Source organism: Schistocerca serialis, chromosome 2, assembly GCF_023864345.2.
Source record: "Schistocerca serialis cubense isolate TAMUIC-IGC-003099 chromosome 2, iqSchSeri2.2, whole genome shotgun sequence".
Taxonomy (NCBI): Eukaryota; Metazoa; Arthropoda; class Insecta; order Orthoptera; family Acrididae; genus Schistocerca; species Schistocerca serialis.
This window is the reverse complement of record NC_064639.1, coordinates 275,248,325-275,320,413: the sequence shown is the minus strand read 5'-3', so window position 1 is coordinate 275,320,413 and position 72,089 is coordinate 275,248,325. Positions and strand designations below refer to the sequence as shown.

At 41.0% G+C, this 72,089-nt stretch overlaps 1 protein-coding gene across 2 annotated transcripts; it reads right to left on the bottom strand.

Moving 5' to 3' along the window:
- Positions 1 to 17,466: 17,466 nt before the first annotated feature.
- LOC126455516 (glutathione S-transferase 1-like) lies at positions 17,467 to 41,307 on the bottom strand. Of its 2 annotated transcripts, none has more exons than XM_050091266.1 (6): positions 41,260 to 41,307; positions 31,628 to 31,779; positions 31,159 to 31,217; positions 26,839 to 26,977; positions 20,733 to 20,894; positions 17,467 to 17,653 (listed from the first exon to the last, which is right to left on the bottom strand). In XM_050091266.1, exons 2-6 carry the CDS (start codon positions 31,769 to 31,771, stop codon positions 17,504 to 17,506), a joined length of 654 nt encoding a protein of 217 aa, XP_049947223.1. In that variant the 5' UTR covers positions 31,772 to 31,779; positions 41,260 to 41,307; the 3' UTR covers positions 17,467 to 17,503. The 2 variants fall into 2 exon arrangements, with proteins under 2 accessions (XP_049947223.1, XP_049947224.1); XM_050091267.1 differs by having other exon boundaries at positions 26,851 to 26,977.
- Between the last annotated feature and the right edge of the window lie 30,782 nt (positions 41,308 to 72,089).

The following is a 72,089-nucleotide window of genomic DNA, read 5'->3' as shown; positions in this document are numbered from 1 at the left end:
TTTACTTCCGTAGGATGAATGCTGCTAGGTGCTAAGGGAACCTGCCGTCTTATATTTTATTTGTATCTGTGAAATAAAACGTAAGAAAAATGGGTTTGCTCGTAAGTCAGTGTCAGACTGAAAATATTTCCAGATTTGTTAGTTGTGTTCCATCTTGAAGTACATAATTCATCAGGCAATTCACTATCCGTTGAATATCATACGTGAGCCCACAATTTTCTTCGATGTCTGCTAATGTCTTCAGTCTTTAATAACAAGTTTCTGGTCACGTGACTATGGTGTCATATTGTTACACAGACAAACATGTCGATCACTGTTGTTGATGGCCTTCATCAGGTTAACGTTAATTTTTCAGTACCAACCAATATACTAACATAAAAACTGCTATCCATGAGGAACGTCAGTCTTCACCTCCGCTCTCGTCATTCCATCAAAAACAGAGTTCAACTATGTTCTCGATAACTAAATCCAAGTAACACCACATAAGATTTGAATGAACAATGGTCCATTAACAAATACATAAACTAGATGAAGGACCTTGCAGCGGATCTCGAAACATTGGTCTGTATAACAATATGTCGATGGGATCTTATACCAGAAAAAGATTTACTGAAGTTAACAGAGGACGAAGATACTTTTGCCAGCGGACATGTTAACAAGTGTAGTAGCTTGGAATAACAACTGTAGGATCGAATAGATGCTGAAGAACAAATAAACATCCTCTTAATTTCACACGGTAATCTCCTAAGCTTCCTGTTCAGTGCAAGTTAAGAGATACCAAAAAAGTACTAGTGTTGAAATCAGAAAAATGCTTGTCCCTACAGCAATTTTCATCTTCAAAAATGTTTCAGAACAGGCGGATGACACATTGCAGCAGTGCGGTCTTTTGTACGTGCTAACTCTACTTGTGCTCATGTACTACGATAAGCTCCACAAGTCAACTCCTTGGTCTTGGGCGAAGAAAAATGAAAATGTCAAGAAAGGCTGTAAAAACTACTGCATGGACAGGTCCCTAAACCGCACACTGTTGGTTATTAATCTGCTGTAAGTTTGCTGTATACATCAGGTCTGCCTTCGCTGGCAAATTGAGGTAACCTCTTTGAAAATTAACTGTACTGTATTTTGTATTAGAATGTAATGGGTACTAAGTCTTTACTAAACAATCAGTTAACGTTTCTAATGCACAGTTTTTAAAGTTCATGAATTCCTTTTGTGATTCAGTTACCTCAGATTTCTCGCTCTCAATAACGTCCAGCTCCCATATGGAACCAATCATTCTCTAATTAGAAACTGCAACTGAAACAGTTTGTGTGTGGTCTAAATATACATACAGTATACAATAAATAGATTTGCTCGAAAAATATTACATTATTATATAGTTCCTTATTCCACAATAAGCTAATGTCTCTAGACAAAGGCTGTGTAACACTCACAACTTGTAGGAAGAAGGGAAATTTTGTGATTAGCTAACAAATTCTCAGTTGGATCATCCAGATCTGTTATTAATGGTCATATCCTCTTTATTCTGTCGTCTGTCACAGTACTGCTCATATACCAACATGACTGAAAACTGCAGCAAAATTCTGAGAACAACGAAATGTATACCCTTCCTCTATGAGACCTAGATCACGAATCGTCAAGAATAAGGCCGAACAGTCAAACCATCTTATGCAGGTTGTGGGACAGTGCACTTTTTTTGAGTACCTGAGACACACTACGGATAATGAGCGTCGTTGCTTCTCTCATGTAATCAGGTACTTCCCCTGTCTAACTAAACATAATCTTTTAGTTATTTTTAGTATTCTAGCACTATGTTCTCAAAGAAAGCGAGACAGACTTTAAAGAAGACTCTATTTGCATGTCTGAAGGACTAAACTAAAGATATGTTTTCGTCAGTACAAATACCGACTGTATTATAAAACGCGTTCCATTACTATAGTACTTGATTGCGCAATTTTGTGTACACATTAGTACATTCTTAATTACTTTCAGTTTTAACATTAAATCTTCATATGTACTACTCATTCACTTCACCACACATTCCCAGAGTATACTAACTGTATCTTGAGGATCTCTTCAGATTGGATCTATGGGACATAAAATACACTTAATTTAATCTAATCAAAAACAAATTAAACTGAAAAGAATGTTACGAAAATTTATAATGGTTTAGGTATAATTTTGTTGCTAAAAAACTATATTATCAACATTTTACAATATGCTGTTTACCTAGATTGCTGTTAACACCAATATGCAAGGTCATATTAGTGTGTCAGATAGCAACATTTTGTGAAACTGAAAATTCAGAGATTTACGTTAATTTTTATATATCAACAACCACTAAAATTATCAATTTACACATGGGTAATGTACGTTTGTTATCTGGAAGTGTTAGATGAATTTTTATTACATTTGGGATACTGGATTGTTTGATTTACTGACTCTAGACCTGCTCACACAACGACATGCGATATGGCGTCTTCATAGCATGAGGCCTTGTCCTCTCTAGCAGCATCTCTCTTCAGCATACACAACAGGCTATCGTAAAGCCATTTAAGAAGTAAAATTTCTATGTTAACACCATCAAAATTTTAACCTATGTGAGCTAAAGGTATCTGCACTGCATAATTATATTTTGTGGAAGTGCAACATCCAAAGAATTTATTTTCAGGATGTTCAGAGTGTGACACATCACATGCATTGCTCATAAGATAATGAAGAGATCTGAAAACTGAACTGAATTATTTACATTGTACATTAAAGTATTAGTTGCTGCTAATAAATAATTATAAAGTTAAAATTTTATAACAGTCGATTTTTTATCATAAATGTGCTTGACATTTTAGATAGATATTCAATATCATCCGAAACTGTAAAGGACATATGTCTGAAAATTCAATTCACATTGGCGTTTTTATATGTATCATCCAATTGTGAATTTTACTTTTATCAAACGTTTAAAAAATCAGCATAATTTGTCCAAATACTCTTTCAGGTTTTGACTTTTATACTCAAATTTCTTTGTTATGTGGTGCTGGATTTGTTACATAAATTATTGTTCAGTATATAATAAAATTTTAGCAGCAATATTTAGCTGAACACTTCAGTCTGATGTAGTAGTTTATTTTATTAACTACATGGTAAAACCACTTATAGATATTTATATGATGATGGGTGATCAAATATTTGGTATTACTGCTTTTTATATCTGGGAGCAGCTGATGATGTATTTTCAGAAAAAGTTCTTTTTATGTTGTGCATGTCTGTCTTGAAAAACTGAGGCTGATACCCTTTGAGAAATAATTAGTATTTTTCTACATATGGTGATATGGTGGCAACTTCTGATAGCACACTGATTTACATATTCTGTTTAGATCTAGAGGGAAATAACAGGTATCAGCAGTAAATCCACAAATTTATTGTTCCCAAAACACATCCATTTCTTACAGGATTATATTGTATCGATGATGATTATTGTATCATAAACAGGTTTGTAAGCACATGCATTAGTAATTTATAGATATATGATTTGATGTATTTTAAGAAAGTAGCGTTCTTGTATTTGCAAACCAGAAATGTTTTGCTAACTGAGCATTCCAAAATAATGATTTTTCCTCAGAAATACGTTTACTTTTGTTCATACTGTGTTGGAATATTTATTGAGTTTAGAGTGAAGTATATGGGGTTACCCTTGTTTTTCGAATATTTATTAAGATCTCAGTTACAGAATTTCGTTACTCAGACAAGGTGAGCTACAATTTTTTCTCAATAACTAAGAAACAGTTTTTGTGATGTGCCTTGAGCAATTTTTCAAATTTTTCATGATTTATTGGTTGTATTTTGCTCTTGTTTTTGGTCCGCAGCTCGTGGTCGTGCGGTAGCGTTCTCGCTTCCCACGCCCGAGTTCCCGGGTTCGATTCCCGGCTGGGTCAGGGATTTTCTCTGCCTCGTGATGACTGGGTGCTGTATGATGTCCTTAGGTTGGTTAGGTTTAAGTATTTCTATGTTCTAGGGGACTGATGACCATAGATGTTAAGTCCCATAGTGCTCAGATCCATTTGAACCATTTTGCTCTTGTTTTATGAAATGACTCATAAACAGTGGAGAATTATATAGATTTTTCAACACATAAATAATCTAGCAAACTTATTTTTGTCAACCCTAGTTTTAGCTAGTGTGTTAGCTATATCTGGTTAATGAAACTGTGTGCTATGGCCATGGCTACCAGAATACACCAAAATCGTGAAAAAATATGTGCCAGATGATTATATTTAAAGTCCAGCTGCTCACAGAGGTCCAGTGTTGGCTATAATTATCGTATGGCAGCGAAACGCGGCAGATATTCTAATGTATTAATACTGAACTGATTTAAGCTTGAAAAAAATTAGTTCCAATATTTGCCATGAGGTGCAAATCTGGCACTGTACAGCATCTCGTCGACGTCTCCGGTATTCATACTGAATAAATTGTGTAACCAGCGATGTCCCAATCCATTACATTTGGAAACATTTCTATACATATTTCCTGCATTCATAGTGCCGCATTTGCAACTAGTGGAAAAAAAATCAGAACTATTTTTTTAGCGTAAATCGGTTCTGCATTATCGTATTAGCGTATCTACTAAGTTTCGCTGGCATACGATAATTACAGCCCTCTCTGGACCGCTGTGAGTAGCTGCACTTTAATCATAACCATCAGGTATTTGGATGGGCTGACATAAACTAGGTGTTCATTGTAATTTTCACTGTGCGTTTTGTTTCTCTGTGCAGCATATTTATTTTACACACAAGAATGACCGAAGCTAGCTATGAAAGTACACAGATAAGTAATAAGCTTATTACTATAACAGAGCAAATTTAACAATGGCCATTGTTCAAAAATTTTAGTGTGTGTCCGTGGTAACAACAAACCTTCAACATCGCCCCTTTCCATGCTCAATCCTCAACCAGTTTCAGTACGCATATCACGACCCACCAGCATTCTATATATGTGGTTTATTTAATTTAAAAATATAAAATGTCTTGGGAAAACTTGATTTCATTAGCAAGCTCTTAAAATGTAATGATATTAGGGAAAATTTAAAATTAAAATAATAAATAAATTTAAGAACTTGACAGTGCTATTATTTGTTCCTGAAAGATGTCTTTTCAAATTAAATAAATCATCCATTTGTACAACTAGTGTGTAATAAAATCTATATTGATACGGTAATACAGTTGAAATATGGCTTCACCACGGATAACCCCAATCTGTCTTTGCATAACTATGTCTACTAAGTGTCTTACCTTTTATTGTGTTTGGTATTGCAACTGCAGACATTTTAAAATGGTCACAGGCCAAAATTGACCAGTAATGTCATAGCGTAAGGTCGGGTAAGAGTGCGCTTATGGTAAGAGTTTGCAGTGGCATTTTCTCCACATTGGCAACACTGACCAACAACGAAAAACTACATTCAGCTGTTGGTTCTATAGAGACATCGTCGGATGTAATCTACAAGAGCTCCGCCAGATTAATTGGTTGTAGCAAGTAAATAAAAGTCATTGTTTTAAATTATATAATCTTTAAGTTGTATGTCGAAATCAATAAGCATATCTAGGTATTCACTGGAAAATAAAATTATTTGGCAAAAGAATCACCGTTCTATGAGGAAGAAATCATGACTGACATACAACTGAACCGAGCACTGACTGTAATTTCTGATATTTTTTTAATTGTGTGGCGCATCGCTTAAGAGTAAGTTGTAAGATAGCGGGAAAGACTGGGCACGTACTATTAAACCCCTCCCCCCTCTTCTTTTCTAACGGTTACTAATCCAGGAAGACCCATTAGGTAGACAGATGTGACTGCTTTATTTGGAGATGGATATTCTAAACAAGCCGCAATCCAAACAACTGAGAAATCCTTCGAGTCATCGAGAATATTGCGTTCAATCCGGACGTCTCCACAGCAGAAGCCTTTGCACCATCAGAAATCACTGAGAGAGCTGAATTTCCAACTATTTAAGAAGACAAAGGAGTTTAACAGGGGCTCACAAACAAATGTTGCTTTCAGTGACAGATGATTTGTCTGTGCAGTCACCAGGAACAAAACCACGAACGTGGCACAAATGAAGTTCAGAGAACTGATGTACGAAAAGGTGTGGGTGTATCTATTATTTATCCACTTATAAATTATGATCGACCCACAAAAACGATGAAAGTGGCAAAAATGTCCGAGATTTTGTCTGGGTCACCGTTCAAAAATGCATTGTTAGAAAGCAAACTAAACTAGACGAAACCAAGAAGAGACAAAATACCAGTGCACAACAACGCAGAACATCTAGGGCTAATCTGGACTTAACCGCACCACAATCTTCAGGAGCAAGCAGATCCAGATCCAAGTAGAGATCTAATATTCTGAATTGCTCAGGATATTGTGAAGTCTACAACAAGCCTTTCGTGGAAGACCGGATTAAATATAATTGCTCCCAATGGCGACATGAAGAATTCACAGGCTATGAAGGACAGGGTGAATTTTCTTGTGATTTATGTTACTGCTTACTCTTTGACTATATGTCGTATACTCTGACCAGACCATGCGTCTAAGATTACGTACGAACGAGCAGTGTCGTACATTAAGCTTTGTGTTAAAACTTCGGCAGCTATAACTGATATATATCGTTTTCAAATAAATCAACAATAATTTCTTATAAGAAAATTTCTTTTAACCTTTTCATCTGCTAGATATGAGTGGTTAAATACTAAGTATGTACTCTTTCCCGACTTTCCCCTATGCATAAGTAATACAATAAACGTATGTTGCATATTAGAATTCACAGCCCACGGTGGTACTTTAAAGATTCATCATTCCTCATTGTGCATGAGGCACGTAGGTTCTTATTCGATAAGCCGTTGTCGGTATCTTATCTACCTATGGGAATGACATTTTTCAGTTGTCCACTAGCGACGAAACCATCTGAAATTCGCTCTAACGTACACCTTGTGATAATTTGTGTGGACTACATATCATTTCTACTCGAGAATTGAATCAACCGCGGTGGTTAATGGACCATTCGGATTGATGACGTACTCTACCCTAGTTAAAAACAATACATTTTTAACCTAGCCTTGTCTCATATATGATTTGCCCGAATCATGTACTGAAGATGTATTTGCCAAATGGATCAATTGTCTGCGAGGCTTACATAAATGTGATCTTGTGGAGACTGAAGCAGGTGGTACGGCGAGAAACAGATTTCCGCACCTGCTAACACTCCTTGAGTGTGTTGTATGTCACCCATTGCATGTACCCACAAGAAATACACATCCAGTCCACGTTGCACACTTCTTCGCTTATAGAATGAAGGGAAGGACCTCAAAACTGTGATCGACGTTTATACTCGTCGCGCAAGAGTAGCGAATGGAACATGAAAAGGAAGAAAAATTAGTAGTACCAGAACATCTTTCCCCACAAACAGGAAGGTGTCTTGCAAAGTATGTCTGCCGTCTTTACACTAGCGAAACATGCTCTGATGGTTTTGAAGAAAGAATTTTCTTTTATTGTTACTCATTCATTGTTATGCCTTAGGTAATATATGTCCGATCCGGGAAGGTGAGACTGGATAATTTAAATAGTATCTGCCATCGTCGTTTACCCTCTTTGTACGATTTTCAGACAGCCAGTACCTTCATGTACTAGTTTTTCGAGACACTCGTATATTTTTAGCATACTGAACCACACAAATTGTGACGTCAACGTCAGCTGACGTCCGCCTCTAACGCCAAGAAATGTAGCTAACACGCGCTCCAGGTGCTGCAGCCTTTTGTGCAACTTTTTCTACCTGCTGTCTTAGAAAAACAACCTAGGAAAAAGGAGATTAGCGCTAGTGCGAAGCACTACACGCAAGTGGAATAGTAGGCAGGATAACTTTTCAACTATGCCTGAGCATATGAATATGGCAAATGCTGAATACTTTCTGCAGATTTCCATTATAAGCAAGAAATTACACTTATTTCAGTTCAACGAAATAGTGGACATTTCTACAAGAAATGATCTTCATAGGTTTCACAAGTTATCGCTCACCCGCAGTAATTATGCTACTCTACAGAGAGAGCCATTTGAGTTTCTGATAAACACTCCACAATCACAAGATATCACTTTAAAACTAGGAAATTTAAATGATAGCTTGAGTGCCGAAATTACAGAATTGTATTTAAACTCTGCTTTAAAGGCTGCCGGGAAACATTTCTTTGCTATCGAAACGAGCCAGCCAAGCAAGATCCATCATAATTATGCCAACTGCTATTTCAAAAACACTGCACAGATTTTCGTAAATGTTTTGGGCTATAAATAATTTATTTTCAGGTTAAAATGTGCAATAGTATTCTCAGGTAATGTTCAGTGGCGTTTACAAGAGGAAATACCGAAGATCACCTACCTTCAGTGAATCTGTTTACCCTGTTTAATAAGTAATGTAGAGAAGATTGGGACACGTTGGCACTTTTCTTTCAAATTTTTTCCAGTTTGTATTTTAAATGTTTACATTAATCTTCTTATGTGCAAACATTGGTACATTGTTTCAACACATTTGCAGCTAAGTAATTCAGGCTTCTCACTGTTTTCCCATTCCAAAAACAACATTTTTTTAGCACAGCAATACCACCTGGGCCAATGCACCCAGCCATGCGGCAAGTTAGCCCAGCAGTTGAGGTAAGTTGGCCCGTATGATTTTATTATTTAATTTAGTTACAACACTGGTTATTTGGAAATATATCGACTTTAATACTCACAGTTTATTTTAATACAAATTTCCACTATTTTGCGACAAAAACTACTGTCATAAATAGTATTATCATTGCTACAGTAACAGTACGACAGAAAAATATGTCCAAAATTTTTATCAGCCTTTGTCTGAATTCCCGATAGGATGTTCTCAATTCAAGCGTTCATAATAAAGTCCTTTCACGTCATTTTTAGCTCCTGATAAATGTGCGCGCTGCTTGCAACTTGTGCATTGAGTCCACTCATCACCTGGACTCCTGTGAGAAAACGTTTCAAGACACGTAATACAGAGCATCTTCATCTTCATGTTTTTCATTCTAAAGAAACTTCTTAGGAATACCTGTTTTTTTTGTTTTTTTGCTCCATTTGACTTTTATCGTGTGATTTAGCTTGACCATGGGCACTTTTTTTTTTTTTTTTTTTAGAAACACGTTTTTACACAGAACATCCATATTTCCCTTCAAGTGTTTTCTTTTCTGTTATGAGAGGCTTGTTGTTTGCGTTCTGTCACTACTAATATGATAGTTGCTTCATAAACATTGCCTCCTTTACTTTTCTTTTCATAATTTCGTACCATACTAAAACAAAATGGCAGAACATCGCTGAGTTCGAAGATACACTTAGATTTGATACGTGAAAATGTATGTTTTTCAATGTCCCATAAGTAATAATTTTAAATTTTATTAAATTGTTTTATTCGAATACCTGTATACAAGTTATCGGTTTTGGGAGAGAAAAAAGAGAAAGAAATCAAACATCGCGTAGATGTTACCAGTTTAAAATCAATGCAGAACACAGTTTGCTGACGTAAAAATTGCGTTACGTATGATCTAGACTTTGATTACCATGGTCCTGTTAAAGTTAGTAAGATTATTTTTTGAATTATTTCGTGACACCTTTATGTGCACTCTCTTTATTTGATGTACAGTTGTACAATTTGGGCCTTAGGCCATTTTTAAGTATTTTATGGACGAATCTCTTATGGTCTATTATGCCATGTAGATCCTTGTTTCTATGACTGCATGTAGCCGTTACAAAAGAAATTAGAAATAGTTTTTCGCTATTTTAGGAGTATGTTACTCAAAAGTAACGTGCTCCTAAAATAACGCAAAACTACTTCATACCTGTAGTTGTCACAAAATAAATTAGAAATAGTTTTTCGTTACTTTAGGGGCCTTGACTCATAAATGACGTGCGCCTAGAATAGCACAAAACTATTCCTAATGAATTTTTTGACAACTGCATGTAATCATACGAGGAAGGATATACACGTAATAGTAGACTAGTAAAGACAAAATTTCCAGTTGGTATGATGAATGGCAGCTAGTCCTTTTAGAAAAATGCAAGTTAATGTGGAAGAGTGGGAAGAATAAACCTGTAATGTTCGGATACAGTATTATTGGTATCCTGCTTGACACAGTCAAATTGTCTGCGTATCTTAGCGTAACGTTGCAAACTGTGGCAAGGAAGTCAAATGGTCGACTTCGGTTTATTGAGAGAACTTAGGAAAGAGTGGTTTACCTGTCAAGGAGACCGCATATAGGACGCGTGTACGACCTATTCTTGAGTACTGCTCGAGTGTTTGCGATCCGTACCAGGTCGGACTGAATGAAGGCATCGAAGGAGGGCAGCTAGATTTGCTACCGGTAGGTTCAAACAAAACGTCAAGTGTTACGGAGATGTTTCGAGAACTGAAATGGGAATTCCTGAAGGGAAGGCGGCGTTCTTTTCGGGAAACACTACTGAGAAAATCTAGAGAATCGGCATTTGAAGCTGACTGCCGAACGATTCTGCTGCCGCCAACACACTAGAGATGGGTTGTTCGCGAACTAACGGGTCCAAAGGAACGGTTCACCAAGATGAACGGAACGAGCGAGGAACGAAGGAACGGTCTTTCATAGTCCACTTCGGTCGCGGCTTTCTACTTACAGTTCCCGGGAACGGGAAACGGTCGGTCTCGTTCCCGCAACGGCACGTCGCCCGTTCTAGTCTCGGTCCCGTACCCGTCTGTCTCGGCCTCGGTCTCGCTCGGCGGGACTCCTTCTTCTTCGCGTGGTCACTCGTCGCAGTTCCACTGCCGACTGCTCATAGTTCAGTATCGAGTTGTTTGTTTCGTTCGCTGCGCACAGCCATTCTAGATCAGATTCAAACTTTTTTGAACTCTGAACTTCTGGTTCCTTTCGTATTCTATTCAGCGTCCATGACCGGTTATTAAAACGTATTTTATAATTATGTACACTATATAAAAATTACGTGGTATGTAACACATACTTTTTTCAGGTACCAAATTGACGTATCAGCTTACTTCACTATTTCGACAAATAGCACAGGAAATACTTGTAAAAAGGCAAGATTTTTTTGTTATTACACATGCAAAGTAAATCGGCACGGCACACACTAGCGGCCATTTTCCGCCTTATTCTGATTCAAGGTAAAAGGCCATGTTCATTGTTATGGAAGGCAGACCGCCTTACAACTGAATGAAGCCCGCGCTCGTTAACCGCGTGTCTGGTGTCACATTTTGTAAAGAGAATAAGGTAACTTCTACAATATTACTTCAGTGGTACAGGGTGTTGCACGAAAAATCTGCCCCCAGTACTAGACTGCTCATTGTCGGCCCCCAATCATCATCTATTGTTTCGAAGCTGTTGTTTGCATTAGCTTTTTCGTTATTTCTTTATTGCCTTATTGTTACATGTTTATCTATTCTGCTCGTAGCAGCCAACAAATCGTGCGTAACTGGCGAGCAGTCTGTACTGGGAGCCGGTTGATCCTGCGCCACCTTATATCACTGCGATCAGCCACATAACGCTGAAGTTGGCTTAATGAGAGGTTTTGCACAATCACGAAAATTACAAGTGTGTGAGAATGCTGTTAAGAATAAAAACACTGTACTCCAGAGGGGAGGCAAGTGCCCCCTGTTGGCGCCTTCCATCTTCAGTCACCTACGCTATTAATTTTCATAAGAACCATATAACGAGCGCAAATGAACGGTGAACGAGTAAAAATGAACGCTTACCATAAAAGAGTGATCACCAGTGATCTAGTTCCCAAGGACGAACGAGTTTGCCCATCTCTACAACATACATCGCGCGTAAGGACCACGAAGATATGATACGAGAAATTGGGGCTCATATGGAGGCGTACAAACAGTCGTTTTTCCCTCGCTCTATTTGGGAGTAGAACAGGAGGGGAAATGACAAGTAGTGGTATAGGCTACCCTACGCCACGCACCTTACGGTGGCTTGCGGCGAATCTATGTAGATGTAGATAAATTATTGGTACAATCGTGCAAGTAAAGAGAATAACAGCTGAAAGCATCACGAAATCATTCGAAAAATTCATCGTAGCTGCAAACCCAATGGCTATGAAGATTATTAATAGGATTACTTACTTACAAAACGTGCCCCTGTTTAAGTGGACCACTGTGCCTCATCCCCATACCGGAAATATTTTAGTTTGTTTACCTAAACATTACAAGCTTTTACCGCCATATACAGTGTCAAAATAATACTTCAACCATGAACTTTAGTCGTTGTAGTTAAATGTTTAGTAAGAGCATTATCCTGGAGCATGCAACTTGAGCAAGCACCAACAAGAAAACATAAAATTCGTACCCGTTCGACAATCTAACTGCACTGGCGCATATTTGGAAAGATAATGAGATACTCGCCACCAACCACCATGGTCGGTGGCATATTCGAACTGGAGTTTAACGAAATAATACCAATTTGGCAAAGTGCCAGTATGGTCAGTGTGCCTCAGTCTCCTGCACACACTGTGTGAAGACACGTCCACTGCCTTTAGGTAAATGAGCGCCACTCCAACATCGCCTGCTACAGTAGCACCAAAACATTCTACACGGAGAACGCTGGTCGTGGGCTGCAGGCCACTTTCCGCTGACCGGCTCTGCTCTGCGCTGTTCCCAGGTCCAGCCGCTTCGTCACCTCCGAGATGGGGGATGCGCCTGCAGCTCAACTGCCAGACATCTAGAAGGAGTTGGACGATTCTCTCGCTGGCGTCTTATCCATCAAAAGTCAACCAAAGCGGTAAACTATGCGCGGTAAGAGGTACCGTATCCTATTCGAAGTTGGACAACGATACGTGACTCCAGAAAGGATATGTTGACTGAGTGGCTAGATGGATCGTGTAGTCTACTGAGGGGACAGTCACACGTCCCCCATCGCTCCTGGCCATCCATACGAGGAAGCAGCAGAGCTATCTTCACTAACTCACTTGTCCCTTTATATGATACTATTTCTGTCCGTTTGCTGTTGGGTGTTGTCTGTTGACTGTTTGAGTTTGCTCATGGCATCTCAAGAACGTAATTCACTCAGTTGATTAGTACGCATTATAGGGGACTACCTTCAGTGCTACGTGTGCTCTCACCGCAGTAACATTCTGGTCTAACGATGGCATAGCTGAAACAGGTTATCAGAAAATAAAGATAAGCGACTTGGTCTGTGTCAAGATTATTGTTTCGTGTCCAGTCACTGAAGTTTATAAGACGTTACGTCTCAAATTATGTTCAACAGCATTCCTGTCCGAAACGATGAAATCATTCCAGCATGAGATTTCCACTCTGCAGCGGAGTGTGCACCGATATTAAACTTCCTGGCAAATTAAAACTGTACGCCGGACCGAGACTCGAAGTCGGGACCTTTGCCTTTCGCGGGCAAGTGCTCTACCATCTGAGCTACACAGGCACGACTCACGACCTGTCCTCACAGCTTCAATTCTGCCAGTACCTCGTCTCCTACCTTCCAAACTTCACAGAAGCTCTTCTGCATTCGTTGCAGAACTAGCACTCCTGGAAGAAAGGATATTAGGGAGACATGGCTTAGCCACAGCCTGGGGGATGTTTCCAGAATGAGATTTTCACTCTGCAGCGGAGCGTGCGCTGATGTGAAACTTCCTGGAAAATGAAAACTGTGTGCCGGACCGAGACTCGAACTCGGGACCTTCACCTTTCGCGGGCAAGTGCTCTACCATCTTAGCTGAGCTGCAGAAGAGCTTTTGTGGAGTTTGGAAGGTAGGAGACGAGATACTTGCAGAATTGAAGCTGTGAGGACGGGTCGTGAGTCGTGCTTGGGTTGCTCAGATGGTAGAGCACTTGCCCGCGAAAGGCAAAGGTCCCGAGTTCGAGTCTCGGTCCGGCACACAGTTTTAATTTGCTAGGAATTTTTATGAAATCATTCTTTAGACCCGTCCTATCAACTATAGGCGGTGGAAAAAAAATATGGAAAAACAGCGAGTAACGCATGCTTGATCATAAAGACTGTAGGTGGCGCTGTTATAGTTGACCACGAACAGCACCTGTGCAACGCCCTTAGTGAGTTATAAGTGTCAGTCATTGTCAGAACAGTTTTCTGCGTAGACGTGAGTGCATTACCGGAAATATGTGAATTCGAAGGTGGACAAATTGTTGGTTCTCTTAACCAAGGTAGCCAAAGAACTGAGTATCGTACTCGCGAACCCTGTCACAACCAAACAACAAGAATGGAACTCCATACGCCAGGAATAGCAGGGCAAGTTGGAATTCCACAAGCACACATCATTGGTTCAAATGCACGAACCACGAAAATGTTTCGCCGAAGCCATAAAACCTGGACTATGGAGCAACGGCAGAAAATAATTTGGTCGGGTTACTCTCACTTTACAATGTTTCTAACTTACGACCTAGTTTACATCTGGCGTTCGTCGTCCCAATCCTAAAATGCAAACTGCTTGCTGCCAATTGTGAAACATCGAGGCGCTTCGGTGATGATTTGGCCAGCCGTATCGTGCTATTACATGGACCCTCTGGTTATTGCCACGGATTATGTGACCATTTTGACTAACCCCACCCATCCCATGATACAATGTTTGTCCGCCAATAGTGGTGCTGTGTTCCAAGATGACAGCTCGCAGACGTTTTCTGAGTATGGGGATGAAATGTCACATCTGTCCTGGCCAACACAGTCACCAGATGTCAGTATTAGAGAGCCAGTTGTGGTCTACTTTGGAGAGAAAGGTGCGTGATATCTGTCCATCTCCAGCATTGTTACCTGATTTCATCACTATTTTGCTGGAAGAGGAGTATAAAATTCCCTTGAAAACCATACAGTACATATATTTATTCCGAGACGACTGAAAGCTGTTTCGCATGCCAATGGTTTTCCTACACAGTATTAGAGATAGAATATACTGTGTTTTTGATGTTAAAATATTTTTGCCCACTCTTCGTACATCTTACCCTGTCTTTTCTTTTTGCAAATGGATACCCAGTCTACCCCTTCTCTGCATAACTGCTATTCTATCCACATTCTACCACTTACACCCTATCTTTGGCCCTTTCCAATACTCCTTTCACATCATTTCTCATGGCACTCTCTCTCCACTCCCATTTACAGTCAAGTACGTCAGCCAGAAAGTGTCTCAAAGAGGCCACAACGTCATAATTCTAACAGGTCTCGAGATCACATTCATCACCATATCATCAAGACAAAGATTATTGCTGTTACTCTTGTAAATGTATGTTTATGTACATAATTGTTTCAATGAAAAGCTTGAGGGAGACCAAGTGATCACTTCCAGACCGAACTCCCCTTCCTCCAGCTCAGAATCTAAATTAAAATGAAGTAGTGACCTAAGTAAACATAGTTCAACATCCTCTCTCTATTTACCTGATGCACCTGTATTACTCTTCCCCCTCAATGAATTGAAGAAGGATCTAGGTGAAAAGTCTTTCAGTGTTGGAAAATCCCTTCAATGCAGTTGTTTTTGGTAGATCGCTATTTCGCTTTAACCGAATAGACGCAAGATAAAGGAATAAAATATTCGCATGTTTGTTCCTAAAGGTAGGAACGGTAGGTTACATGACATGAGACAGTATTCGAAATAATACTAACTAGATTCTTATAGAAAGTGTTTAGATCGTAATTTAGAAACAAGCTTTGTACGATGTAATTTTACTTCAAGGTAAACTAATGATCCTAAACTTTGCATTAGAACGATAGAAAGGTTAACACACTCAAATAAATGAGCTGTTGTGATTTTTCCAGAATATTTAAAATGCTTCTACAAAAGTTTCAGCCATTCAGTTGAGGAAAGAGGTCAGTGGAAGAGTGACTGGCTGTAAATTAAGACTGGTGAAGTACTCTTTATAAGGTGGGCTAGAGCAGAAGAGATAGGGAATTGGTGGCAACAAAGCTTCAAGTAACACACTGGCTAATAGATCTGTAGGCAGTCTTAAAATGACCTTGTATAGGCCAACAACGATATGAGTGTGGAACAGGTATTAAAGTTTGCTGCCTTGTTCCGGTTGCTACCTGAAATGCAAAACAACATGTGGTAGTACACCACGAAATACTAACTCCTTTGTTAAGATGTTTAATTATTGAACTTTTAAAATTTTCAGTGTATGTTTTTAACACAGAAACGTCGTACATATTTTATGCACTAACATTTGGGAAAATTGCAACAATCGTAAGAAATAATTCTAATAAATTCAATGTGAGAGGTCATGTAACGTGAGGTGGGAAGTAGTAGGTTGTGTAACTTGAATTAGTAATGTTACGCAATGTTAAGTTAATCCAGAGTTTTAAGCCTAATCCAGGTAAGCAATACCGATATCAGAAGATACAATATCAGCATGAACCTGTGACGATTGGTGAGTGTGGCAGAGTTCACAAATCGACGCCGTCTGGCGCGTGTGACAGGCGACACACGTGCTATTGCGGTATCTTTGATATTCCAGAAAGCGAAACCGCCTCAGACTCCAATGGACAGGTGGAAGCTTTCTCTGGCACCTTGAATACCATATGTAGTGTTTCCAGAGGATTCTCAGTTCATCCCGTTCTGGAGTGAAGGCCCCATACACTATAGCCACGACAGCAGTGACCACAGCCCGGCAGCCCACATGATGATCACTTGGTTTGGGGCTCGATCTGAATTACTTGGCATGCAGTCTCGAGTACTCATATTCAGTTTAATCAAATCCTGCTACGTCGAGGCAGTTTCATTACGTGACATACTCCGCATGTTATGTTTCAGTAGAACATTGCTTGGCCAAATGTGACGAGGAACGACCAAACCTTCTTGAAGGAACGATGGGTTCCTTTGTTTTCTTTTATCACACGTTCGACTGGCATGTCCCTTATCGAACATGTCTGGACGTTGCTGATCGGCGACGTGGTTAATAGGGTCGTCCGATAACCGCTGTTGACCATTTGTGAACTGCCATGAACGCAATGCGGAGGGAAATACCTAAGAAATCTTTCCAGGTCCTCTGAGTTTTCACTCTACAGTGATCGGAAATCCTGTACAGACACATAATTCTAGTCTTTTCAGTGTCATCTTGCGCCTAGTCTGTGGTAGAAAGTTAATTTTAGACACATGGATTTCATGTTATAATTTGCAAAGACTATAATAATGTGGATTCTGCAGTCGAGCACGAACATGTGTGTGTGTGTGTGTGTGTGTGTGTGTGTGTGTGTGTGTGTGTGTGTGCATATTTCAAAGGACATTCATTTAAGTTTGACTATGTATACGACGCTGTAGTTGATATCATCATCATTTAAACTGGTGTTGTTATTCACGCTAATGATCAATAAAATTATTTTCACACTGAAATAAGATAAATAGACTGTTCGAATTAAGAAATACCTCTCAGATGTCTTACAAAAGCAGAAGTATAATTTCACAAGAAAATAATTAATACTGTACTATTATGCACTGACAATGAATGTACAATTTTTTAAATTTACTGTTTAAATTTTTTAAGTAGTTCCTGTACACCTTCACGGAATGTCTTGAGCAACTCCATGTATTTCGGAGTAGAACTTTCCACACGATGAAGCCATTCCTTGATGTTAGGGTGCTTGGTGGGGACGATTCCACTCTCTGGAACAAGCTGAAAGAAAATCAAATCGTGGTCGTGATGTGCACTGACTGCGTTACCAAAGTTGAAAGCATTGTCAGTATGAAAGAATAAAAATGGCATTCACCGAAATTTAAAAGAAGTTTCATTAATACGTCACTTTGCATTTTTCCCTTGGATAATAATAGACAGTTTTTCCTCTGGGCTGTGGTAGCATCGGCTTCCTAGCATTTAATTAGCAATTAATTAATTCTTTACGAAAGAAGGAGTAGGGTTTCACGTTCCGTCCATGAAGTGGTCATTAGAGTTGGAGTACAAGCTCGGATTGCGGCAGGATGGGGAAGAAAATCGGTCGTGCGTTTTCAAAGGCACCATACCAACATTTGCCTAAAGCGATTTAGGGAAATCACTGAAAACCTAAATCTAGATTGGGACTACACACCACTGGCCATTAAAATTGCTACACCACGAAGATGACGTGCTACAGATGCGATATTTAACCGACAGGAAGAAGAAGCTGTGATATGCAAATGATTAGCTTTTCAGAGGATTCAGACAAGGTTGGCTCCGGTGGCGACACATACAACGTGCTGACATGATGAAAGCTTCCAACCGATTTCTCATACACAAACAGCAGATGACCGGCGTTGCCTGGTGAAACGTTGTTTTGATGCCCTGTGTAAGGAGGAGAAATGCGTACCATCACGTTTCCGACTTTGATAAAAGTCGGATTGTAGCCTATCGCGATTGCGGTTTATCGTATCGCGACATTGCTGCTCGCGCTGTTCGAGATCCAATGACTGTTAGCGGAATATGGAATCGGTGGGTTCAGGAAGGTAATACGTAGCGCCGTGCTGGATCCGAACGGCCTTGTATCACTAGCAGTCGATGTGACAGGCATCTTATCCTCATGGCTGTAACGGATCGTACAGCCACGTCTCGATCCCAGAGTCAACAGATGGGGACGTTTGCAAGACAACAACCATCTGCAGAAACAGTTCGACGACGTTTGCAGCAGCATGGACTATCAGCTCGGAGACTATGGCTGCGGTTACCCTTGTCGCTGCATCACAGACAGGAGCGCCTGCGATGGTGTACTCAACGACGAACCTGGGTGCACGAATGGCAAAACGTCATTTTTTCGGATGAATCCAGGTTCTGTTTACAGCATCATGATGGTCGCATCCGTGTTTGGCGACATCGCGGTGAACGCACGTTGGAAGCGTGTATTCGTCATCGCCATACTAGCGTATCACCCGGCGTGATGGTATGGGGTGCCATTGGTTACACGTCTCGGTCACCTCTTGTTCCCATTGACGGCACTTTGAACGGTGGACGTTACATTTCAGATGTGTTACGACCCGTGGCTGTACCCTTTATTCGATCCCTGCGAAACCCTACATTTCAACAGGATAATGCACGAAGGCATGTTGCAGGTCTGTATGGGCCTTTCTGGATACAGGAATGGCCAGCACATTCTCCAGATCTCTCACCAATTTGAAAACGTCTGGTCAATGGTGGCCGAGCAACTGGCTCGTCACAATACGCCAGCAACTACTCTTGATGAACTGTGGTATCGTGTTGAAGCTGCATGGGCAGCTGTACCTGCACACGCCATCCAAGTTCTGTTTGATTCAATCAACAGGCGTATCAAGGCCGTTATTACGGCCAGAGGTGGTTGTTCTGGGTGCTGAATTTTCAGGATCTATGCACCTAAATTGGGTGAAAATGTAATCACATATCAGTTCCAGTATAATATATTTGTCCAATGAATACCCGTTTATCATCTGCATTTTTTGGTGTAGCAAGTTTAATGGCCAGTAGTGTAATACTGCCCAAAATTCTAATGTACACAAGTGCATGAGACGCTTTTAAAGTAAGAATTATTATTGTGCAGCGACTTACAACGAGGTGACAAAAGTCGTGGGATACATCTTAATATCGTGGCGGTCATCCCTTTGCCTGGCGTAGTGCATGAGCTCGACATAGCATGAGCACAACAAGTCGCTGGAAGCCACTGCGGAAATAATGAGGCGTGGTGCGTCTACAGCTGTCAATAACTGCGAAAGCGTTGTCGGCGAAGAATGTTGGGCATGAACTGACCCCTCGATTATGTCCCATAAGTGTTCCACGGGTGTCCGAATCATTCGCTTGAATGATCCAGAATGTTCTTAAAACCAATCGCAAACAGCTGTGGCCTGGTAATATGGTGCACTGTCATCCATAAAAATTCCATCCTTTTTTGGGAACATGAAGTCCATGAATGGTCTCCAAGTAGCCGAACATAACAATTTCCAGTCAATCATCTGCTCATTGGTCTAGGGGTCCCAGTCCATTCCATGTGAACACAGCCCACACCATTATGGAGCCACCAGCAGCTGCACAGTGCCTTGTTGACAACTTGGGCAGCGATTTCGTAGGGTCTGTGCCGGACTCTAACCCTACTATCATCTCTTACCAACCGAAATATGATCAGGCCACAGTTTCCCAGTCATCTAAGGTCCAACTGATATGGTCACGAGCCCAGGAGAGGCACTGCAGACGATGTCATCTATCAGCAAAGGCACTGGTGTCAGTCGTCTGTTGCCATAGCCCATGAACGCCAAATTTCGTCACACTGTCCTAACAGATATGTTCGTCGTACGTCTCACATTGATTTCTGCGGTTAATTCACGCAGTGTTGCTTGTCTGTTCCCGTTGAAAATTCTATGCTGACGCCGCTGCTCTAGGTCATTAAGTGAAGGCCACTGCCACTGCCACTGCTTGTCCTTGTTGAGAAGTAATACTTGAAATCTGGTATTCTCGGCACACTCTTGACACTGTGAATCTCGGAATATTGACTGTCCGAACGATTTCCGAAATAGAATGTCCCGTTCGTCTAACTCCAACTACCATTCCGCGTTCAAGGCTTGTTAATTCTCGTGGTGTCGCCACAGTCACGCTGGAAACCTTTCCACATCAATCACTTGAGTATAAATGACAGTCCCGCCAATGCAGTGCCCTTTTACACCTTGTGTACGCGATACTGCCGTCATCTGTGTACGTGCATAGCGCTATCCCACGACTTTTGTCAGTGTATGTTTGGTGATAAGTGAGAAGAACGTCCTTGTACCTCGATTGCTGTCAGAGAGATGGCGACAGCGTAGTCGGCGAGGTTGATGTCGTCCCCGGCCAGCCACTGCTTCCCTTCCAGCATTCTGTTGAGGCTCTCCAGCCCGTCGTTCACTTTGACGATGTTACTGGGGTCGGTCTGTTTGCCGTCTAATTTCGGCCGCTGTTGAAAAAGAATTGTTATTTGACTCAGCACTCAATAATTATGTTGAATACATCGTTACTGTGGTAAATGGCCTTGAAAGTTAGAACCAAAAACCAGGAAACATGCAGCAAAGGGAAAAACGCAGGAAAAAGAATTGTGTAAGTTTTAAGGCTCATCTGCATTGTTTATGTTACACTTAAGTAGTTGATCGATAGTCAAGTGACAGCCATTTAGACAGAAGGCTTATCATATTAGTTTCAGCAGTTATCGGACATCTTTCCTGAAATGATTAATGTGAGTAACAAAAAGATAAATATCTCCATCTAAAATGGCATACCATAGTCATTAAGAAAGTATTTGCCAGAATAAAGAAATCTGACTTGAAGCTGATGGATAAGTCAAGGTAGAAACTTTTACTTTCTCAGACAGTGTGCGTGAATCAAGTACTGTGTGTCATGGATCAACACCAAGTCTTAATCTCTTCCCATTTTCTTCCCATGCCTTACGTCTTCATTGTGATTCTCCTGCAAATAGTGCAAGGCTACAAACACCACATCATCAGTCGGAGGGAACAGCACTATTAGACAGTGATTCACAGAGAGATAAGTATCTGGAAACAATTTCAATGTGTTCAGGCTATTCCCTCCAGTATACTTTGTTCCCAATGATATTCGGAATAATTATTTAAAACGAATAATAATAAATTCGGATTATGTTTGGACAACTCATTAAATAGACCACGATCCACAAGCAAGAGAGCTCTGGGCTCTAATGCCAGCCCACATAAATTACTCTATCGTAACGCACGTAAACCATTATAACGAAGTAGATGAGAAATTCTCGTTTCTCTCAGCGATTTGGGCCACTGTAAAGGACTCAGGTTTGCATCTAGGTTAGTTCGTGTAATGGCGCGATGTTTTGTTGAGTTTATAGGTGGAGCCAATGGGTAGTCCATACCCTGCCAGAGGTCCATTGCGGGTAAAATGGAGAGTAATAGTATTTGTGTCCCGGCGAGATCACTCTGGCCCCATTGGGCGCTCAGTCTGGTCGTCTTCCGGCGGGGACCGCTCGCAACGCTTTGTGGCCTGCAGTGGGTACCAAACAGAGCTCAGTTGATAGCCTCTGTTTCTCTTCAAGTGACCATCAATAATCCTAATTTTGGTGGCTTCCCTGACTACGCTGTTCCAAAAGCCCTTTGCCTACACAGACCGTACGTTCGATTTTGAATGGCTGGTGTGTCGTGCAAGAACTTTGGCGCTTGGAAAGGTATAATAAAATAAGCCATCGAGATTAAGATGTTTTGATCTCTACAGCAGACACTGGAAGTTTCCATAAAAAGTTGGAATGCAACTGATACGTTTATTACAGCAGCAAAACCATCTGTAAATTTCAATGACACAACTCGAAATAATTTCCATTGTTTACGATTAGCTTGCGATGCACGGAAACGTTTACGCTGCCACAGAGAAGCAAGTCCATTAAAACCTTATCGCTGACCGTCCTAGCGGCAGTATTTTGTAAGGTGTGACATACAGTCACTTAATAAGCCTGCGACCACTTTATGAAATTAAAAATTGTAAATACTGCTGTTACGGTCGCTGGAGAAAAGATGTTTAGTCATCTGGTGTTCAGCAACTCAATTCTATTTACGTGTTTCGAGTAAAGTGATCTTCAGCATATCTGTAGAAATAATATAAAAGCCTTGAGGAACCACAGCTTATTTAATACAAATAATAATAAATTCTTCATTTTTGTGGCTATAGTGTCCGTGGTTGCTTTATAATTCATGAGGGTATGCACTTGTGTGCATAAAAGTGTGTTGTGAGAAAAACATAGTGCTGCAGAACATTAAAAAATTAGACCAAAATTATCAGTGTCTAACACAGAAAAACAACGATATGCTAGCAGACGGCATTTCCCGATGTAAGCGAGAAGTCAGCCGAAAAATCATCAGCAACTGATGATGCTTTACCTCAATAAAGCGAAAAGCGTCTGATGAAAAAATCACGCATTTTAGTAGTGGCAACGACGGATCAAAAATACCCTCATGAAATAATAATAAAATTGGCAGAAATTAGAAACCTACATTAAAATGAGTATACCAAAGAAGGTACGGAAATGCTTCATACACCCGGTATGGCGTCGTGAATGATTCACTAATTTCATAGCACAACTGAGTAATATATTTTGTCGTCACGAACAAAATAACAAACATGACCACTGATGGCGCTAAAAGTACATGAAAAGCCGGGTACAGATGCAAAAATATTTAAAAACAATGCACATCAAATAGAAAGATATACAGCAAAAGCCATAAATACATCACTACAAAATTCCGGATCAAGAGAATAACAATACATAAAAACTAAATCTAAGATGAAAGAGAAGGGATGAAATAGATGATATTTAAAAACAATGCACATTAAATAGAAAGTTATACAGAAAAAACCATAAATACTTCACTACAAAATTCCGGATCAAGAGAATAACAATACATAAAAACTAAATCTAAGATGAAAGAGAAGGGATAAAACAGATGAAGGCTCTGCGGTACAGTAATTACGTCTCGTATTCCATGGACAGAGAGAAGGAATGGCATATAATACATTTGTAGGTGTAGTACTCTAATTTAGATTAATGTATTGAGATAAAATACGTATGATTAAATTTAAAATGGATAAATGGAGGGCTCCAGAGAAACCCTGACACATTTACTTCATTACAAAATGCATAAACAACGAGCAAAACAGCGTAGTTCATAAATAAAATTAATAGAATTTTCATAACAAACAGCAAAATAAATAAAAAAGAGAATAGGATGGTCCAACTTCAGTCTGGAGCATTACCGTGTACATTAACAATTATGTAGTTCCAGACTTCGAAAAAAGTCAACAATCTAGACATATTATTGGTAAAAACGAAACACTGCAAAGAGCAAATACAGCAGCATATAAAAATTCTGAATGTAGACCAAGACAATCTACATAGGCTGTGCACCTCATAATGCATGTGCACAGTCTATGTAATGCTATTTTTATGTGTTGTTGTTTTTGTTTTTCTGATGCTGTGTTTATACCCGCATTGGGTTAATTTTTCTGTTTTTTTTCGCAGAGTTTGGCACTACAGATTGCTTAAGTATAAAGTTAAGTTCCGCAGCGTATTTGCAGTCACTTTATTGTTTTTTCCATCTATACTTCTCATTGACGCGATCTGCGTTTGCTTATGAGGTGCACAGCATATGTTTGCTGTTCTAGTCTACATTTTCCGTTTTTATGTGCTACTTTATTTGCTCTTAGCAACGATACATTTCTACCAATAATGTGTCACGATCGTTGACTTTTCTTAAAGTCTGGCACTATATAATTGTTCATGTACACGGTAATGCTCCGCACTTAAGTTGGGCCATTCTATTTTCTTTTCTTGTTATTATTTTTATGTTTATTATTATCAAAACTGAATTCATTTTACTTGTGTGCTACACTATTTTGCTCATTGTTTATGCATTTTGTAATGAAATAACGATGTCAGTGTTTACCTGGGATCCCTCCATTCCCCCCACTTTAATTTTAGTCATACGTAATTTATCTTAATACATTAATCTAAATGTATTATGTATCGTCGCTTCTCTTTGACTGTGGAATACGACACGCAGTTACTGTGCCGCCTAGTCTTCATCAGTTTTATCCCTTCTATTTCATCTTAGATTTGGCTTTTATATATTGTTATTCTCTTCATCTGGAATTTTGTAGTGATGTATTTATGATTTTTGCTGTATAACATTCCATTTAATGTGAACCGTTGTTAAACATTTTTGCATCTTTACCTGGCTTCTCATGTGCGTTCAGTGCCATCAGTGGCCATATTTGTTATTTTGTTCGTGACGTCAAAATGTATTACTCAGTTGTACTACTAAATTGATGAATCATTCACGGCGCCTTACCGGCACCACCATACCCCCTTTGGTATGCTCATTTTAATGTAGGTTTCTAACTTCTGACAATTTTATTATTATTATTTTTAAATAAGCTGCGGTTCCTTGTGCAAGAATCAACAACCTTCGGCTGTCACACAGCGAAAGGCGTCTGCTGTTAGGGACTTTTAATGTCGCGTATTCATGCGCGCACCGATAAGCACTCGTCTGCCTCGAGGATCTATAGTCACTTAAGCCCGTGTGATAGGTAGTACATATCTGGGTCGAAACTGTAAATTATGCCTCAGCACGTTGGGGACTCAGACACTAGTGAAGTTTGGTGACACTATTTGTTCGCGAGACCCAGTAGCCGACAGACAAAGACACACTCTTGCCTTCCACCTGCTGCCTAGATGTCGAGTTGCCGATTCCGCCGTGTAGTATAGACGCTTCATCTTGCGAGAGTGACTTGGGTGCATTCAATCGACTTTGCTCTGGATTATGGCGAGATAGTTGCTGGCTGGTGCGCTTGCACTGCTGTTACGTGATTGCACATTACGTGGTTTTCAGATTATGGAGTATTAGATTTCTTCCAGCGATACACTTTGCTGTCGAGTCTAACGTTGGAAATGTAAGATCTTTTTCCGTACATTCAGTTTTTCATAACGCTTGGGATCAATTTACGGTATTATTCAAATGGCTTGTCTCGTTGCCCTTCATTTGTCAAATAATATTTCGAACATTAACTCTAATATGCGGTAGATTTTCTTTTTGCCTGTTGTATCGGGATGGTAATGTAAGGACATAATGCCCGTCCATATGGATTTGCAGACGTAACACTGTACCTTGTATTCAAGTGTTTGGCCATTATATTAGATCTGAGTATAGTTCTTAAGCTTATTTTCATACCCCCTGGTTTGTGTTCAGGTTAATCTTCCTCATATTCCTTAACATTAAATATATTAATCGAGAACTAGGATCTCTAAACGTGCTATGTTCATCTTAATTAGATTTAATGCTGTGAGGGAATATCCTGCTTTAAGCAGAGATTACAGTTTTATTAAATAAGGTTTTCAGTTCTACAGGAAAGTTCATGACGGTGTAGACACTAGCCGGTGAAGATGGAGACATCGAGGCGATATCTGCTACTAAACTGGGTCAAGGTTTTTGAAATTACTGAGTGTTGTAAGACAAAGAGAGCAAAAACAATTGAATGGAACGGATTGAATCTATAAACCCAATTATTTCACATGCATAGTGAGTAGCTGTGGGATGGATATTGCAAGGATTAAGGTTTGTTTTGACTTGGTTAACGTTTGTTAAACCTCCTTTAGTTATTCCGTTGCGTTATTCACATACGGATCAGATCTTATGTAAAGGGGTGACGTTTCAGGGCATAAAAATCAGGATCATTATCTCTTTGAACATACAGGTTAAAGTGAAAAGTAGTAGCATGTTTCCACCAGTTAGTTTTTTGTTGACTGTTGTAATAAGAAATTGTGATTCTTTCCATTTTATTTATCTTTAATTTACAAAAACAAGAATTCTAGGCCGCTAATTTCAGGTGACTGCCCTTGCTACAAGCTGTCTTATAAATGAACGTTCCTGTAGCACCTAACACCGCTCCTCATGTTACAATTGAAAGCTGCCAACAGCTGCTAACATACAGTTGTCTCAAAGCAGGGTTTCACCTTTCTCGCTGTTGATGAAAAGATAACATATGATTCATACGCGACCTGCTCCTACCCCCTCCCTGGGCCACTGATAGTGTGCATACCAAATCCTGGTACCACCTGTAAAAACGTGACTCTGACCCCATTCAGATACGGGAGGATCATGAGAGTGATATTTACTGAAACATCGCTTCATTTCAACTAACTCATCTGGCAGCGAACCCAGGAACTTAATACTGTAAACGTCAGTTCTTCTACTCCCTCCTTCGTTGTATCGTTCAACAGTCGACACATAAAGTCACTTTTACATAAGGACGTTACAAAATGGAAGAATACTTATTTAGACAAGTATGAAAGAGGGAAATAAAGTGATACTTACGAAAACACTCACAATCCTGCTGTAGAAGTCTTGGTCAAAAAACAGTCTCTGGTCGACGAGGACCCGTCTGTTGACATCTTTCGGGTAGAGAGCATCGTTCTTTCCGTACTTAGAAATAAGGTACATGGCTATGGCGCGGCTGTTTGCAAAAAACAATAATATTACTGAAGAGTAGGCTCAGAAATACTGGGCATTTATACATAACGAAAAGTTATTGAGAATGTATTCATTACAGAAAGAAGGAGATTTAAACTGGTTAACTTCCGCGAATTAATTTCATTCTGATAGGTATTGCAGCTGTTCAGTGGCATTTTGAATAAGACTACCTTTCAGCAGCAACCGTTTTGTTTCTATATGCTCAGATCATTCCTATCCCTATGGACTCAACATAAGATGCTTCCATGTGCAAAACATGATTAACTAAATTATGCTGGAATATTTAATTATCTATATAATTATGTGTATTATTTTACTAGACTATTGCCGGCCGTTGTGGCCGAGCGGCACTAGGAGCATCAGTCTGGAACCGCGCGACCGCTACGGTCGCAGGTTCGAATCCTGCCTCGGGCATGGATATGTGTGATGTCCTTAGGTTAGTTAGGTTTAAGCAGTTCTAAGTTTTAGGGGATTGATGACCTCAGATGTTAAGTCCCATAGCGCTCATAGCCATATGAACCATTTGAACTACACTATTAGTATTTACAAGATAATGAAACATTACAACCATTGCTGCCACTGCAAGCCTTCTAGATGGAGTTCAGGAGGGAAAACGTAAAATAATAACGATAGAAGTACGTATGCATATCTGTCACGTAAGTTAATATACTCTTCTGAAATACACGAACATAACTGTAGATATTAGCACTAATTAGCTTTTCATGTGTTGGGTTTGTATTTGTAATAATGTTAGTGAAAAATACGACGAATTTGTTTGACCGCGTCTTGCTTAGTCCTTTCGGGGAAGGGTGCAGGTATCTGGTGGAATTTGCTCCGTCCCACGCAAAACTACAGCACTGAGGAGAGAGTATAATTACTACCATATACAATTTTGATTTTCTATGAACCTAAGAAATGTCGATTATATTAGTTTTTTGTTTGGAGATCCTGTTGATTTCAAAAATAGTCTACAAATAAATTGTACACTTACACTTTTTTCTACACTGAAATGTCATAACACTCAACCATAAGCAGTATGACATGAGAGACAACCTTCAAAAGTGTCGGCAAGAAGACTGTTGCTGTGCAAAAACTTACTCTCAAAAAGTTTAAAAAACCACTTCCCTGGGAACTTTCAATTTTCCTGATTCAGAGCTAGCATTCTCAAGGCTTAAGAATGTAACAAAACATATTAGAGAGATATGTAAACAGACTGTGTTAAGACTCACCAACTGCTAATGGAACCACAGAAAATGAAACGAATAGTGTATTGATGAAGTAAAGCTTGGGACTCTACTTATTTAATGCTTATCATACACATATTTTATACATTTACGTAATGAAAATTTACATTTAATTGCTAGTGATTTTTCAGGTAATTCGGATACCACTTTTATGTCTTTAAAAGCGTTTGTTCCTTAGAATTTGACCACTTCTCAAGCACACTTCAAGCAAATGCTGCTTGTATAAGATTTCTATGGAACAGACAGGAAGTGAAGCAGTTCAGATGCTATGATTCTTCACTACAGAAGCAAGGTTGTCGACAACAAACAACCGTTAGTAACCCAAAGACATCTATGTGGCATTGGGAAGGTTAGTAATGTAGGCAGCAACAAACCCTTTTTTGCACTGAATGCAGAAGAGTACTCACTTCACTGAAATAATGGTATGGATGATAATCTCTTTCTGTTAGAACCTACTGTTGACAGAACTTCATTGCAAGTGGTGCAGTGGCTTAGTTTGTATAAGGATTGGGCATGAGATCAATGAGTTTATAATAAGAGGCACCCTGAATGTGACTCCAGTGAGTTCTGAAAACAGCAGATGATTCTGTGGTGGCCTTTGTCTTGTCTCAACTCAGTGCGCTCAAGGAAGATCGAGGTAAGAGTTAACTTCACTAGAGTTGCCACACGTAATGCCTTTTGTGAACTGCGGCCGAAGAACGTAACATGCTACCAGTGGAATACTTAGGCTCAAATATAATATTGTGTGTGCTCCATTCCCTATAACGTCAATTATTATGAATGAAGAACCAACTCGGACTCAACTGTAACACATACTCACTCTGTGAATAGATTACGTCGTCCTCGATCTTCCTTGAGCACACTGAGTTGAGACAAGACAAAGGCCACCACAGAATCCTTATACAAACTAAGCCACTGCACCACTCATGAGACACTTAAAGTAGTAAAGGAGTTTTGCTATTTGGGGAGCAAAATAACTGATGATGGTCGAAGTAGAGAGGATATGAAATGTAGACTGGCAATGGCAAGGAAAGCGTTTCTGAAGAAGAGAAATTTGTTAACATCGAGTATAGATTTAAGTGTCAGGAAGTCGTTTCTGATAGTATTTGTATGGAGTGTAGCCATGTATGGAAATGAAACATGGACGATAAATAGTTTGGACAAGAAGAGAATAGAAGCTTTCGAAATGTGGTGCTACAGAAGAATGCTGAAGATTAGATGGGTAGATCACATAACTAATGAGGAAGTATTGAATAGGACTGGGGAGAAGAGAAGTTTGTGGCACAATTTGACCAGAAGAAGCGATCGGTTGGTAGGACTTGTTCTGAGGCATCAAGGGATCACCAATTTGGTATTGGAGGGCAGCGTAGAGGGTAAAAATCGTAGAGGGAGACCAAGAGATGAATACACTAAGCAGATTCAGAAGGATGTAGGTTGCAGTAGGTACTGGGAGATGAATAATCTTGCACAGAATAGAGTAGCATGGAAAGCTGCATCAAACCAGTCTCAGGACTGAAGATCACAACAACAACAATATTTATACTGTGCACATACAACTATTTAGGTGCAGCATACACATATGCAATTTTGGACTGTCAGCGACGTGTGCAGCCATAGCCTAGACAACGAATACCCAGTACTGTGCTTGCAGTTAGAACACAGTTCTCAAGAGAATATTAGCATAACTTATTTTAAATTCAAACGTTTTTGTTTTGATCATTATTTTCTACCACTGCCCATCCTTACCAAGCTACCTTCTTCCATAATTCCTTATTTCTTCATTAATTATCTGAAAATTTTAACAGTAACGTTGCCAACACTGTATTTTTTATGTTCTCGTATAAGGACAGACAGGATAGTTTTCATAAAGGAAAATTTTGTGTGGGTGAAAAAGCATTTAGGAAAAGTTAACCTCCAGAACCAGACAAGAAAGCAATTGTACCTGCTGACAGCTTTAACTACGTGCGTAATGCTGTTTATGGATCAATAATATGTAGCTTTATCGTTTTAGGAGACAATATAAAGCAGTCGTCAGTCTGTTGACTTGCGACGTGTCTAAAAAGCAAAAACGCATTTCCAATGCCAGAAATACTTCGAAAAGAAAAAATACTAACTTCAAAAATTCAAGTGTGTGTGAAATCTTATGGGACTTAACTGCTAAGGTCATCAGTCCCTAAGCTTACACACTACTTCACCTAAATTATCCTAAGGACAAAAACACACACCCATACCCGAGGGAGGACTCGAACCTCCGGCGGGACCAGGCGCACAGTCCATGACTGCAGCGCCTAAGACCGCTCGGCTAATCCCGCGCGGCTACTAACTACATTTTCTGACACACTCAAGAGGGGCCTTTTTCCCTTTCACTATCAAAAAGAAGTTTTCTCTCTCAAATAAAGCCGATTGTTGTTAGTAAGCAATTTACTAGCAGGAAACTTTTCGAAACAGAAGTGACTTTCAGTTATCAGATGCATCATATAGGTACCAACAGCTTCTCATTGCTTTTGGTATCGTAATAAGGTGTTGCTCATTTTCATTCCAAGGGAAGAACAAATTTAAATGGTTCAAATGGCTTTGAGCACTACGGGACTTAACATCTGAGGTCATCAGTCCCCCAGACTTAGAACTACTTAAACCTAACTAAGGAGATCACACACATCCATGCCCGAGGCAGGATTCGAATCTGCGACCATAGCAGCAGTGCGGTTCCGGACTGGGCGCCTAGATACGCTCGGCCACAACGGCCGGCGAAAAACAAGTCATGGGGATGAGAAGAAAGGTACATTATACTGAAACCAAAACATTACAAAACACTAAATTTTCTTTCTGCTTTGGAAGATTCATTTTGGAACATATTGAGGAGGCACTGTTATTCTTCGAGGAGTAGTGACACTGTTCACTACTACGTCTGTAGCCTTACCTCTCAGCAATGTACACGCCATTATCCTCCAGCGTCGGCACAGTGTGTTGTGGGTTTTTCTGAAATAAGGAAAAGAATCTAAAAAAAGTAGACATATGACATCTGAGATATCAATTTATGATGAAAGGACGTCTAGAGAAGAAATTAAGGAGTATTTATTTTCCAGCCACCACATTTCTATAATAAAAAATTAACAAACACTCAATAAAACCACTTGTTGTAGCCAAACAACACTGTAGCAAAGTAAAGCTGTATAAAATACATGATAAAGTATATTATTCTTCAGATACTCCAAGATCCACGCTTCGACTCGTTTTCTACGTGATTTCTGAATACATTCTAAAATTCACAGAGAATGTTGGTAATTTTAGATAGTAGTTTATAACAAGAAATGGCGATAGATAAATAGACTTCTTCAGTCACTTTTTGCGCTTATTAATACTTAAACTATACTGATTATATATGTTACCTTCAACATCTCAGGCGTCTTCAGGTCCTTAGCAAGATCGTTTACGTTCACTATTTTCAAGTCAACTCCAACAATACCAGCCACTAGACGTACCAAGCGGCATGGAGCGCTCAAAGGGCTGACGTAGAGAGTTAGAGGAGCCATTGTGGATTCTGAAAATCATCACATCGTTTCAGATCAAAATTGGTTGATAGGTTTGTGATTATGCAATGCTGTGTATTTGTCAAGTGTACCGGGAGAATAAATATCGTTTCGTCACAGAAATTCATGAGTTAGGTAATAATTCCAGCAATCATTTTGTTCTCCGAAACAAGATTTGCTCTTACAGTTATTCAGTAACACAACAGTGAAGTTTGAGACACCGGGGGTTATTTGAAAACAGTGACAGATCCAGCGGACAACGTCACGGGGGTACTCTGCGATACCGCTCGCAAATTTCTTATAGAAGGTGAACTGCTTCTTGTTTCATTCATAGGATACTCACAGTGTTATAAGTGTGCTAAGGTGAGCTTTCTCTTTTTATAACACTAAGAGAGAAATAAATCATTTTATTCCCTTTGCATGTCTTCATGATATTTTTTTCAAAGTCCAGTGTTTATTTTAAACAGTATTGCTCGAGAACAACATAGTGAGCAAGACGGTATGCTTTTTACAGACAGGAGTTTTCAGACACGGCAATCTTAATGAGAGTTAAAATATGAGTTTCTCAGTAATTAATTTCATACATATACATTTACTGTTGTTGTTCTTGTTGTTGTTGTGGTCTTCAGCCCAAAGAATGGTTTGATGCAGCTCTCAATGCTACTCCATCCAGTGCAAGCCTCTTCATTTTCGAATAACAACCGCAACTTGCATCCTTCTGAATTTCCTGATGACGACATCCTCCTGAGTAGTCCCCGCTGGAAGATCCGAACGGGGGACTATTTTACCTCCGGAATGTTTTACCCAAAAGGTTATTATCATCATTTAACCATACAGTGCAAGCCCTCGGGAAAAACTGCGGCTGTAGTTTTCCCTTGCTTTCAATCGGATGTATTACCAACACAGCAACGCCGTTTTGTTTACAAGGTCAGATCAGACAGTCATCGGAATGTTGACACTAACAATTGAAAAGCTGCTGCCCCTCTTCAGGATCCACACATTTGTCAAATGGCTCTGAGCACTATGGGACTTTACATCTATGGTCATCAGTCCCCTAGAACTTAGAACTACATAAACCTAACTAACCTAAGAACATCACACACATCCATGCCCGAGGCAGGATTCGAACCTGCAACCGTAGCAGTCGCGCGGCTCCGGACTGAGCGCCTAGAACCGCTAGACCACCGCGGCCGGCCACGTTTGTCTGACCTCTCAACAGATACTCCTCCGTTGTGATTGTATCTATACCTGAGGTACGAAAGCCAGCCCATCAACGGCAAGTTCCATGCGTCATGGAGGGTGGACATATACGTATGTAATAATGATTCAGAAGGTGACAGAAATCAACACTATCAGAGACTGCACAAATCAGCGCTAACCGGGTCTGCAAGACAACATTTTCCCTATTAGTATCCGCAGACGTCAGCCATCGACTCAGCGTATTCTGCTATAGTCCGTGGCTGTTTTATGAACGCCTCTGATGATGAAAGGTACTTAACAAAAAAAGCTCTCAGTTTGCAATGATTATATATACATAACCTCACATGACGCCACAGATATCCAGGCAATTTCACAAATTTATGGAAGACTCCATTGGTACTTGGAGGAACAGAGATGTACTTAAAAGTGGCACACAAAGTATTAATCTTCCTCAACAATATTTATTTCGTATTTTGTTATGAACCAGCTTTCGTATTCCTAAATGATCATCAGACAAGTGAACACTAATATTGCGTGTGTCAGTTTTTAATTGCTGTTTGAAATATTTGAGCGGAACAAGTCTAACATATTCTATCTGATCAGACGTATAGGACATCCCTGTGTAACGTAGAATACACCGCCAGATGTCACGAGAAGTGGACCCAGTAGTGTAACAGGAAACGGGCAACAGAGCGTTGTCAGCAGAGACGCAGTAACAGCAGAATGGATTGGTCAGGAGAGCTGACTGACTCCGAATGTGAAATTAATTAAGCTATTAAGGAGTAAATGTATTGGGAAGTGAACATAAGAACTGCAAAATCCTTAAAAAGTGTTTTATAAGATACACCAGCTTGACACAATATTCTTACTACTCGAGTCTGCTGAAAAAACACATTATTTGCTTCAAGTAATTGCATAATACGCAGCAAGTGAACATGTGTAAAATTAGTCGACATTCTTGTCTTGAAATCAGCACAAACAGAAGTGCTTCTATGGGCATAACACGCTGAAATGAGCTTCTTGATTAATTTATCCGTATGTTGCCTCCGGTTAACCTCTTATCCTTCTGAACCACAAGGAATTTCACACACTGCGCTCCATGCAATGTATGACCACTCCTGGTGTGTTATTGCTTATTTGAAGCCACTGCTATGTATCATTGAGAGATTATGATTTAAATTGTTAGTTGTGAACAATTTGTAGGCTGGCACAACTACACTCCTGGAAATTGAAATAAGAACACTGTGAATTCATTGTCCCAGGAAGGGGAAACTTTATTGACACATTCCTGGGGTCAGATGCATCACATGATCACACTGACAGAACCACAGGCACATAGACAACAGGCAACAGAGCATGCACAATGTCGGCACTAGTACAGTGTATATCCACCTTTCGCAGCAATGCAGGCTGCTATTCTCCCATGGAGATGATCGTAGAGATGCTGGATGTAGTCCTGTGGAACGGCTTGCCATGCCATTTCCACCTGGCGCCTCAGTTGGACCAGCGTTCGTGCTGGACGTGCAGACCGCGTGAGACGACGCTTCATCCAGTCCCAAACATGCTCAATGGGGGACAGATCCGGAGATCTTGCTGGCCAGGGTAGTTGACTTACACCTTCTAGAGCACGTTGGGTGGCACGGGATACATGCGGAGGTGCATTGTCCTGTTGGAACAGCAAGTTCCCTTGCCGGTCTAGGAATGGTAGAACGATGGGTTCGATGATGGTTTGGATGTACCGTGCACTATTCAGTGTCCCCTCGGCGATCACCAGTGGTGTACGGCCAGTGTAGGAGATCGCTCCCCACACCATGATGCCGGGTGTTGGCCCTGTGTGCCTCGGTCGTATGCAGTCCTGATTGTGGCGCTCACCTGCACGGCGCCAAACACGCATACGACCATCATTGGCACCAAGGCAGAAGCGACTCTCATCGCTGAAGACGACACGTCTCCATTCGTCCCTCCATTCACGCCTGTCGCGACACCACTGGAGGCGGGCTGCACGATGTTGGGGCGTGAGCGGAAGACGGCCTAACGGTGTGCGGGACCGTAGCCCAGCTTCATGGAGACGGTTGCGAATGGTCCTCGCCGATACCCCAGGAGCAACAGTGTCCCTAATTTGCTGGGAAGTGGCGGTGCGGTCCCCTACGGCACTGCGTAGGATCCTACGGTCTTGGCGTGCATCCGTGCGTCGCTGCGGTCCGGTCCCAGGTCGACGGGCACGTGCACCTTCCGCCGACCACTGGCGACAACATCGATGTGCTGTTGAGACCTCACGCCCCACGTGTTGAGCAATTCGGCGGTACGTCCACCCGGCCTCCCGCATGCCCACTATACGCCCTCGCTCAAAGTCCGTCAACTGCACATACGGTTCACGTCCACGCTGTCGCGGCATGCTACCAGTATTAAAGACTGCGATGGAGCTCCGTATGCCACGGCAAACTGGCTGACACTTACGGCGGCGGTGCACAAATGCTGCGCAGCTAGCGCCATTCGACGGCCAACACCGCGGTTCCTGGTGTGTCCGCTGTGCCGTGCGTGTGATCATTGCTTGTACAGCCCTCTCGCAGTGTCCGGAGCAAGTATGGTGGGTCTGACACACCGGTGTCAATGTGTTCTTTTTTCCATTTCCAGGAGTGTATCATCTGTACTGTGTCTGCTAAGGTTGAGTTTGGACTGTTGATTGGTATGCTTGTGTCGTCAGCAAACATTACAGGTTTTGAAGTGTCCTTAAAAGTAGCGGCGGGGAAGAGTGTTGTACTTTGGTACACTTTTCAGACTTTCGCCTTTAGCCAGCTCTGTAATATAAGTTTTATATATTTTGTTATTCCAAATATACAGGGTGGTCCATTGATCGTAACCGGGCCAAATATCTCACGAAATAAGCGTCAAACGAAAAAACTACAAAGGACGAAACTTGCCAAGCGTGAAGGGGGAAACCAGATGGCGCTATAGTTGGCCCGCTAGATGGCGCTGCCATAGGTCGAACGGATATCGCGTTATTTTAAATTGAAACCCCCATTTTTTATTACATATTCGTGTAGCGCCTAAGGAAATATGAATGTTTTAATTTTTTTCGCTTTGTGATAGATGGCGCTGTAATAGTCACAAACATGTGGCTCACAATTTTAGACGAACAGTTGGTAATAGGTAGATTTTTTGAATTAAAATACAGAACGTAGATACATTTGGACATTATATTTCGGTTGTTCCAATGTGATACCTTTGTGAACTTATCATTTCTGAGAACGCATGCTGTTACAGCATGATTACCTGTAAATACCACATTAATGCAATAAATGCTCAAAATGATGTCCGTCAACCTCAATGCATTTGGCAATACGTATGACAAAATTCCTCTCAACAGCGAGTAGTTCGCCTTCCGTAATGTCCGCACATGCATTGACAATGTGCTGATGCATATTGTCAGGCGTTGTCGGTGGATCACGATAGCAAATATCCTTCCACTTTCCCCACAGAAAGAAATCCGGGGACGTCAGATCCTGTGAAAGTGCGGGCCATGGTATGGTGCTTCGACGACCAATCCATCTGTCATGAAATATCCTACTCAATACCGCTTCAACCACACGCGAGCCATGTGCCGGACATCCATCATGTTGGAAGTACATCGCCGTTCTGTCATGCAGTGAAACATCTTGTAGTAACTTCGATAGAACATTAAGTAGGAAATCAGATACATTGCACCATTTAGATTGCCATCGATAAAATGGGGGCCAATTATCCTTCCTCCCATAATGCCGCACCGTACATTAACCCGCCAAGGTCGCCGATGTTCCACTTGTCGCAGCCATCGTGGATTTTCCGTTGCCCAATAGTGCATATTATGCCGGTTCACGTTACCGCTGTTGGTGAATGATGCTTCGTATGTACACTTCAAAGTCGTCGCCATGCAGTACCTGATGCATAGAAATATTGTACGGGTGCAATTGATGTTGATGTAGCATTCTCAACACCGACGTTTTTGAGATTCCAGATTCTCGCGCAATTTGTCTGCCACTGATGTACGGATCAGCCGCGACAGCAGCTAAAACACCTACTTGGGCATCATCATTTGTTGCAGGTCGTGGCTGACGTTACACATGTGGCTGAATACTTCCAGTTTCCTTAAATAATGTAACTATCCGGCGAACGGTCCGGACACGTGGATGATGTCGTCCAGGATACCGAGCAGCGGACATAGCACTCGCCCGTTGGGCATTTTGATCACAATAGCCATAATTCCACACGATATCGACATTTTCCACAATTGGTAAACTGTCCATTTTAACACGGGTAATGTACCACGAAGCAAATACCGTCCGCACTGGCGGAATGTTACGTGATACCACGTACTTGTACGTTTGTGACTGTTACAGCGTCATCTATCACAAAGCGAAAAAAGTGGACCAACTAAAACATTCATATTTATTTACGTACTACATGAATATGTAGTTTTTTCGTTTCATGCTTATTTCGTGAGATATTTGGCCTGGTCGCTATCAATGGACCACCCTGTATATGCTGGAGTTTTTTCTGACGTTACAAAAGTTACTCTGGAGACTCAACGTTTTCCCAAATGTGAAACACGCTCCAAGGTATTACATGGTCATGTACCAAAAAAATATACAACTGCAATTCAAGAGTTGCAATCGAGGCAATCTTGTCGGTACTATTTTAAATAGTTTATATGTTGCATTATTACTTTACTACACACCAATATTCAGTAAGCAAATTAATTTAAGCAGAAACCAGTTAGAAGTTAATTATATTTTGAAACCAAAGCTATTGTAAAATAATTCAACTTTCCACTTTCAAGGCAAATTATTAAGACATCAAGAAAAAAACTCAGTTCATCTGCAGGTGTCACATGTTCCATGGTAAAAGATCTTCTTCTGTATCAAAGTACAAGATGGTACACGACAGACGAAGTATGTCCACATGTTAAATAAACAATGAATAAAATTCTATATATTCACCATTAAATAATAATAATATTCCAGATTTCTTTAAGACACAAAGGAATTACAACCACTGGCTCCGAGTGAGCATTGATTGAAATCAATGGGGAAAGTTGAAAATTTGCACCAGGCTGATATTCGAATCTGGGTCTCCTGCTTAATAGGCAGCTGCTCTGAACACAAAGTCAAAAGGCCACAGTGGTAACTGCAGCTGCACGTCAGCACGCCTCCCGTCAGACCAAAATTCTTTGACACAAATTTTCAGTTTTCCCCATTGATTTCAAACAATGCCCATTCACAGTTAATGTCTATAATTTCTCTGTGTCTTGATTCATAAATGGCTGCTGGATGAAAAATGGTGTCTGTTAATTCAGACGTGTCCGAGAGAACAGACACCACATATGTTATACAGCTCTAAATGCGCAGGACGTGGAATATTTACTAATGCCGTGCCAAACACATCCGTATCTCTAACAACAACAAAAACTGTAGAGAATGCCAGAAACTGTTTATGGTGGTCCCCTGTACACATTCCTTCATTTGATCACAAAATCAGTCACTAGACTGAAGTACCAACCAAAAAATATCGTGTGTTCCTAGGTACAATGTCCTCTTCGTACGATGCACTGTACTAATTGAAAGATCACTTAAGTAGATTAGAAAGAAGTGTGGAGCCAGTATCGAGCCTTGTGGCACTTTATGTTGTTACCCTGTTATTAGGTTATTTTCAAGCCTGAGATATAACTTGTTAATGAGACTATCCGCTTACTGTTATGGACGCAGGATTGCATCCCTGCAAGTGGAATGCCGCCAGTTGCATAACATGTTAGTTTATAAGCATAATTTTGTGATAGGTTTTGGTAAGGTCGCAGAATATAACAGCAGGATAATTTATCTGATTTAGCTCTGGTAACATTTCATTTGTGAGACCTTGTATTTCTTTCTCAGTGAAGAACCGATACAAAAGCAAAATTGAGATGCAATTGACAAGTTGTGTTCATTTAAATGGATCAGTACACCATATAGGCCAAATTCTCAAACTTTTTTAAAAGACTAGAATCAGTAATGTAGGCCTGTAATCAGAAGTGGTTTGCTTATCTCCAAAGTTGTATACGTTTCTTACTTAAGCTTATTTAATTCTATCAACAATAATACCCTGAGTTATTTTTTGACAACAAAGGTAGCTTAGAGGTAATTCTATGAAATCACAACAAGATTTTAGTATTCTAGAAGAAACACCATCATGTCCAAAACTGCTGCCGTACTTTTTAGTGACCAGCTGACTTCTGTAATCTCCTCAGAGCGTGTGTTTTTATAACTAACGTCCGTTCGTATTGCATGCAGTGTCTGTACAAGTAAATCTTGCTCGTGTAATACTGAGTGCAGTGTTTGCAGCCACTGTGAAGAAGCAGTCATGGAATTTGACGGCCAGTAACTTGAAAGGGTCACCCTTTCCGCTAGAGCTCTTTTTTGCTGGCTCATTTTTTTTGGATGCCTAGTTTTGTTGGTTTCTTGTACAATAACACTCCAAATAGGTTTTTGCCGTATTTTTTGGTGGTTTTTACATGAGTTTTCCTTTTTTATGACAGTATGGGGGATTTGACAATGCTGATGCCAATGGATTTCAAATCTTGACTACTGCTTGTTCTTTGAATTAGGTACCGTACAGATCACTCTTACTAGCACAAGATTCTTTAATCACAAGAGTTATCCACCCCCCTCCCCCCTCCCATCCTTGCTTCTGTTTAATTTTGTAATTATTTGTTTACCGGGAAAACACGGCTCAAATGTTGTCGAAATGTGTTAATAAAAGAATTAAATTTTCCATTGACACTGTTTTATAAATTTCTCCCCCGTGTTCTTCAAGTAATTTCTCTCTAAATTGGTTCATTGCTTATGATTCTCCGATAGAATTAACCGCTCAGTAAACTTCGCTGTTAACATTTGACCATAATTGTGTGATGTTTTGTTGACTTGGTTTTACAGCTAAATAACTGCATGTTGTTTGGCCTTTATCAGTGATGCAAACAAACGATGTTCTTTATGAATGACTTCAGTATGTGTTGGCGTGTTTGCATACAATTTTTGATTCCAACGATTTTCAGTTCAGATATTATTATTATTATTTGTTTGCTATCAACAGCGAATTGGGATTTGGAAGTCACGAACTCAGTACACGTAGGGAAGCTAGATTCATATCTCAACGTCCTGTAGAGACCATCAGAGACCGTTTGTAGTTTCTGTCTAGATAACGAAGACCATGACTCTTTTAGGAACCTTCTAGGAATTCGGGTAAAATTAGTTAAGGATATCATGAAAAACCCACATCTGGGATAGTAGAAACACTCACCTGCTTCTCCGCTGTGCAGTCTCCCCCACACACATAACGTGTCAAGGCCTAATGTATATAACTAATGATGTTTATAAGAGGAAACTGGGACATACTACTGTTTCCTTGTCCCTAACGCCAAGTAAAACTCCTGTTGTCCATAAGCAGAAAAACTGTGTACGATTTAACTATGAATATACCGATTTAGATGTGCCAGCTGCAGCATGTGGTCTCATTATTTTTTGAGTATTTATAAGGCTAGGTTCTTACGAGCAGAGAACACAGCCATGCTCGAAAAAGACAGATTACCAAAACGTAACGCAGGAGCTCAATAATCACAAGCGTCCAAAACATAAGTCACTACGCCGACTTCTGAACCAGACGCCAGCTACTTGATTATGGTGTGGCGATAGTGGTAATAACGATATGTAGGTCACCTCTCGTCCGATATGTTGCTAGTCAGATCTTGAGTATGAAAGACCGTCTCAATGACAGCGTTCAAACCGGCTCCATTGAGACCAGCGGTAATTTTGTAGCACTGCTAGTAACCGCGAATACGAAGGCGCATTGCGTACAAAACTTCGCAGACGAAATGGATACTCTAAGCTCAGTGAGCTCTTAAATCAGTGAATTTGTTGGCAGGATATCCGATGTTATCCCTAAGTGTTTTTGACTGCATATCAATTGTATCATAATACATATCAAACGTATTGGTAATACAAATCTGCAGATTTAGCGAGATTGTTTACAAACCATTATTTTGGTTGTGGCTTGTGTGGCCGTAGAATCAGCTCATACGCCATTTACGTACAGATTAAGACGAATAATAAAGGAATACCTAACATTTCTAACAATTATGTCACCTTTGGCTGATTAGGATGTGACGTTAATTATAAGAGACCATCATTGAGATTATTAACTTGAAACGTAATACAGACGACGCAACTTACATTTTGTAGTGCAGTTTTGACGTCTAACACAATGACTGAGGAAACAGTACATACCTGACTAGTTGACGAACAGCCAAACGTCTTGTGATACTTCTTCTGGCGTCTCCCAGTAACTATGATGGTCTCGGAGATCACTGCTTGTTTTATACGGAACTACCGCAGCGTCATCCTTACACACTGTGTCATCGTTAATGGTTAGCGGACGTGTATGACGCGACGAGATGTAGGTAAACTTACAAATCACGGCTAGGTCTCGTTTCTATAAAATGCGCACTAACAGGACTAACAAGCAAATTTGTCGCTTGTGCGGAATTTCATTATCTGGTCAGTACAACCATTATCTTTTATCTTTGCAGAAAAGCAAACCTTCCACACTCATTGAATTTGTGAGCCGTACAAGTAGAGCTCGCGCGAGTACGTAATATATGAAGTGTCTATCACCTTTAAAATGGGTGCCAGCATAATCAATAGTTACAAGTTAAGAAGAAATTGATGAACTCAAAAAGGGCTGAGAAGCGCCTATAAACATTAACCATCTTATGCGATCTAAGGTTTCTGTAATTTCCTATGATCATTCAGACACTGATGAGATTTTCTCACAGGACAGATCCGATATGTGCTGAATCTCAGTTAAGACGAGGAAGATTACATGAAGTACATTTCAGAGGCTGGAAGTTTACTCGGACGCCGAACTGAAAGACTTTAAACAGTCTGTACTGTTTGAAATTTTGGCTCCCTTCCATATTCCCGATATTCACACTTGTTACTGTAATTTTCGGCTTGGCCATTAATGAATTTCTCCTATTATTTGCATTAAACCCGCAAGTTTCGTCGCAGGTGAAAATTAAAGATCAGGAATTGTAAGTGTTATATAGCTAGGCAATGCCGAAATGCACGCTATAAGCTCACGCTGGATGGCGTGAGGTCTGAAACAGGATACGTAATGAATGCTATAAAGAAAAGTACGTAGCTGCTGGAATACCTAACTTTAATCTATCATTTGTATACATCGTTCTTGATGAGACATGCTTCATACGATAACTATCAATTGCTATGGCGCCTTGCTAGGTCGTAGCCATTGATTTAGCTGAAGGCTATTCTAACTATCTTCTCTGCAAATAAACGAGGCTTCGTCAGTGTTGCATCGCTAGCTAAGTCGTCCGAACAACTGGGGCGAGTGCTGGTAAGTCTCTCGAGACCTGCCGTGTGGTGGCGCTCTGTCTGCGATCACTGACAGTGGCGACACGCGGGTCCGACATGTACTAATGGACCGCGGCCGATTTAAAGCTACCACCTAGCAAGTGTGGTGTCTGGCGGTGACACCACATTCCTCCCCCGCAAATCGGCGTACGGTCGTATTATAAGGCTTTCGCCCGCCGTGGGGAGGACCCCATGTTGGCGTATGCGATGAGGTGGGGAGCCTAACAACAGGCGAGGCTGTGACACCCGCACCCGGCCATTCGGTCCGAGTGGAGCTAGGAAACGCCTGAAAACCTAGTCCAAGGTGCACGCCAACATGCGGTGTATGCGCCCGTAGAGAGACAGGAGGGGCCGAAGGGTCGACCTCCATCGCGTCGGGGTACCCGACGCGCGAAGACGCCATGTGGTCCGGAGCGGGCAAGAGTTCCATGGCGGAGGACTGCTGGTCACGGGAAGCGATCGGCGGCGCGTGACCCAGGGAGGCGCTTGGCGGCTGCAGCGAGGCGTCCACTGCGGGCGGCGTCGGCGTGAGAACAGGCGGCGGCGGCGGCGGCGGCGGCGGCGGCGGCAGCGCGTCGCCATGGGGCAAAATGGAAGGCAGCGTCGGTAACACCTGGGGATGAGGCGAGCCAGTAGATGGGTCCCCAGGGCGCTGACCGGACGGCACCGTCGCTGAAAGCAGACGGGGAGCGGCAGAACCCGTGCGACGACAGAGGCGCAGCTGATTGAGATGCCGACGCACCTCACCAGAGGCCCCCAAAACCAAATACATCGCGCGGCCGAGGCAGCGAAGAATGCGCCCTGCGAGCCAACGCCGTGAACCTCGATAGTTGCGATAGAATACAACGTCGCCTGGAGCAAAAACAGGAACCTGATGCGGCGGATGCAGCAAAGACATCAAGGTTCGATGAGGACGACCGTGGAGCAACTCAGCCGGCGAGCGACCATCTCGGGGCTGAGAGCGACACGAAGACAGAAAGAGCAACAATGCGTCCTCCTGAGAATGCGACTCTTTCAACTTCAACATCTGTGACTTGAAAGTCCGGACCAATCGTTCAGCGGCACCGTTTGACTGAGGCGAAAACGGCGCGGACGTCAGATGTTGAATACCATTGGCCTTGCAGAAAGACTGAAATTCTGCGGACTTAAATTGTGGACCATTGTCGGAAACAATAGTCTTTTGAAGCGAGACAACCCAAGATGCGTGTTAACCACCAAAACGCGCTGGGAATCGTCGTCCACCGGTATTTGCAAGTACGCATCTGCGAGGTCCAACTTCGAAAAGTATTTACCCAGGCACAGTTTATCAGAAAGATCCTCCGGGCAGGGTAGAGGAAAAGTTGCAATCACTAGTTGCAGATTCACTGTTGCCTTGAAGTTCACACAAAGTCTCAATTTTCCGGAAGGTTTTCGCAAAATTACGAAGGGTGATGCCCAGAGAGAAGCTTGCACACGTTCAATCACACCTTGTGATTCTAAATCGTGTAATGTTCTTGTGACCTCATCACGCAATGCATGGGGAACATTGCGCGCTCGTAAAAATTTCGGTTGCGCGTTTACTTTCAGTTCCAAATGTGCTTCATAGTTCTTAGCGCAACCAAGGCCCGGTGCAAAAATGTCTACAAATTCTTCACATAGACGAGAAACACTGGCGGAAGGCACAGTCTGATTCACTGATAGGACCTGATCTACGATAGACAAGTTAAACAACTGAAATAAATCTAAACCAAACAAGTTCACTGCAGAAGAAGAACGAAGAACGTAAAATGACACAAGTTTTGTTTGTCCCTTGTATGTTACAAGGGATCGTGTGACCTGAATATGTAGTTAGCGTAACATTTGCGGCACGCAACAGGGGTGTGCCCAGTTGTTTGTACGTGTCTTTATTGAACAATGAAACTGCAGCTCCTGTATTGAGCTAGAATGGGATCACGTTGCCATTAATGTCCAAGTCTACAAAAAGTTTACTGTCCTGCTGACGACAAGAGCGACTGTCTCGTGCAACATGAACAGACACTGGTACAGACGCACTCGCGACTTGACGTGATTTCCGTCGATGTCGACGCACACTTTTTGTGGGACGAACACAGTCACTGTTAGAGAGAGTGGCACTGGGCGGAGTGGAATTAACTACATGAATGTCCATGGGCGAAGGTTCACGAGCCTGAGTATTCTTGGTTCGATTCTGGCGTGAAGCAAAGGGCCTGGAATGGTTTTTAGAGTCCGATCTGAGCTTTTTCTGGCAAACACTTTGAACATGTCCTTTTTTATTAAAGAAAAAGCAAATAGCTTGGCGTGACGGGCAATTCTCACGCGAATGTCTAGTAGCACACCGCGGGCATGACTTTATTACTGCATTTGCATGCTGGCGCGGGACACGTGGCTGCGCGGACGTGCGCGAGGTCTGTTTACAGTTTCGTGCAGCTCGCCCGGCTGGCCGGTTAATGTGACACACAGCTAGCGAAGTTTCAAATGATTCCTGAGCAAAGTCAAGTGTGTCTTGCCTATCCAATATGTCTATCACTTGTTCAAGGGAGGGATTGACTAGTTTCAAAATTTGCTCCCGTATACGAACATCAGAAACGTTCTGTGCAATTGCATCACGCACCATAGTATCTGAATGAGGGAGTCCACATTCACACTCAAAAGCACAATCCCTGGTAAGGCCTTGCAAAGTTGCAACCCACTCACGATTAGTTTGACCGGCCGTACGTTTTGTACAGAAGAACGTATACCTTTTTGCAACGACATTGACTGTTTCTTTGAAATATGCTTCTAAAGCAGACAAAATTTCTTCATAGGACAGAGTTGCTACGTCGCGTCGGGGAAATAATTTCACTATCACACGGTACGTTTGCACCCCTACACACGCCAATAAATGAGGCTGCCGCTCGTTACCTTGAATTCTGTAGGCGGCGAGATGAAATCCAAACTGACTTAGCTGAAGGCTATTCTAACTATCTTCTCTGCAAATAAACGAGGCTTCGTCAGTGTTGCATCGCTAGTTAAGTCGTCCGTACAACTGGGGCGAGTGCTAGTAAGTCTCTCGAGACCTGCCGTGTGGTGGCGCTCGGTCTGCGATCACTGACATTGGCGACACGCGGGTCCGACATGTACTAATGGACCGCGGCCGATTTAAAGCTACCACCTAGCAAGTATGGTGTCTGGCGGTGACACCACAGTAAGATCTTGGCATGGTTCGATTGCAACCATTTTTGTTCAGTACGGTCAGAGACGGGCAGGCAGAAATGTGTTAGATATGACCTGCAGATAGAAAGCAGCTCTCACGTGTAGACGAAAGAGTCTCCGCGTCGGAAAGGAACTATCTTGGAGCGTAACAGAACGAGTTCAATGTGTAGGAAACAGGCGAGCCAGTGCTGCAATCAGTATTTTGACGGTGTTTCATGTCAGGCAAAAATCTGTGAACAAAGCGAAACGATACCTTCGAGTCCTTAAAATCTATGACAAATACAGCCCGCTCACATCTATTTGAAGCAAGGAAGATCGACGTCGAACCATGTTATTAACGATGGTCCGTTCACGTGTGGAGAGGAAAACCAGTCGTAGTCCTTTTTTTTTAAACAAGGGAGGTGGGTGCATTCACCACCTTAAACGTTGTTGGGAAACGGCGGAAACGTATATCTTGCTGACACTGGACAGGGATTTGAACCCTTCTTCAAGGGATGGTTCCCAAGTCAGTAACAGGTAGAAGTCGGAACACTTCGAACAAACAGTGTACCTTTCACAATCAGTCAATTGTAGAGTTACTGTACATGAAAAAAAAAAACCACCTTTAGCCAACCTTACTATATATAACTTCCATTCTGTTGTGAAAAATTATGTTTATGATGTGAGAATGTGTTATGTAATTATATCCACATATTAATTTGTGTATCATTTCAACTGTTGTTATGGGACACATACAACGTTCGTGCCTCATGTGCGTCAGACTCTTAGAAAAACAAAAAAGCATTAAATTTCTTTTCTGAAAATGTTTCAAAATTTGGAACTCCACCTTTTTTACTTGATATTGTTAATATTTATCATTGTAGTTTAATAAACAAGTAAAATAATGTAACCAAATTGAGAAGTATAACAAAACATGTAGAAATCGCTGGCGACAATTCGTGCTATGAAGCAATTATTTCACTGGTTCAGACATTAGATGTAAAAGACAGTACCACATCTACATTATTCTCAATATTTATTTTAAAGTCTTATAGTAAGAAACAGCATTTCTAAAACAAAAACTGATTTGACTACACTGGAAAGCTCAGTATACGTCGTTAATTACATTTATGCGTACTATATTTCAAATGATATATAACCATAATAATAAACTATATAATAGTCTCTCGAAAGGTGGGGGGGATAACTTTTGGCTGAAGTTTGTAGCTCCTTTTTTACTAAATCGTAGGTACATGGATGTTTTAATGGCAAAGATAATGTTAATTTATTACATTTTCAGATGTCTCCCAGCATCACTGAAACAGTATAAGGCTTTCAGTATTTAATTCTTGAGTTTTAAGTAAATGATGGAACAGAAATAAAAACAGACCATACCAGAATATCAACAGCAGTATAAAATGAACATAAACTAAAAATTTGTTGACTGTTTCAAACAGCTGTTCGATTGACTGGTTAGTCATCGTAGGAAACAATTGATACTCTTGAAGAACCTTCAAAATATTGCTGGCTCCACTTTCTCAGCGATGGTCGTCAGACTAGTAACCTTACCATCAAAGTAACAACTCCATCTCCAATACACGTTTTGAGACAACCACAATCACATTTTCAGCTTGCACGAGATGTCTTACAATTTCTTTTATTTCTGTTTTTATGCACAAACAAACACAGTCCGAAAAGGCGTTGAAGGCCCATCAGTACTTTAATTAAAATAGTCCCATAGGCACTAAGCTTCTATTACATCATATAAATGAATTCGTTTTACTGTGAATATTAAGCATAGCACATTATTAGATTCTCATTGCTACGCAAATGATGTAAGCATTTATGTCGTCCATACCTTATTCATTTATTAACTAGGTTAAAAACATACCCTAAGAAACCTAAGAGAGCTATTTTTTTTACAAAACAATATTTAGCAACTTTCCTTCGCAAAATTTTTAGACAGATGCTTCTAATAACTTGTAATAATTTTCATATTTCTCCTACTCCTTTTCGTTACTTTGTTATTGCAGGTGTAGATTGTGATTGAATATTCATTTTTATATCACTGCAAAGGGACTGACATAAGGAACTCATTATTGAAGCCAAATGTGGGAAAAAAGTAGTTTTGTTTTATTATAAACAGTTCAGTTCAGTTACTGATAATTCATGGAATTTGAACGATTCCTATTGAACTCTCGGTAATATCATCGTCTGATGATTCTGCCTCACGATCATTATTTTACTTTTCTAGTAGCTTCTGTTTTTATACCAATTTCTAATTTAGTAAGCAGTTTCTCATCTCTTCTATTGGATTTCTTGCTTCGTCACCACAACTTATCACCACTCTGTTAGCTCGTCACATTTTGATGCGCAGTACATAACAGCAAATTCTAAAAGAAAAACCACAAACGTTTGGGTCATAGACGAAGGGTTCGCTTCCAGTTATTTCATGGGAACAATAGTGAAGGAAATAAATTTTCCGTCGTGAACGAACTTAAGACAAGAAGATTGTTTTTGATGCGATTGTTACTTTCCCTCAAAACTGAACGACGGCTGGAGTGGTCCGTATTGGACCATAACAGGGAACGACTCGGCTCGCTCTTTCCCTTTGCCTGGCTAGTTTGGCCTCACTGGGCAAGTCACGTCACCCACAAAACGAATGCGATCTCTGAAATGAAAATATATTTGTATACGAACAACCTGTGCACGTTACGCACTGAGTGCATCTTTCGTTTAGAAGCAATAATTTTGCGAAGTTGGTAGACTTTTTTTTTGGCTGGTTTTCTCCATTTTGAAGGGCAGACCAAATTTCACATTCCACAAGAGATACGCGATGCACTGAAAAGAGTACTGCAGCTGCGCAAGTGCTTATCGGTGTACGTACGAGTCTGCAAATCACGCACTGCAGGGCACTTGCGGCGTCACCGACATTGGCGGCGTCTAGCCGTTAGCAGGAGCTTGCTGACTCAGCCCCACGCTACTACTTCACATCTGCTGCGTCGTGACCTTCGTCTCGACTGTGTACCAACAACACCCACGGCCTTCGCTGACAGAGCGGCGTCTAACAGGCGGCCAGCTAGACCGAGACCAGTGGCGGAGGGTACTTTTCGTACCGCTATGTAGCGGTACAGGGAGCGAAAGGCTATTTGTGCAGAAAGCAGATGGCAGTTATAAGAGTCGAGGGGTATGAAAGGGAAGCAGTGGTTAGGAAGGGAGTGAGACAGGGTTGTAGCCTATCCCCGATGCTATTCAATCTGTATATTGAGCAAGCAATAAAGGAAACAAAAGAAAAGTTCGTAGTAGGTATTAAAATCCATGGAGAAGAAATAAAAATTTGAGGTTCGCCGATGACATTGTAATTCTGTCAGAGACAGCAAAGGACTTGGAAGAGCAGTTGAACGGAATGGACAGTGTCTTGAAAGGAGGGTATAAAATGAACATCAACAAAAGCAAAACGAGGATAATGGAATGTAGTCGAATTAAGTCGGGTGATGCTGAGGGAATTATATTAGGAAATGAGACACTTAAAGTAGTAAAGGAGTTTTGCTATTTGGGTAGCAAAATAACTGATGATGGTCGAAGTAGAGAGGATATAAAATGTAGACTGGCAATGGCTAGAAAAGCGTTTCTGAAGAAGAAAAATTTGTTAACATCGAGTATAGATTTAAGTGTCAGGAAGTCGTTTCTGAAAGTATTTGTATGGAGTGTAGCCATGTATTAGATGGGTAGATCACATAATTAATGAGGAGATATTGAATAGAATTGGGGAGAAGAGGAGCATGTGGCACATCTTGACTAGAAGAAGGGATCGGTTGGTAGGGCATGTTCTGAGACATCGAGGAATCACCAATTTAGTATTGGAGGGCAGCGTGGAGGGTAAAAATCGTAGAGGGAGACCAAGAGATAAATACACTAAGCAGATTCAGAAGGATGTAGGCTGCAGTAGGTACTGGGAGATGAAGAAGCTTGCACAGGATAGAGTAGCATGGAGAGCTGCATCAAACCAGTCTCAGGACTGAAGACCACAACAACAACAACAACAACATGTAGTCTCCCTGTTCCTAGCCAAGAGAATTCTGCTAGTATTAGACATATGTTTTAATTTGAGGAATAAATTTCTGAGAATGTACGTTTGGAGCACAGCATTATGTAGTAGTGAGACATGGACTGTCAGAAGACAGCAACAGAAAAGAATCGAAGCATTTGAGATGAGGTGCTGCAGAAGAAGGTGGACTGGTTAGGTAAGTAATGAGGAAGTTTTCCGTAAAATCGGCGGGGAAAGGAATATATGGAAAACACTGACAAAAAGGAGATTGGGATACATCCAGCAAATAATGGAGGACGTAGGTTGCAAGTGCTACTGTGAGATGAAAAGGTCGGCAGAGGAGAGGATTTCGTGGCGGGCCGCATCAAACGAGTCAGAAAACTGAAAAAAAAGTCTTGGCCCCACTTCCCTGTTTCATTCTCGAATGGCGTATGGGAACAACAACTGTCGATACACGGCCGTATTAGCTGTTAGTTCTTGGGTTTTTTTCCGTTGCCATTTCGCAAGATGTCGGTGGGAGTAGCTAGTAAATAGTCCGACTCTTCCAGAGTCGTACGCTCTCTGAATTTCAACAGTAAACCTCTCCGTAATGCACAAAGCCTCTCATGTAGCGTGTGCCTCTGAATAACGTAACAGCGTTATTTTACATTTACGTAGTATGTCGTCGTGACTTTATAGATTAGTTCTTATGTAATGATGACTGTATAGAGAGATATGAACAAAACACTGTAAAAGTATAGTTGGAATAAGAGCTGCACATTTATTTTTTTTTATTCTGTAATTAAGAACATGAAACAAACCAATTTGTAAAGTCTGAGCTTTTCATTAATATATGACAATACACTATTGCGAAAAGTATAAAATTCTGCCACAGAAAGGTGGAAGCCTTTAAGCGAGGTCTTCCGAAGAACAGGACTTTTGCTCCGCATAGAACGTACTGCGCCCGGCCTAGTGCGTCGTCCATTCAACACTGACAAAATAGTGAATGCGTTTTCCGACAAAGCGCAATTTGCAGTATGCCACCGCCTTGCATCAGGCATGAGAGGCCAACTAGAACCCGGGAACTCTAGGGCGCTGTACGCTCCGTTTTACTGAATGAGTGCTAAAGACGGTGGGTCCATGATCACAATAAGACACAAAAAAAAAAGAAATAGGTATCACAGGGTCTGCAGATAAAAAAGAATAGAATCATCTACTGGGAAAGACTGGGATTTCTAGAATGTGTGAATGATAAACGGAACATTTTTTTCAGATTTTATACCGCACGTTGAAGATAAGGAAAGTTGTAACGTGTCGGTGGAACCCAGTAACGACCGCTGCAGCAATGCTTCCGATAAAGATCCATAAACAAGTCATTGTGAACCACTTTCCTCTGAATGTCAGTAAACATCGGAACCAACTGTTTAACCACACGACAACGTTCTTATACCAAAAAGAGTGATGAAAGTGATGCCCTTCTCAAGTATTTAAACGGACATTGAAAAGTTTTTGTCTTGATCAGATTACGCAGAACAAGATCGGAGCTTTTCGAATCATAAAAAAAAACTGAAATGTTAAAACAACAGCATTTGTGCTGTTCTAGTTCATTAGTGAACTACAATGACAATCATTCGTCCTAGCAGTACTCTTCAGCAGCGTTCCTCAGGTCCACAACTAGCACACCTACAACACCTCTTAGTGAAGTTACTCAGACGACTGCCATTGTCAGTCAAGCACTTGGTTGCTCACTAAATGGCCTTGCTGATAAGCAGTACTAATACAACAATTAATGCAGAACAGCACGATAGTTTGTATAAGGCTGCATACTTTACCTGCTTCTAAGGGTACAGTACCCTTACATAGTATCGATCATACGCTCTATGCAGCGATCATAAACTAAAGCAAAGACTGCAGTGCAGTAAACAGTGTGCGAGCGGGTGAGCGGGAGTCGAGTGTTGGGTCCCTCAGTGGAAGTCGGGTGTGGAGGAGGCTAGAGATGGTTGCTCGGGAGCGAGGCCGGAGATTAGTGGCAGAAAATAGGTTTAATAGCACACAGTATTTGATTTCTATGAGTATTTATAAATGTTCGTTTACAAAAGGATGTTTAATTAATAAAATCCAGTATTTGAGAAAGGACATGTTATCATTTAGTAGTTTTCTTTAGATTTCACAATAACAGAAGGCCATAACAATGAGTTTGATTCAAAGGAGCTAATATATTATGCTAAATTAATTAAATATAACTTCATCTTCATCGTATGCGAATAATAAAGTTCGGTGAGAAACTTGGGCGAGGTTATATGCTTTATAAAACTCACCACAGACTGTGAAACTTGTTTTGTGGTTGTTTCAATCTCAGACAACTAAATATCTCGAAAACAACGAATTGTACGGAAGACATGCACAAGGTGAAAAGTTAAGCCCTCTAACATGAATAAAAAACAATGGTTGAGAAAATCGCATGTGTTCCTAAAAGTAGAATTCGAATACGCAATAAAAATGACCAGTTCCCACTTGAAAATAGAAAGCTGATAGAATTCGAATATGCAATAAAAATAGCCAGTTCCCATTTGAAAACAGAAAGCTGACCCCGCCAACATAGACGGGGTGGGTAGATGATGGCCAGTCGACTTTACTAATATTAACTTTTCACCTAGCACATGTTTTCGTACGATGCGTCGATTTCGAGATATTTAGTTCTTTCAAGTTAAAACAAAAGCCCTGTACAGTGGAGACTGTTTTCTGGTTCAAATGGCTCTGAGCACTATGGGACTTAACATCTGAGGTCATCAGTCCCCTTGAACCTAGAACTACTTAAACCTAACTAACCTAAGGACATCACACACATCCATGCCCGAGGCAGGATTCGAACCTGCGAATGTAGCGCTCGCGCGGTTGCGGACTGAAGCGCCTAGAACCGCTCGGCCACACCGGCCGGTGCTGTTGTCTGTTAAAGGCTTCTAAGACGTTTATTTTATCATCGAATCTCTAAATAATGTAACAAAATTACTTTCACACAGTGTCTGCTAGGAGAACCCTGCTTTAGGTCTGAGGGTGGCCAAGCTTTTGCACTTGTTCCGCTTTTGGGACAGCTTTTCTACGAAGGAAAATAGGCAGTTGGCCTAACCAGTGTACAGCGCCGAGATAGGGTTGACAATGATGCCCTGTCATTTTCAGTTTCTATGAACACGTTTTAAACTGATGTATACTGCAGACAGAATGAACTGTCAGGAGAAGGCTACACAGCAATGTAAGAGTGAGATCACGTTTCGGTGCGCTCAGCAAGATATTAAATATTTGTGCTGACATTGTCACAAATCATGCAAGAAGGCCATAATCAGCACTTCTTCATTGATAAGTCGCCTCATGCAAAACGTAGCCACGGAAGCAAGACTTTTCCAGGCTAAAATATGGCAAGAATTGCGGTACTTTATTTCAAGAATATTCTCAAACATAGACATTATGGAGTCCAGTGTATCTAATTAATAAGAGACGTGAAGAATGTGCAGAAGCATTTTTGCATCACTTTCTTATCTCCACTGCTTATGACAAGGCCTGCTACAGACAATTTATTTCATTATACATGTGCAGAAGAGCCAGATTGTGCTCGTACATTATGGTGAAAAGTGCTTTTCGTTCAGTATATTGACAGTCAATTTAAAACAGTTTCCCACATTATTCCAAGTATCTATTATTATTTTACTTTACTTTACTTGCGTAGGAAAGTAATAACAGCGAATGTATTTTCGTGGATTTATTAAAGCAATAAAATGGAGGCGCACATCTTTGATGTGTCGCATTGTTACCTTACCTGATTAAATTTGATTTCCTTAAATTCATTGCAGAATTCTTAAATTAATGTTTAAAAAAATCATAAAAGATCTTGGTAGTTTCATTTTGATACAGAAAGCAATAGTTACATTTCACGAGTTACAAATTCGTTAATGATTGTAAGGTGAATGAACAGACGTACATTGTAAACCCATTTCTTCAGGAAGTAGAACAACTGATTTTCAGAAGAGAATCTCTCAAGATGATTTAGTGTTGGTTGCTGGCCCAATGCTGAGCGCTGCAACTGAGTTTAGAGGGAAATATTATTTATCAGAATGATAATTATAGGTAACAATGAAGATTACGAGAGCCGACAAGTGCGAGAATTATCGCACAATCAGCTTATTGGCTTATCCATCAAAGTTACTGACAGGAATAACATACAGAAGAATGAAAAAGCAAATGGAGGATCTGTTAGATGACGCTCAGTTTGGGTTTCGGATCGGTAAAGGCACCACAGGAACAGTTCTGACGTTGCGGTTGATAATCGAAGCAAGACTAAAGAAAAATCAATAAAAATCAATGTAAAATGGTGAAAGACGTTCGAAATTCTGAGAAAATACAGGTACGCTATGGGGAAAGACGAATAATGTACAACATGTACAACTACAAAGAGGGGAGAGCAAGAGTGGAAGACCAAGAACAAAGTGCTCGGATTAATAAATGGTATAAGACAGCGATGTAGCCTTTCGGCCCTGCTGTTCAGTCTACACATCGAAGAAATAATAACGCAAATAAAAGGATGTTTCAAGAGTGGGATTAAAATTCAAGGTGAAAGGATATCAACGTTAAGATTTGCTGATGACATTGTTATCCTCAGTGAATGTGAAGAAGAATTACAGGATCTTTTGAATGGAATGAACAGTCTAGTGAGCAAAGAATATGCACTGAGAGTAAATAGAAGAAAGACGAAAGTAATGAGAAGTAGCACAGTTGATGATTACGAAGTAGATGAAGTTGTGGAATTCTGCTCTTGCCTTTCTTTAGGTGCTAGTGCAGCATCCAAGTTTTTGACAGGTATACCTGTGACTGGCTGAGAATACTGGTAATGTGCGGTCTTCAAGCAGTGCACGAGCTGTATCACGACAATTGAACACTCCATGACCCACCATTCGAAAAGTGCTGTGATCAGTTGTGAAATATACACTACTGGCCATTAAAATTGCTACACCAACAAGAAATGCAGATGATAAACGGCTACTCATTGGACAAATATATTATACTAGAACTGACATGTGATTACATTTTCATGCAATTTGGGTGCATAGATCCTGAGAAATCAGTACCCAGAACAACCAGCTCTGGCCGTAATAACGGCCTTGATACGCCTGGGCATTGAGTCAAACAGAGCTTGGCTGGGATGTACAGGTGCAGCTGCCCATGCAGCTTCAACACGATACCACAGTTCATCAAGAGTAGTGACTGGCGTATTGTGACGAGCTAGTTGCTCGGCCCCATTGACCAGACGTTTTCAATTGGTGAGAGATCTGGAGAATCTTCTGGCCAGGGCAGCAATCGAACATTTTCTGTATCCAGAAAGGCCCGTACAGAACCTGCAACATGTGGTGGTGCATTATCCTGCTGAAATGTAGGGTTTCGCAGGGATCGAATGAAGAGTAGAGCCACCGGTCGTAACACATCTGAAATGTAACGTCCACTGTTCAAAGTGCCGTCAATGCGAACAAGAGGTGACCGAGACGTGTAACCAATGGCACTCCATACCATTACGCCGTGTGATACGCCAGTATGGCGATGAAGAATACGCGCTTCCAATTTGCGTTCACCGCAATGTCGCCAAACACGGATGCGACCATCATGATACTGTAAACAGAAACTGGATTCATCCGAAAAATTGACGTTTTGCCATTCGTGCACCCAGGTTCGTCGTTGAGTACACCATCGCAGCTGCTACGGTCGCAGGTTCGAATCCTGCCTCGGGCGTGGATGTGTGTGATGTCCTTAGGATAGTTAGGTTTAAGTAGTTCTAAGTCTAGGGGACTGATGACCTCAGATGTTAAGTTCCATAGTGCTTAGAGCCACACCATCGCAGGCGCCCCTGTCTGTGATGCAACGTCAAGGGTAACCGCAGCCATGGTTCAAATGGTTCAAATGGCTCTGAGCACTATGGGACTTAACTACTGTGGTCATCAGTCCCCTAGAACTCAGAACTACTTAAACCTAACTAACCTAAGAACATCACACACATCCATGCCCGAGGCAGGATTCGAACCTGCGACCGTAGCAGTCGCGCGGTTCCGGACTGCGCGCCTAGAACCGCTAGACCACCGCGGCCGCAGCCATGGTCTCCGAGCTGATAGTCCATGCTGCTGCAAACGTCGTCGAACTGTTCCTGCAGATGGTTGTTGTCTTGCAAACGTCCCTATCTGTTGAGTCAGAGATTGAGACGTGGCTGCACGATCCGTTACAGCCATGCGGATAAGATGCCTGTCATCTCGACTGCTAGTGATACGAGGCCGTTGGGATCCAGCACGGCGTTCCGTATTACCCTCCTGAACCCACCGATTCCATATTCTGCTAACAGTCGTTGGATCTCGACCAACGCGAGCAGCAATGTCTCGATACGATAATCCGCAATCGCGATAGGCTACAATCCGACCTTTATCAAAATCGGAAACGTGATGGTACGCATTTCTCCTCCTTACACGAGGCGTTACAACAACGTTTCACCACGCAACGCCGGTCATCTGCTGTTTGTGCATGAGAAATCGGTTGGAAACTTTCCACATGTCAGCACGTTGTATTTGTCGCCACCGGCGCCAACCTTGTGTGAATGCTCTGAAAAGCTAATCATTTGCATATCACAGTATCTTCTTCCTGTCGGTTAAATTTCGCGTCTGTAGCACGTCATCTTCGTGGTGTAGCAATTTTAATGGCTAGTAGTGTATTTCTGATTCGGTTTCACGCTGTCGTGGATACAGATGGTCGTCACATTGAGCGACGTTTGCAACCTGGCACACAAACATCGCACAAAATCAACAAATATTATCCACTCGTGTGGAAATTAAAATGTGTTTCTTCCAATAGTTTATTCGTTATATCATTTCCACTTGACCTTACAAATTTTCCACGAAGTGTCGTTGTCCTTCGACAGCTCATTATTCATTGAGGCTCTCGCATTTAGCGAATGTGTTATTGTAACCACCCTATATGACTAAGAACCAGTTAAAATTGTTAGAAACACTCTAAAATGGAAGCTATTGCAAATTAACATAAATTTCCGCTTTTAAGACAGGAAAAACTGTTAAGACATTTTAGAAACTCAGGTCATCTGAAAATATCATACAAACATATAGCGTCGTAAGTGTGGAGCTCACAAACTACTGTCATTCCGTAATTAACATTTTATTTTCAGTATATGTACATCATTTAACATCTTATTAAAACAGTGACAGTTATAAGACAGTTCACTAAAGACGTTATATGGACGTCACATCAATTTAGACGTACTTGACAATGGTGATAAATGTAAAACTGTCTGTCGCTAATAAAGATTAGTTATTATGCAGTCATGATGGTTTTTTTTCACATTTGTGAGCTTAAAATCTGTGGCAAGTGTCGATTTACGCTGTAAAATAATTATAAACGTATATTAAAGCAATAGTAGCGCTTTGTAATCACCGGTATTAGGTATAACAGTGTGTTTACCACTTAGCATCGATCTTAACCTATATTACGTGCATCTTGTTGCCATTTTGGATTAAATATTTCAACTGGCGTCTCACTCCGAACGCTGGGGAAGACGCTACGTTTTCTTCGGGGTATAACAGTCATTCACATGATTTTTTATATATATTTATTTCATTAAAGATAACGCCTAGACACCGAGCGAGGTGGCGCAGTGGTTAGCACACTGGACTCGCATTCGGGAGGACGACGGTTCAATCCCGTCTCCGGCCATCCTGATTTAGGTTTTCCGTGATTTCCCTAAATTGCTTCAGGCAAATGCCGGGGTGGTTCCTTTGAAAGGGCACGGCAGATTTCCTTCCCCATCCTTCCCTCACCCGAGCTTGCGCTCCGTCTCTAATGACCTCGTTGTCGACGGGACGTTAAACACTAATCTCCTCCTCCTCCTCCTCCTCCATAACGCCTAGACATTATGAAAGAACGACAGGAGAAAGTGGAGTGAAGGAAGTCTCCAATTAGCAATGAAAGACATGAAAACTGGTGGCATGAGCAGCTGCGTTCTAACTTCTGAAGCTTATGGGATTCCATATTGGTCTTTAAAAAGACGATTAGGGAAGAATGACAACCAAAAAAGTAGGAAAGGGACCTCAAAGTGAGTAACTTAGCAAAAGTATTTATTTGATTTTGACTTCGAACCAGCACAAAATTTAATTAATTAATTATTAATCTACTGAAATAATAACAAATGAAAGTTATGTTAACATAGATATTGTAATAATACATTACAATAAACAGGAGAGATGATCATCATAAATGATAATACGACTTTTAATAAAGAATTTTGTGTTTGTTTTTATTTTGTCTTGGTGCAGAAAGCGAGGAACAACTCATGTTATACATTAAGAGGCTGCAGGCTTCCGGATTTCCTGCTACTGGAGAAGGAATGCGAAAACAGGCATTTCAGTTTGCCGAAACCACTGGTATTGCTCATCGCTTCAACAGGGATGCTGTCATGGCAGGGAGGGATGGTTACAGTCGTTCTTGAGATGCTTTTCTGGTCTTGTGAAGAGGAAGTCCAAGGGATTTTCCATCGACAGAGCAATGGCTCTCAACAGGGAAGACATTTAAAATTATTTCAAATTGCTCATACAGAATAATTTGATTGACAACCCACGACACATATTTAACATGGACGAATCCGGTTTCCAGATGGACCACAGAGTTGAATCAGTCATTGCTGAAAAAGATTCCCCAATTATCAATGACATGACCTGTGGAGAAATGGGGGAAATAATTACCATAACAGCATGTTGTAGCGCTGAAGGGCATTCTTTGTCTCCAGGTTGTATTTTCAGTTGGAAAAACGAGATATTTGAATTGGATGGTTCTCTTCCAAATGGTTCGAGAATTTTCATGAATGAATTCTATGGGTATGTCAATTTATCAGTTTTCATATTGTGCTGAAAGGAACATTTCATCCAGAGGAAACCACAAGGAAAGGTTTTGTTGCTCCTTGAGGGTCATACATCGCACATGTCTGATACTGAGATGTTGGAACATGCAGACAGACATAACGTTATCTCGGTATGCTTGCCTCCTAATTCAAAACATTTCCTACAGTCACTAGATCGATGCCTCCTCAAGTTGCTGAAGCACTTCCTTTACAAGGCAATGCGTACTTGGACAATCTCTCATCCGGCTAGGAAAGTCTGCAGAGGCCAGTTTTGACAATTCCGGAGGAGGTGTGGCAAAAATGTACAACGCCATCAAACACCACTAGCACATTTGAAACCTGCGGTGTGTTCTCATGAAGTCCATGCAACAAAAAATCAATAGCAACAAAAAAAAACTCCATCAATCAGCAAACAACACAGAAAAGGAAAATTGACAGCTGAAGACAATGACCACGATCACTGCAAAATAAACTACTATAAACCCAGTCGACCACAAGTGGACTGGATCCATTGCATTCATTGTCAAAAATGGCTACATGAAACATGCATAGATGAAGCAGATATGTGTAACGGCTGTGTTGAAAAACAGTAAATGTCAGCCTCGGCGAAGGCGGAAATTACAATAAAACAGTTTAGATTGTGTTATTGTATGCAGTAAATCACGTATGATCATTGGAAAATTCTATCAATTTTATTTTGCCATCTTACTGCAATCTTCGGTGTGAGATGCCCATTACACCAACATTGAAAAAAAAATGTTATGGGACAGAAATATTGCACTTTTCCATGTACATATGTTTTCAGTTTGGAAATACATTGGCAGACTTATGTGTTTAATATCGTTTTGAATATTTCCAAATTTACCTTTTCAATTTCACATACAGGCAAGAAGCGTGGCTTCTTCCCCCAATGTACTCTATAATGCCAGGCTAATAAATACTGTAAACATACCAACAGTTTGCAGATGGATGACCTCGCTGTGAGAACGAGCTTTAGGTCGGTGGAGATTTTATAGCTGGCGATGACATGGTCTCCCCCTCCATATGGTTCAAATGGCTCTGAGCGCTATGCGACTTAACATCTTAGGTCATCAGTCCCCTAGAACTTACACCTACTTAAACCTAACTAACCTAAGGACATCACACACATCCATGCCCGAGGCAGGATTCGAACCTGCGACCCTAGCAGTCCCGCGGTCCCGGACTGCAGCGCTAGTACCGCACGACCGGTCTCCCCCTCCCTTCCCCTCTCCGCCCTCCCCACAGCCCACAGTGGAGACCGAATATGCTCTTGTTTTCTGAGCCTGTCTGCTCTCAGCTGCCCTAGTGTTTAACTTCAGGGTATCAGAACGTTTCTTTATGCGGTGTTTGTATCCCGAAAGGCGTCCCTATTACATCTGTAGGTTATGATATGCAGTTACGCTAAGACCTGCGCACAGTGACACATGTCGAAACTTCAGCTTCTAGACACTTCACAAGCATTTTTTAAAAAGTACTTAAAATTACCAAATTCTTAGCTCGCCAGTCGGCCGGAGGAATGTACACCAGTACCGTAGTTGTAACAGACAATACATGCACAACACGGCAGAAGCATGTTCCTGGTTCTCGGAACATCAATAAACAAATAACACAGCACGACGTGGTCGTAATTTGTGTACAAATTTCAGTTTTCGTTGACAGTTTCTCTGTCACAATTGTTCATACTAACTCTTCACTAGTATTCGCACCTCATTAATTAATATAGACGGTAATTAGGAATTCCCTTGCGATATCGCTAAGTGTTAACAGCTGAGATGAAAATGAATTAATTTTTTGTATTTTCGTCGTATATGTATGCTAATAGCATCTGTCTACAGAGTCTACCAGAAAAATTTATACACGCTTTGTCAGGCTCTATCGAGATATCGATATTGTCGTTCGAATTGAGTTACGAGTGTGTTGTATGGTCTTTGGCTTAACAGATGTTAGTACTTTCATCTCGGTATTGAGAAAACAAGGTGGCAGGAGCACGCTTGACATTCGAGCAACGAATATGTACTGTGAAGTGGTTTTTCAAGTTTGATAATGCCGTTGAAGTGCTACGTCAGTGGAGACGGGATCTAGAACCGCCAACACGCCTAACAATTAAACGCATCATGACAAGTCTGAATTACATGGAACGATTTGTGATAGTCACAAAGGAAGATCAGGAAGACAGTGTACAGCTACAAGTCTTGCTTCGTCGGCTCTCGTGTTGGAAACGTTTGTTAATTCTCCACAGACGTCTGCTATGCAGTGTGCACATGAAGTGGGGGTTAGCAGTACAAGTGTACAAACAATTCTGAAAGCTGCAAAGTGGAAAGTTTACATTCCACGATGGCTGCGCGCGATTAATGATGACGATCCTGATCGCCGAATGCAATTTTGAGAATGGTATCAGCAAATGGTAACTGATGACAGAACAATTTGTGACGAAGGTAGTGTGGAGTGACGAGGCACGATTTAAACTTAATGGAACCGTGAATCGGCGTAACAGAGTGTGCTGAACACCGGAAAATCCGCATGTTTATGTGGATAAAGTGGTGTCTACCAGGGGTTCATGTGTGGTGTGGACTATTATCTAGGTGCTTAGTAGGATCCTTTTCCTTTGATGCTACCGTCACTGGAGAAGTATACCTGGAAATTTTACGCACATCAGTTTTTCCAGGTATACGTGCGCTTTATGGAGCTGATGAAGAGGTCTTCTACCAACAGGAGGTACGCCACCTCACTACCACCTAACCATACGAGCTTTCCTGGATGACAATTTTCTGGGGCATTGGATTGGACGAAGAGGGCCCATTGAGTTCCCTCCACGGTCGCCAGATCTAACACCTATGGACGTTTACTTGTGGGGAACTGTGAAAGATAACGTCTATGACGTAAGCCACGCAGGAGATTACAGCGACATGTGTAGCGATCCCCACTGTGTCATTGACTGACGTAATTGCGGCGACCGCTCGTTGTTGTGTTATGTGTATAGCCGCCAACGGCGAGCATTTTGAACATTTAAAGTAACCATGTGCTAAACTGAAGATTGTACAACATCTGTGATTAATTATTAAATGTAAAATTAACATATAAGTTGTACTTTTCGTTTCTTAAATTGTGAATACATTTTTCTGGCGGACTCTGTATGTTCAGGTTTCAGAGTTTGACAGTAATGTGAAACTAAACTTGGCAAATATGAAATATGAAGAACGTGGTTTGCAGTCAAAATCACTTCTCCTGAAGACCTATATATATTCTATTTATTAACTAAATTCTTGGCAATTCATTCGAATGATGTCGATATTTCATTAGAAATTGTGCAAACATTAGAAGAAACAGGAAACAACACTTACAATTCCATGAATTGTGGCTAAACGGTGATTGTTTTGCTAATTAAAGTCGAGAACAAAAATAAAGAACCTTCCAATTGCAAAAAAAAGAAAAAATGGACAATACAGCTTTCAGTGCCAGAAAAGGCTGTAAATTTTTCGGTTAAACGAAGGAGAGAGAAAGCACTTTAAGTGAAGCAGTGTGCAAAGCTGATTTCGTTTCGTATAATCAGAATTTAAGAAGTATTAGTAGAAGACAGATTTACCCGAAAGACAAAATATGTGCCAAAATGAAACTTGTAAAAGCGTGAAACAAAAATTGTTTGAAAGATTTAGAACTGCTCGTGATAGTCAATGCACCGTTGCCAAAGGAGATCTACGAGACTGCATCTTCCGGTTACACGGATTCAAGAAATTATACGGAAAAGAAAGACGAAGCTTCTTTTGGTCCCTTAAAATGCTATGTTTAAAGGAAATCGGTCACGTTTAGTAAAAGATTTACGTGCAAACCGCACTGTATCATTTCGAGTGAAAAAAAGAGAGTCAGTCGTGCAGCCGATGAAAGCTATGATGCTTTCGTACACAATAGTGCCAGTGGTAAGTGTAAGTGGATTAATACTTCCGCAGCTTTATATCTATTTTTACGGCCCTCAGGGCAAATTAGAAATAAAAAAATACCTCTGTTTAGTTGCAAATCTCTAGTAATCGAGGTAGCAAAATCTGGAGACATGGGACAGAATAATTTTCAATATTACAGCCAAAAGCCTTTATTCCACTTGCAGAAAATAATTCATTGCTTTTGTTGAACTTTTGGCATGGACTTAATGAAACCTCTATCTTTAGGAGGACGATGAAGAGACTGTTACTATTATTCGGATTCCAAACAGAATTAATGGTGTGATTCAGCCTCTAGAAAGAAAATTCAACAGTCTAAAGCATTTTTTAGAAAATTGTCGGGCAATACAATCTGCCTTAGCTCTGCGTCATTTCAGGTTTATCAACGCAGCAGTACTGTTAAACTTCAGTCATTTCTACATTGTCTGTTTGCATCAACACATTTTACTAATTTGATCAACTACGCCTGATACGCATAGTGTTGCCACATCGAGCTGGGAATTCGTCGGGACGCTCCGAAATGGGGGTACAGAAATGAAGAAAAAAATTTACTGAACGTAATTACTTTTTGTTTATAACACAATTGCATGCAACATGTTGCAGCACAAGTAATTGGCTAACCATATTTTCGGAAAGATTTCCCCTTTATCAGCAAGTCTCATTTCCCTTTTACATATTTATAAAACTCCACGCAAGTCAACCTGTAGTTAAACTGGCACTGTAAGACTGATTACACGGTCCCTGGCGGCAGTCTTGTCGGCCGACATAAGTGAAAATACTCTTTCCACAGTGGCGTTGTGTGAGGGAATAGAAAACAAATACTCGTATAACTTTAACAGTTGGCATTTGCGTTCAGGAACTTTTGTTCCCTTAAGAAGGTAAATCCATCTTTCTTCCACAGAGTGGTTCTTAAAAGTTCTTCAAATACATACATTCCTGAAAACAACTGTCGCCTGAAATCTTCACACCATTTTAGTCAGGTATATGATAGTGTTTCCAATCATCACCCACAGGCGCTGATGACCGCGCAGTGGAGCGCCCCACAAACCAAACACCATCATCAATCATCACCCAGTCCGGGGTTTCAGACAGCGTCATCCAATCACATAGTCGATATTTATTAAAGGAAATAGGCCTCTTCTCTAAATAATCAAATGCTATGGTACAGAATTGCCTGTTCCTCAAATTTCGAAATGAAATTCATTATTTCTTGGTTAGGGTTGTCAGTCTTCAATTTATGCAAATTTACCTTGGTTTGGATTCCAATAAAATTGGCACTCTTCCTTTCATTCAGACATCTTTGAGTGTCGTTTAATATATTTCTTATTTCAATTATCGAGTCTTTATTCTTCTTCGCTCTTTTTATATTTTTTTCCAACAGAGTCAAGTTCGACTGTAGAAAAAAAATGGTTCAAATGGCTCTGAGCACTATGGGACTCAACTGCTGAGGTCATTAGTCCCCTAGAACTTAGAACTAGTTAAACCTAACTAAGCTAAGGACATCACAAACATCCATGCCCGAGGCAGGATTCGAACCTGCGACCGCAGCGGTCTTGCGGTTCCAGACTGCAGCGCCTTTAACCGCACGGCCACTTCGGCCGGCATATAAACTTGTTGATGTAAATAAAACTAAATTAGGTTGTATTTACATGTTGCGCTAACAGACAGTGTTACCTCAGTATTTGAGCCAAGCTAGTAATAGTGTTTTGTAAAATCGGGACAAAATTCTGTCTTGTCGTGATGTCGGGACAAGAAGGTCCTTAAAGGTGACGGTCTCGATACATCGGGACGGGTGGCAACGGAGGGTATGCAGTGCAATATGCAGAACACTGGCCACGACCATTTCTGACTACATTCCAGTTCTGTGTAAATGAAACTAGTAATTATAGTGAAGTGCTTGAACACATCAATTCTTGTTTTGTCAGGTGTGCCTGGTTTAAGCAAAATCTTTGTTATGACGTCGTCATACAACGGAAACTTGCGTTTTTGTGACGACTACCGGAAATGAACAAAAACTCTTTCATTGTAAAAAAAATATTCATTATTCGCCATAAGAGCTGTGGTACGCGAATTGTTAAACGTATTTAATGCCAACAAATTAAAGTCACCAGTGATATAAGTTGTCTATAATGTAACATCACAGGTTTCTTAGATTTTCTTTCCTCTGCTAGTCACTTGTGTAACAACTGCATCTGCAACAGTTTAGCTGTCGTTATGAACTGCAAGTTATTCAGAATATCAGTGAGTTGAGACATTTCTGATATGACTTAAGTCCTTAAGATTCGCACGTGTACACACGGGACCTCGCGCTTCATGGCGCTACGTCCTCTCGCCACGCCCCGTCTGTTTACTCGTCGATACGCGCTGCGGGCAGGAATGGCTGTCCAAACCGCTGTTATATGCGGTTCTTCGTGCGGCAAAAATGAGAAATTGTTTCTTAAGAATAGGCGTACTTTAATTGCACCTTATTAGCTAAGGTTATGACACCATATTTCTTTCGGTTTATTCTTCCTGTGTGAAAAATTTCGGGGTAGGTTTCGACATGTCGGACTGGACCATTGCCTTGTGAGTACCTGTTCTCGACAGCTCCATTTCCAGCGACCTCTCCTGCAGTTTATCGTCAGACCTTAATCTTACATTTCCTCAACAGATAAGCCTCTAATCACTGGCTGAATACAGATTTTTGACTACTGAAATGGTGCAGACATTTCCTTGAATAAAAGGTTTAAAACAACTATTTGACTAGCTAATGCACTTGGAACATGTAATTATTCTTGTGATGCAGCTAGGAGAACTAGTATCGATGCATTAATTACGAGGTGTGCAGTCTGATTGAGATGAACTGTGTGTAGCGCTTCTTGACAGATCCCATGGCGTGTAGAAAGGGATAGGCGGCTATCGCCAGTATGAAGTACAGCGTCACGGTGACAGCAGACACAAACAAAATGACCGGATAAGATGCGTCGACAACGGTGCATGTTCACTCGCTTCTCGTTCACAGAAAGTTTGCGGCTTTTATCACCATTTACAAATGAAGAGAGCAAGGAACAGGAGACTTTAACACCGCAACGAATCGATATCATTAGAGACGGAGCACAAACTCAGTATGTTGCAAGAAAGGAAAAGGAACTCAGTCGTGAGCTTTCAGAGGAGCCATCCCGGCATTTGCTGCAGCGATTTAGGGAACTCACAAAACGTAAATGTGGTTGGCCGGACACGGGCTTGAATTGGTCCGTGTCATGCATCACGAGAGCAAGCGCTGTTCCTTTAAACTTTCTGATGTGAGCGCATTCTGTTAGGAAATAACATAGCCCATTTGGAAAAAAAATCACGATTGTCGTCGTAGCAACGGTTCCCATGAAATACTGGAAAAGATTAAGTTCCACTTAGCCTATTTTTGATTTTCAATTTTGCATCATAAATACACGATCCATAATCCAAATTGTAGTTTTGAAACAGTAGATGAAGTGCCACTTGCCAGTCTCTGGCCTAGTGGTGGTAGACAGAACATGCGGCAACAGTGGTTCACAGCGTCGGCCGTGCACAGACAAAGCAAAACGCCTCCTTTCCTTGGCCTGTGAGCTGGTTGTAACGTGGTGAATGTCATGATTACCAGGTGCGATAATGGAGGCTTCCAAGACAGACACAGCGTATTATTAAAAGTACTACAAGGATGTCGAATGGATCTCGTGCTTTGACGGTACGAAAAAGTAGTTTCTTTTGAAGGGTAATCTCAAAACTACTCCAAAAAGCGACAAAAACCTCACCCATTCTGCTCTTCTTCCGTTCTTTAGGGAGAATGTACATCTCCAAGCGCTAACATTCCAACCAAAGATTCTTATCGAAGTGAAAATAACCGTAACAATTAGTTGATCTCACGTGTCGTAGTAGATAAAGAAATTGTTGATGGCTGTAGCTTGTAATGAAGATGACAAATGTAGATCTGGGAGTAGCCACGTTGACAAAGATGAAAGGCAAACAAACGCAAATGAAGAGATCCCGCAGCAGAATGTAAGTACTAATGATACAGAAAATAACATTCCTGGGCCAGACAGAAATCAGTTTTCGAAAGGGAGGCCAAAAAGGGGACGCAAACTTAAGTACAAAAACTAAGATGGGGAAACTAGGAAAAAAATGTAGCATCGTAAACAAGGGCTACTTTGCTCAAAGAAATATCTTCAAAGAACCTAAGTGTTTCGACGTTACCTCTGCCCCTGCAAATGTTCGGAAAAAGTAGGAGAGGACAGTGCTAGGAAAGAATTTGACAAATTTTATGGTTCTGAATCTTGTGACGCACAGTGTGCACTCATTTGCTCAATGGTTTCTGTGTTTGAAACAAAACGGAAAAGAATGGAAACATTAAACAAAAGACAATTTAGTAAATTATACGAACTATGCGAGGTAGTTCTATGTGAAAAGTTCATTTTAGAGACGTTGAGAGTATTAAGTTGTAAAATGAATACCGCTTTGCGAAATGAGAAACGCCTTGACGGAGTTTGTGATTGACGTGGAGTACGTGGTGGAAAAAGTGAAACTGATGATATCCGTTTAGAAGTGGTAGCTGAACACATTAAAAAAATTCCTAAATATAAATAAATATTTACTGCTATCTGCATTGTTGCAGTTTTTGTGTTTCATAATAGTCAATACGTCCATGCTACAAGAATTGTTGTTTTGTTACCTAAAACATGTTTTTCTACAATGCTTAGCTTACAAAACATAATCTGCCATTTATTTAAGCTTAGTTTCCAGCAAAGTGACCTCATCAAGTTGTTTCAGACTATGAAAGGCATCTGGTTTACTAATGCCTTATTGTAATGATAGGCCTAATGCACTGATGCGTTATGCGTAATGATCTCAAAGGACTTTCAAGTGTTTTAACCTAAAGATTCATAACAAAAGCTCACAAGTGGCAATTAAGCATAACTAGACTAACGACCATTTTTGTTATTTTTTCTTGTTTAGAATTTAACTACGTTGAGGTACTACTACCAAGTAAAACAATAATAACCCTTCTACGGTACAAAAAATTGCGGAAATTCAACAATAAATGCATTTTAAGGAAATGGAAACTTTGCGCTCCATTACCTCACTCATAACATTTTGGCGCTTGGTCCAGTGATGCATAAAACAGTCCAGTGGTCATTCTCCCGATTGCGAATCCAGTGTACTATCCACTGCGCCATCTCGCTCGGTGCCATTATTTTAATTATAAAGAAGTGTGTCAGTCGTTTTCCAGTGATCAGCCTTTCAACGTGTTGTTGCTGACCTCCTTTTCAACACCTCCTACAATCACACTGAGAAACATTGATAACTCGTGTGATATTTCCTTGTCTTCGTCTGGCGCTACGTAACTTAGCTTCTACAGTTACTATTCGTATGTAACTAGAGGTTGGTACAGCCATTTTATGCAATAGCTTTGTATAATACATGCCAGTTTATAATTAACAAAATAGTCCTGTGCACTCTGCAAAGCAATTAATCTTAGGGCAGACACTTTTACTAAAAAGAAATCTTCGGTGTTAAACACCGTGCCTTTTTAGGTTTCATGAAACACAGCGCACGTGGCAGGGTGTCTTCCAAAATACACTGCAGTTGTACAACTTCAGTACCAGATACGCAACTGGTCAAGAGTGGAATTCGGTGGCGATCATTCTTTGGTCAAAAAGAAGGAAAAAATATTTCAGGACATAAATAATAATCCGTAGGCATAACAGGGAGCTACGGTAGCAAGTAGGCTAACATCATCATCGGTTTATAAATATCATGCTTCGTTTCGGAGGTATAATTTTTCTGAAATTTATTTCGATGTCACTGGATTGAACAGTGTGAGGAAAGAAAGACTAGCCTTTGTTGTAGCACCAGTAGGATGCCTGGATAGGATAGCGGACGGAGAAAGCCCACTGATTGGCGGAAGAGGCGAGAAAGAAAATTAAAATTTTAAAAGAAAAATTGCAGAAATTGTAAAAGGAACCTTGAAGAACAAAGCTGAAAAGCAAATCAGACAAAAGACGATTAAATTAGGCTAAATGTATGTGTGTGAAACCAATTCCCAACGGTGCAAAAGTAAATCTGTGGAAAGGAAAAATACCAAAGCAGTCAGGACCTATGAAAAGTACAGCCAAGACACGAACGTTCTGTGACGTGATGAAGGGAGTTGATTCAGATGGAAGCTGTGGGTGTTAGACTGTCGCCTCTCGCGATCAAAAAATGGTTCAAATGGCTCTGAGCACTATGGGACTTAACTGCTGAGCTCATCAGTCCCCTAGAACTTAAAACTACTTAAACCTAACTAAGCTAAGGACATCACACGCATCCATGCCCGAGATAGGATTCGAACCTGCGACCGTAGCAGCAGCGAGGTTGCGGACTGAAGTGCCTAGAACTACTCGGCCACTCCGGTCGGCCTCTCGAGATCGTGGAATCATATAAATGTGGTTGAATATAATGATTAATGATGTGTAAAGAACAGCAAGTGTAGTACTAATTGCAAATGTGCGCCAGATACAGGGAAAGCTGTAAATTGTGGGTCATCAATAGTCGGTAAAGTGTCTGCAGATAAGGAGAGGTGAGCGTGAGTATAGTGACTGTCATAATCGAGAATGCTTTTGATTGATTTCGGTGATACCTGGGTACGGTGACGTGGCTGAGATACACAGCAAACATTTACGCAAAGACGAACATTGAGGACCAGGTATAGCTCACTTCATCACAACATTCGACAGATGTTGCTTCAGTATAGCAGGTAAACTGTATAAATACGGCAATATAATTGTTTCACAGATTTCAAATTATTCTTTACTTGCACCAAAACTGAATTCCTGGAGCAGAATCATGTCAAACAAATTCTGTCTTCAAGACACTACCCAAAAGTTAATCAGGCGGATGTTCTGTGAATTAATAAAATTTATCCATTCTTATTGTCATAATGGACACACAACAAAAACTATGTCAAATCTTTTGAGACAATTTTTAACGATCTTCCATATACATCAACCAGTTTTACTTCTGCAGAATTGATGCTCGGGAAAATAAGAGAACGAGTGGGTCATTGCAATTCCACAGCTCCCGAAAAATGGTGAATCGTGGAAGAAAAAGATACGTCAAACACTGATTACTTTAACGACCAATGCGTGTCAAAGAAAGAATTATTTTGACAAGAAGTTAACTAGGACCCAAAGTTTGATGTTGGGAGAAAAGTATTAATCATGTTGGTTGGTTGGTTGGAGAGTGGAGAGAAAGGGACTAAAATTAATTAGGAACATCCTCGATCTACATAATTAGTTAAAGCCGGCCGCAGTGGTCTAGCGGTTCTAGGCGCTCAGTCCGGAATCGCGGGACAGCTACGGTCGCAGGTTCGAATGCTGCCTCGGGCATGGATGTGTGTGATGTCCTTAGGTTAGTTAGGTCTAATTAGTTCTAAGTTCTAGGCGACTGATGACCTCAGAAGTTAAGTCGCATAGTGCTCAGAGCCATTTGAACCATAATTAGTGAAAAAGTAAAAAATACTAATTACTGTACATAAATCTGTTTGAGATTTTGAGAATACCTAATCTGGGAGCATATTTACTTATCCTTATAGTCATGTTTCAAGATATAAAAATATATTTTCGTGAGTAACATCAAGTATTGGTAAACAATTCATTATATGACTAAAATGATTTAGTAGTTTAAGGCTGTTGATTTAAGCTCAGTGTTTTTGAATGAGAGATCAATTGTATACAGCTCTGACAAATCTCATAGTCCAGTCACATTAATGTGACCACCACCTATGTTCGATGTCAGTGTGCAGTAACCACTCTCAGTCAGCAGATGGCAGCACTAGCAGTGGAGAGTATATAAAGTGTGTCAGGGAGATGCGGGAAACAGTGCTGTTTGCTGTCATTGTCATAATGTGGTAATGGAGTGGTTTACCTGACGTCTAAAATGGTATGATCATTGCCTTTCAGGCCAAGATTGGAAACATTTCCGAAATGGCTAAGTTTGTTAACTGTTCACGTACTACCGTGGTTAGAGTATACTATGCATGGAAAAATGGCACTGTCCAAAACCAGCACCAAGGCAATTATATTGCACTCGGGTCTGCAGATGACAGGGGTGAACAACGGCTGCAGAAATGTGTACGGATGGATAGATGCGCGACTGTTGAGAGACTGCCTGCCCAGATGAACAGAGGAGCTAACAACAGTGTCTCCGCAACGACCGTTCAGCGAACGTTGTTGCATATGGGCCTCTGCAGCAGATGGCTGGTCCATAGACCCATGATGACTGCTTTTAATCAACTACGAAAGTTGGAATTTCCTCACTAACATGTTTAATGCTCCATTGGTCAGATGGCCGTTGGTGTGAAACGTCTGAAAGTAGCCATCCTGCAAGGATCCAAGCCGGAGGAGTGTGGCTATGATCTCGGAAATGTTTTCGTCGCATTCCCTGAGTGATCCTATCGTTCTGGAAGGCACGATGGGCCAACGCAGGTAATGCGTCTACCATTGGGGGCCATATATACCCAAACATGGAGCTTGTATTTCCTTAACTTGGTGGCATCTACCAACAGGACAATGCAACATGTCACACAGGTCACAGTGTACATGCGTTGTTCAAAGAGCACCTGAACGAGTTTACTATACTCACGTGGTCACCAAACTCGCCGGATTTAAACACAATCAAGAATCCGTGTGACCACCTCGTTTGAGCTGTACATGCCATGGATCCTTAATCAAGAAACCTAGCACAGCTTCCACGGCATGGCTCCTCTTGGTACCTTTCAGAACCTCACTTGTCCTCTTCCTACAAGTCCCACGGTGGTCCATACTGCCAATGGTGGTTATTCAAGCTTCTGACTGGAAGTAGCATTAATATGACGAGATAGTGTATACTGTGTTGTGTTTTATGTATTCAGTAGTGTATGTATGTGCTACTATTTGTATAGGTTAAGTGTATATGGTTGTTGATTGGGTATCCCACATTTAGGAGCACCATGATCATCTCTGTGAAAACCACGGTAGATTAGTAATATACTGTTTCTGTTGGTTGGTTCGTAGGTTGATTTGGGATAGGGGAGCAAACAGTGAAGTCATCGGTCCCATCGGACTAGGGAACGAAGTCGACCGTGGCCTTTTAGTTGAACCCTCCCGACATTTGCCTGATGCGATTTAGTGAAATCACGGTAAACATAAAATCGGATGACCGGACTGTGGTTGGAAGCGTCGTCCTCGGGAATGCGATCCAATGTGCTTAACCACTGCACCGTCTCTCTTGGTATACATGCCCACACATGTCACAGCTTTTCAGGGGTCCCCGTATTTTCACGGGGAAAATACGGTAGGGTTAAGTAGAAGCCGACTACATTCTCAGAATAATATGGTTTCAAACATTGTATTGTAGGTTGCCATCCTGACAGATTACTTCAAAATATGTACTTATACGGATATAGTGCCTGTTCTTTCGGACAAGTCCGAAAGAACAGACACCATTGATGACCTGCAGCCGTCTAGAACGAAATTAGATTTATACTGTAATACCTTCAACTGCTATCGAGCGTTAATATAATTATAGGAAGGGGAACAAGTGAAAATGTGTGCCCCGACCGGGACTCAGACCCGCGATC

Excerpts from the sequence above, each read along its gene's own strand:
- LOC126455516 (XM_050091266.1), bottom strand. The coding sequence starts at position 31,771 with ATGGCTCCTCTAACTCTCTACGTCAGCCCTTTGAGCGCTCCATGCCGC. Across the intron at positions 31,218-31,627 it reads AGACGCCTGAGATGTTGAAG|AAAAACCCACAACACACTGT; the intron begins GTAACATATATA and ends TCCTTATTTCAG. Across the intron at positions 26,978-31,158 it reads GGCGTGTACATTGCTGAGAG|CCGCGCCATAGCCATGTACC; the intron begins GTAAGGCTACAG and ends TTTTGCAAACAG.